At 41.9% G+C, this 71,929-nt stretch overlaps 1 protein-coding gene across 1 annotated transcript; it reads left to right on the forward strand.

Annotated features, from left to right (window-relative positions):
* Positions 1–212: 212 nt before the first annotated feature.
* On the forward strand, positions 213–21,585 carry LOC103176294 (ADP-ribosylation factor-like protein 5B). Its single transcript, XM_042332458.1, has 6 exons — positions 213–603; positions 4,263–4,323; positions 8,733–8,880; positions 15,139–15,222; positions 17,046–17,197; positions 19,829–21,585. The coding sequence occupies exons 1-6, from the start codon at positions 558–560 to the stop codon at positions 19,875–19,877; spliced, it is 540 nt and encodes a 179-aa protein (XP_042188392.1). The 5' UTR covers positions 213–557; the 3' UTR covers positions 19,878–21,585.
* The last annotated feature ends 50,344 nt before the right edge of the window (positions 21,586–71,929 follow it).

Genomic DNA, 71,929 nt, shown 5'->3' on the forward strand with positions numbered 1-71,929 from the left:
AGGAGGCAGCGTGCGCCGTGACGTTACGACAATGAGGCGGAGGAGGCAGCGTGCGCCGTGACGTTACGACAATGAGGCGGAGGAGGCAGCGTGCGCCGTGACGTTACGACAATGAGACGGAGGAGGAGGAGGCGGCGGCGGCGTGCGCGACGACGTCACGACAGTATGGTGGCGTGCGCGTTGACGTCGGCTATGCCAGTGGCGGCTCGCGGCGCCGCTCGCGGGATAACAGATTCAAACGAGCCGCGGAGAGAAGGGCGGTCGTTAAAGCCGGACGCCGAGCCGTTCGGCTCCGTCGAATGACATGCGGCCCCGGCGCGCCGCGTCGTTGGCGGCTTTGGGTGTGTGAGTGAGTGAGTGAGAGAGAGAGGAGAGCTCGAGCTCTTCGCGGTGGACGGCGCTCACCCCCTCCCTCCCCTCCCCCCCCCCCCCCCCCCCCCCCCCGGACAGCCAGGGTTCAACCGGTAAATCGTGGAGCGGGGCCGGGGAAGAGGTGTGGAAGCCGGGAGCCGGCGCTGGCAGCTGTGGCCGAGGCGCCCGCCCGCGCCCCCCCCGACATGGGGCTTTTGTTCTCCAGGTTTCGGAGCTTCTTTTGTAACCAAGGTAGGTTCCAGCTGTCGAGGCTCCCTCCCTCCTCCCCCCCTTTCCCCCCTTCCTCCCCCCCCCTTTCCCCCTCTCCTCCCCCCTTTCCCCCTCTCCCCCCCTTTCCCCTCTCCCCCCCCCTTTCCCCCCTCCCTCCCCCCCTTTCCCCCTCCCCCCCTTTCCCCTCCCCCCCCCTTTCCCCCTCCTCCCCCTTTCCCCCCTCCCTCCCCCCCTTTCCCCTCTCCTCCCCCTTTCCCCCTCCCTCCCCCCCTTTCCCCTCTCCTCCCCCTTTCCCCCCTCCCTCCCCCCTTTCCCCCCTTCCTCCCTTCCCCCCTTCCCCCTCTCCTCCCTCCCCCCATCTGTTTGCTCTGAGGTCTGGTCTGTGGTTGCGTTATAACCAGAGCTCTCTTTCCCCCCCTCCCTCCCCCCCCCCAAGTCCCTCACCCTCTCACCTCCCCAAGTCCCTCACCCTCTCACCTCCCCAGTCCCTCACCCTCTCACCTCCCCAGTCCCTCACCCTCCCCCCCAGTCCCTCACCCTCCCCCCCAGTCCCTCACCCTCCCCCCCCCAGTCCCTCACCCTCCCCCCAGTCCCTCACCCTCCCCCCCCCAGTCCCTCACCCTCCCCCCAAGTCCCTCACCCTCTCACCTCCCCCAGTCCCTCACCCTCTCACCTCCCCCAGTCCCTCACCCTCCCCCCCCAGTCCCTCACCCTCCCCCCCCAGTCCCTCACCCTCCCCCCCCCAGTCCCTCACCCTCCCCCCCCCAGTCCCTCACCCTCCCCCCCCAGTCCCTCACCCTCCCCCCCCCCAAGTCCCTCACCCTCTCACCTCCCCGAGTCCCTCACCCTCTCACCTCCCCGAGTCCCTCACCCTCTCACCTCCCCAAGTCCCTCACCCTCTCCCCCCCCCCAGTCCCTCACCCTCTCACCTCCCCAAGTCCCTCACCCTCTCACCTCCCCAAGTCCCTCACCCTCTCACCTCCCCAAGTCCCTCACCCTCTCACCTCCCCCATGTTATTCCAGTTGAATCTCAGTGAACACGAGTGAGTTTGCTGCTGGAGGGTATGGTATGGACTCCCCCCCCCCCCCCCACCACACCCCCCCCTCCCACCTCTCCCAGGACCGAGCTGCAAATGCAAATATTAAACAGGAGCAATTTTGTCAAGGTGGGGAGAGGAGGGAAGGGATGGTGGTGGTGGTGGATGGAGAGCGAAATCTAAATTCCTTGAAATGCTGATTTTTTTTTTGGCGAAAAGCAAATAAAAGAAAAATGTCAATGGAGAATTCGGTATATAAGAAATTTGGAAAACAATGTGTGTGTGGGGGGGTGGTGTGGGTGTGTGTGTGTGTGTCTCACTTTGTTTTTGGCCAAGTTTTAGATTGCTTCTCGTTTAGTCCTGTAGCTCAGTGGTTAGAGCACTCGCTTTGCAAGTGAGAGACCTGAGTTCAATTCCAGGCAGAGGGCGAAACCTTGGGCAAGTTTCCTTACTCCACACAGAGCCTAATAATAATCCCTCCAAAACCAAAAACAATAATAAATTGGTCATTTTCAATCTACGACTGTTTGTGGGACATTGCTGTGCGCAATTGGCTGCCGCGTTCGCCCACAAATATACAGTCAATTCACTTTACAGTGTGTTCTGTGAAGCGCTTTGAGACGTCCTCCCGACGTGAAAAGCGCTATATCAAATGCAAAGATTATTATTATTATTAGGGATAGGGTTCGCTGCGACTCAGTCGTGCCTTTTTCGGTGTTTGTGTAAGGAGCGAATGAGAGGTTTCTGACTGGAGTGAGGGGGGGGGAAACAGTTTTCCTTCACCTTGTCTTCCCTGTGGGGGGGGAATTAATTGTGGAAACTGCTCCAGCACCTGTCGAGATTTGGTGACTTTTGCAACTCCTGAGCCCAAACTCTTGTCGCTGCTGTGATGGCTTTGGAACGAGCCCCAGGCTGCTGGGGCTCCTGTGAGACTCGGTTATGTGTTAACATGTTTGATGAAATGTTAGTGCTCGGGAATTGGAGAGCTTTGGTCACCCAGTCAGCATTGGCATCAAAATTATCTCTGTTAATAGAGAACATGCAACAGATGTTGGTACATACGTTATAATAATAATAATAATAATAATCCTCGCATTTGATGTAGCGCTTTTCACGTCGGGAGGACGTCCCAAAGCGCTGCACAGAACACACTGTAAAGTGAATTGACTGTATATTTGTGGGCGAACGCGGCAGCCAATTGCGCACAGCAATGTCCCACAAACAGTCGTAGATTGAAAATGACCAATTTATTATTGTTTTTGGTTTTGGAGGGATTATTATTAGGTGTGTGGAGTAAGGAAACTTGCCCAAGGTTTCGCCCTCTGCCTGGAATTGAACTCAGGTCTCTCGCTTGCAAAGCGAGTGCTCTAACCACTGAGCTACAGGACGCCACAAATTGTGTGTGTTGTAGAACTAATACAATTAGCCGCAATACAATTTATATTTCTATAGGACCTTTCATGTCGAGATGATATCTCAAAGCACTTGACGCCGCTGGGTTGAGGGTGGGAGCTAAAAGGGATCCAGGAGGGGGAAGATGAACAAAAGTGCGATTGGTTTCAAAGAAGTACATCTTCAGACGAGCCTCGAACGAGGAAGGAGTGAGGCAGGATTGACTCTGGGATGATGTTCAGAGAGCAGAATGTGGATCTGTAACTCTTGAGCTCCTGACATTATATAATTTGTCTGTTGCTGGGTAGATCTTGGAGAATCAAATAACTTGATGGCTGGGAGGGTCAGTACGAGCCTGTGCACGAACAAAACCTATCTGGTCAGAGTGAGTCCTCATTTTGCTCACGGTCAGATCATGATGGTTCCTGATACTGTACCAGTGTAGCAATAGTGACAGTTTTTGCTGCCAGTGGAGGCGTTGAGAAAATTTCATGCAAGCCTCAGCATCTTTTGGAGGGTCTCCAAATAGGTATCAGAATCATACTTTCATTGATTAAGTTTTAGAGGTGGAAAAGCACTGTGTTGACAGTCTGCATCACTTAGATGTATTGCTTATATTTTTACATTTCACTTGGGAGAGTAAGTTTAACCCAACTAAAGAAAATTCTACTGTTATCCTGGTAGCTCAGCTGGGCATACAGCCTGGGAAGTTCTGGGATTCATCTCAACCACAGTATATTTGGGGTTTTACAATTGGCAACAGATCTCTAATCAGATGGATCAGGAATGGGGCAAAATGGCCAGTTGTTCTACTTCTGATTATTAACTGTAACCAGTTACCTTTGTGTGGACCATTGTCATTTATCCATTGCCAAATTGCCTGCCAATAAATACACTGTCAAAGTTTACATGGGAATAATGGCCAATTGAATGAGAGGATATCTGTCATTCATTGAAATAAGTAATTCCAATACTCGAAAAGCAGCCTCATGGAGATCTGCCACATTAATTGGCAAAGACTTGCTTGGATGACTTATCTGCCCCGTCTCCCTTGTTCACTATCCAATCCCTCCACTGTACAGCTCTCCGAGGTGCTATCCTGTGTGTGTTTGATACCTTTTAGTTCAGCGTCAATCCACTGAGATGCTACCTGAGTGAAAAGTGCTATCTAAATGCAGGTTCTTGTAGATTGCAACTGAGTTGCATTTTCAACAATTATTATTTGTGATTGTGCAAAATATTGTTTTACAGAACATAAAGTTATAATAGTTGGCCTGGACAATGCAGGAAAGACTACCATCCTTTATCAATTGTAAGTAATATCTCTTTTGCATGTTTAACAACAAAGTAATAATAATGATGCTTGCATTTGGTATAGTGTGTCATCAAGACTTCTCAAAGTGCTTTACAGGATTTTACTATGAAGTGTAGTGACCATATTTGCAGTCCAACATTCTAGATGTTAACCTTGACCAACATTTGAGATCTTGATTAGATAATTACAGTACAGTATATAGTGTTATAAAAATCAAGATCTTGAATATATTTAGTCTCACATATTTTCCTCCTTACAAGGTAGGAGTTTTCGTTGATGAGATTCCTTAAGGTCACCTTCTCAAGTTTTCTCTGGCCTCATTGTATCTCATTCCAGTCTTTTTTAAAAAAGGGCTGGTGACTTCCATTATATTGTTCTTCACTTGATACCTTCAGTAGGCGTTCCATGTGTATTGTGCTGCATCCTAAAAGAGTAATATCTTTGATTAGTTGGGGATCTTCATGGTCCGTTATGGAAGATATCACTAGGCTTTGCCCTAATGTCTCGCTATGTACTTGAAGTTGCTTTTCCAACACTATTGGGGTATGTTGGACATCTTGGAATCTATTCTTTGTTGCTTTCCATCCCATAAAGTTGTCAGTATTATGGTACTGTTTTTGACGTTTGGCCTTCCCATTCCTTTCTCTCTCTTTGTTCAATTATTAAGGTATATTGCTTATCTTAGAGTGGTGTGTTTTTACTTTTAATATTGTGATGCTGACTTCATAAAATTATGGTCTCGGAACATCATTTCCTCTCCGTCCCCAATTTTGGATGTTACCCATTAATAAATTGTTTCTAGGTTGATTTTGAATAATAAAGTTTATTTTTAAAAAGTAAAATGATACCCATAAGAAAGTCCAATGTTAGAGGTTTGGATTTTGCTGACTTGGCTTCTATTCTTGGATATCAATTTGTGGCTAATGGATATTAATTTCACACTCCATCAGCCTCTAATCATGTAAAAAAAGATGAGAGACTGAGATACAGTTTTTTAAATTTTAACATTGTGATTGCCACCCCTTCCTCTCCCCTCCCCAGTAAAAAGGGTTGCATACTGAAAATGTTGAAATACAGGGTGCTACAAGCCTAGAGCTGTTATGTAATATTTTCTTGTCTTTTAATCGATAGCCATGGAAAGAAAGCAAAAACAAAATTCTGTATTTATTTCAGTTCAGTCAAAATGTGATTGTTAGAATGGCACTCTGCCCTCTCATCTTGGCTAAGGCTTGACAATATTCTTTCAGCGTGAGTAGGTAGTCGAGATCATGAACAATGTTGGAATTCTGAAATATCACTTTGCAGGAAGTTGCAAAACTGTTGGTGCCTAAGCTATTTGTAAGATTGGGCATAAGCTCTACATTCCATTTGTATGCAAAGTTGAATTTCTGTTTCAGCTTTAGTTGAATAGCAATCAGAATATTGAATCCTAAAGAGCTTTCACATGATCAATTTACTCCTCTACACTGTATTAAGGTATCCCCATTCCAATGTTTAATCAAGGACTTAAATGTTATTGATCAAGTTTGCTAACCAGTATTTTACAGAATTCATATTGGTTGATTTAAAATTTCCAAAAGGTTTTTGGTGTTGACTTTTCAAAAGAGCTCCATAATTCAAAATTGTTTTGTTCTCAATTTTAAATAATGATTGAGATATTAGTTGGTAACAGCAGGTTTTTAAACACCCAAAGAGAAAAGTTCCATCTTGACTCTACATTTACTGTATTTATGTGACATTCTGGAGCATCTGGAATTCGGCAACTTGTTGAAATCAGTGTTAACTTTTGAACCTGGTTTCAGCAGCTCTTTGAACTTGTGGAAAAGTATTGTAAGGCTGGATGTAAGAATTTGTCGAATTCTAGATGCTCTAAAATGTTACATAAAAAGAATAAATCTAGACCAAGTGGAATTTCTTCCCATAATATACAACTCTCAACAGTGTTGTTTCCAGAACTGGCACTTACCTCTTTGCAGTCAGTGTGAATCAGTAATTTGACCCAGCAGTAGTTTTACAAGTGCGTGTTTATGTTAGAGGTAATGCATTCAAGAGCTTTATTTCACATTGTTGATGGAAACATTTAAATGTTTGCATGCGCAGCTACTGTCAACAGTATGAAAGAAAACTGCTAGATTGTGACCTTTTTAAAACTGCCTATTACACAAGTTTAGTTCCGCATGTTTTTTGTGGGTCAGCCCGGTGTCTGACACATGCGGAAACCCATCACCATGCTTAAGAGTATCCAGACCAAGCTGAGATTTCCACGCTTCCCACTTACACATGGAAATCCCAGAGATAGATTGTTGGAACGGAATGTGCACTCTCTCCCTGGAGGGACGGATCCTGCTTACTCTTCTTGTTATTACTCTTAAACCTTAAGTAAGTGATCCATAATAATGTACCGCGTAGAAACAATGCAGTTTTTTCACAACACTTATTAATGCTACATTTGTTGAGGGCATATGGCCCAAACAAAAGTAATAACCCTTGCATTTTATACACCATCTTTCATATTGCGAGGACATCTCAAAATGCTTCACAGGATATACTGTAACGTGTGGACTGTATTTTGTAGACTAAATGCGGCAGCTAATTTGCGCACAGCAATGACTTGTATACAGCAATGAAGTGTTTGAGCAACTTTACCTGGGAGATTGTTGGCCAGGACACGAGGAGAAACGCCCTTTTCTTGTTGAATAATCCCTTGGGATCCTTACTGACCACCTGAACATGGGGTCCTCAGCATACTGCATAGGAGTGCCAGCCCAGACTATTTGAGTTCGAAGTCCTAACGGGCCTTGAACCTTCAGACTCTGAGGCATGAGTGCTAATTACAGAGCCAAACTGACACCATGGTTACAAGTTAACATTGGTTAGAATATGGACTAAAGGGATTCCATCAGTATGAGAGCCTTAAGTCAGCAGTGCATTATCTCTCATCAGTGCTTCCCATTTCCACTGTACCATTCTTTGGCATTGCAGTCCTAACTGTCCCACTCAGCCTCTCTTCACCTTTCAATAGCTTTCCTGGTTCTTTAGTCACCTTTGATGTACTCCATTTCCAACCCGTTCCTGCTTCATCGATACGCCCACAATACCAAAGTCCACCTCTCCACTACCATCTGCCGAACTGCCTGTTTGACATCAAGTGCCAAGTCGTAACTATACATTGACGTTGATGAGATTGAAATCATCATGCTCAGATCGCACCGACTACTCTTGCTTTAATTCCATTAATCTATCTCTCTCTATGCTCACTCAGGCTGCATCCAGAGCATTTTATTTGACCCTAAACTGAATTTCAAATCTGACATCCGATCCATCACCAGGATTGACTGCCTTCCTTGTCTGCTTGTACCCTATTTTATCATGATCTCTGCTGAAACCTAAACTGCATCTGTCATTCATAAGATTAGATGTCTCCAATAGTTGTTCTTGGACTTCCTAGCTTCAACTGTTATAAACTTTAATTAATTCAGAACTTTGGTCAGAGTCGAGTCTTGAGCTTTTCTCTTTGTTTCTCTCCCCCCACTTGTACATCCTGACAAAACTCAACTAAGTCGAAATGCCACAGTAGATACATTCCAAATTGTCAATCTCAGTTTCTGCAATCTCACCACGGTTTTCAGTCAGATCATGCCCTCCAATTGGAAACTGAGGTTTAAGGTCACCACACAAGTATTATCTGGAGCCATTTCCCAAAGGCAACTTTCTTTTGTCCTCCTATCTTTCTCCCTGCTTTCAAAATGCTTCTAAATACCCATTCCTGCAACCATAACAACAGATTGCATTTATATAGCACCCCTCACGCAGTGTTAGATATATGTTTTACATAAGTGGCACTACATAATACATGGTTTTATTCTCTTGTTCTAGCTAACAGGAGATAACAATATTGCAGGCATGAAGTTCAATTTTAAATGAAATGTTTCACTTTGTTTTATTGTCATTGTATCATTTCAAAGAAGATTTATGTAGGATATTGTCAGCAATGTGTTTCAAAATATCTTTTTCTCATTGAGAAAAAAAGTACTTTTTTATGAATGCATGCATTCTGAGATTATTACACTGAGATTTTCAGACAGGTTAAGATTCTGCAATATCTTAACCAGAAATTCAAGGGTCATCAGTCTTGTCACCAGAATATCATTGAAGCACGATGGTGACTTTTTAAATGAAAGCCCCTGAGTTGAATGAATAAAATTCACACCCTGGCACTCAATCCACCACTATTCTGCTAATACTCTTCAACTATTTCCTAGACCTGCTATCCCACAAATTATTTTTTGTTTTGTGAATGAATATTGCAAAGAAAAAGCAGCTTTTATACAGTGCTCTGTTCAAAAGAGTGAGGAATTAGCCAAATTATACGAGATTATGCTTTTTTTTACCCTTTTCTTTTCTAGTTTGATGAATGAAGTTGTTCACACGTCGCCTACCATTGGAAGCAATGTAGAGGAGATAGTGGTTAAAAATACACATTTCCTTATGTGGGACATTGGTGGACAGGATTCCCTACGTTCATCATGGAATACTTATTACACCAATACTGAGGTACGTGAACTACTCAAAATAAGTATCAAGTTCATTATTTTAAATTGGCTTTTGCGATTTGGAATTTAGGAGTATACATGTCTCGGACCATCAATGGAATCTAAATAAGAATCACTACACTTGTAGGCTTAGTATTTCAAGAATATATGAATTACCTTAGAGTTACTAATATTTAGCGCTTGATAAAGTGGGAATGAATGATATTCCATATTTTCAGGAGATGGATATCAACACGAGAGCCAGTGTGTTGCTTTATGGTTGGCTAAGTAAAACTTTTAAAAGTGATACAAATATAGAAGGCTTTAAATAAACCCAACTGTTCCTTGTTTCACTGTGTTCTGTCCAGTAGACTATTGTGTGTACTACTGGTGTTCTGGAAATGAAACCAATAATCATTTTAACTCAAAACTGAAAATGTAGGTATCTTGGAATGCCCAGAATCCCCGTTGGTTGATTATCTTCCATATTTTCTAAGGAAACAGAGTAGACATGGTCTTGGCACAAATTATAATTTCACAATTTTTCACAATTTTTTACTATGTCCCATATCAAATAAGTCAAACTAATGATTTTAATTGAATTAAAATTTGCTAGGTGTCAGTCTGGCACAGTTAATGGTACTCTCACTTCTGAGTCAGAGGGTGGTGGGTTCAAGACCCACGTCGGGATTTTGAGCTCAAAGTCGAGGCTGATGCTCCATTGTAATGAAATACTTGGCAGACCTGCATTGTCAAGTGATGCCATCTTTCAGATTAGGCAGTTAACTGAGGCCCAATCTCCCTGTTCAGGTGAACGTCCCATGGCACTAATCAAAAAGCGAAGGGAGTTTCTCACATTCTCTGGCTCAACAATCCCTTAGGTACAATTGGTCATTCACTTCATGGCTGTTTGTGTGTGCTGTATGCCAATTGATTGCTAGGTTTGCCTATGATTGCACATGGTGCATATCCGCAGACATGGAGTTAACTTCCACATGTATGCGGATGACACCCAACTCTACCTTTCCTCCTCTACTCTCAACTCCACGCCCACCGATGTCCTGACAGCTGCCTGTCCGACATCGAGTCCTGGACGAGAGACCACTTTCTTCAGCTCAACGTGCGAAAAACCGAGGCCCTCCTGATTGGTTCGCGTCAGCGCCTCCGCACCTCAGGCGCCGACACCATCAGCATCCAAGGCTGCACTCTCCACCTCTCAAAGCCAGTCAGGAACCTCGGGGTTCTGTTCGACCCTGAGCTGTCCTTTCTCCCTCACATCCGCACCACGACTGGCACCGCCTTCCATCACCTCCGGAACATCGCCAGACTACGGCATTACCTCACCCCTCACGCTGCTGAAACCCTGGTCCACGCCTTTGTCACCTCAAGGCTGGACTATGGGAACTCTCTCCTCGCCGGCCTTCCCGCCACCTCCCTCCACACGCTGCAGGTCATTCAGAACTCTGCAGCTCATGTACTGTCCCGCACCAGGCTTCGGGACCACATCACTCCCACCCTCGCTCGCCTCCACTGGCTCCCCATCCCCCAGAGGATTGATTTCAAGATCCTCATCCTCACCTACAAGGCCATTCATGGCCTCGCTCCCTCCTACCTCTCCAACCTACTATCCCCCTACCTACCTGCCCGTACCCTCCGTTCCTCTGGCTCCGGTCTGCTCCACGTCCCCCGCCCCAACTGCCCTACCATCGGTGGTCGGGCCTTCAGCCTCTCAGCCCCGAGGCTCTGGAACTCTATCCCCCAGTGCCTTCGCCGCCTCCTCCCTTTCCTCCTTCAAGGCCGGTCTCAAAACCTTTCTCTTTGACCGAGCCTTCAGCTCCCCTCTTGACTCTCTTCCCCCTTCTCGCTCCCTCCCTCCCCTCACCCTGACCATTTCCCCCCTCCTCGCTCCCTCCCTTCCCTCCCCTCACCCTGACCATTTCCCCCTCCTCTCTCCCTCCCTTCCCTCCCCTCACCCTGACCATTTCCCCCCTGCTCGGGTCATGACCCAACTGTGCAGCGCCTTGGGACGTCCTCCTGACGTGAAAGGCGCTTTATAAATGGAATCTTGTTGTTGTTGTTGTTGGTGTGGGAAACATTTCAATGTGATTGGATGCTATATCAAGAATGCACGAATTATTTATTTCTTGTACACTTAAAATGAAATCAATTAAAATTCACATTTGCTTGAGGGTGACCATATAAATGCAAGTTGTTGTTGTTGCTTCATGTTGCCCTCCCTATCTTCCCCACAATTGGTAGGTGGTCTTTCAGGCATTCTGTCCCACTCTGGAATCCATCCAGGAGTCCCTCCAATTTGCTCCCTCTTTCTTTCCCTCTTTAAAGGCACATTTCAAAACGTAGCTCTTTGGCTATGCTTTCAGTTTCCTTTCTCCCCCCACCCCATCCCTCTTGGCTCCTACTATCACGGAGCTTGATATTTTATGCCCAATGCTTCAGTGATTAGAGTTGGGGCTTTTCGAGTCGGGAGGACAAAACCATTATCCTCTTTGTATTAACAAATTTGAAATCCGCACTTCTTGAAATAAATTCAAAATATTTAAGGGACACCCTAAAGCCTTAAATTAAGTTGGAGTCGTAATACATAAAATGCTAGTGCTTATGGTTTGAGCAGGGGCACAAGCTGACCCACTTGTTGTTACAAATGCCTCCAAGGTGCAACTCCCTGCCTGCTCAAACACCTAGTGTTTTATCCCCTCGTGCGTGTACTCTCACACTCATGCAGTACACATGATTACAGGCAATGAGTTCATGTAAATCAGGTTCCCTTTATACAACAAGAACATCCTTTAACTGAGACAGTGGTCAGACAGTTCCTGCTACCTGTGGGGTGTAAATGACCGAAACAATACCATACAAACATGAAGGCAACATTCTAACAGACATTAAATCTCCATTCGAATGAGTATTCAATCGAGTTCGCAGGTTGTCAGGTCATGATGTCACCACCGCCACACTACCCCCATTCAGCATCATCAAGCAATTTGAATCATCCTATATAATTGTAAATTGAAATGTATATATTAAAGTAATGTGATTCATGATCTCTTGTGAAAATAGTCAGGTTCGAGATTTACACTCTATATTGATCCCAGTAAGTAAATCTGGGTTACAATGAAGCGCGTTAATGCAGTTTCACTCTATTATAGCAAGGTGCACATTATGTAATCTGAAAAAAATCATTGTATCTGCAATATTTATTGCAAGGTTTGATATCCATGTAATAAAGTTGTACCCAAGCTCGCTATTCAACTTTATTCCAGATAACTCCTGTAGGTTTTAAAAGTTAATTTCTAAAAAGAAGAATAAGCCATAGGGGTCCGAGAAAATGGCTTCCTCCTGTACCGTCAGTTTCTATGGTACTAACTAACATCTTGTTTCAACTATTGGTTCAAACATATGGGATGGAAAACTTTTGCCGTCAAAGTTGAAAAACTGAACTTCTTGAGTGACTTGGCAAATTATGCCCAAGTCTAAATTGTTGGTGTTTCTTTGAGGGGTTGTTATGACCTGTGAACATAACTGTTTCCAGTTTATCACCTCTGAAGGTACAGCCAACTAAAAATCTCTCATCTGAAACCATTGACGTCAAAACGTTGTGGGGTTCAAGCCGCACATATTCTTGATCAGCTGTGTGTCTGACAATGGTATACGGGGTTCTACAGAGTAATGAAAATACAATACAAAAGATACTGAGAAATCACTGAAGGCAGATGAGGTGGACAAACAGTACGATACTTTTAACACTGAGATAACAAAGTACTAATTTTATTGCAAATGCTCTCTGTATTGCTGTCCACCAGTCTCCTCTGAAGTTTTATAGGGTTAAACAAAATGACCTAAGAAGAATGATGATCCTGAAAAGAGGGAGAACAATTTATAAATTTCCTTATGATACTAAATTGAGGGATAGGACAGATGGGCATCTTTTACCTAGAGCAGATAGGTGCTGCTTAATGTTTTACAGAGAAAGTAATGATTCATTGATGTTCAGGATGCCTTAAACGTTACAGGCTTACAAGCTACTGGATTCGATAAAGATGTTCTTCTCAACACAACTTGCACTTATATAGCGCACTCCATGCAGAGTAGCGTCTCAGAGCTTGTGCTTCACTCCACAATATCACAGCTGTCAATCCTCTACAAAGTTGTTACTGGAACTGCCAGGGCAAGAGTAGAAATAAGAAGAAAAACATAAAAGAGAAATTGCTGAAATTCCTCAGCAGATCACTTAGCAATTGAAAGAAAAATCGGTTAATGTTCCAATCTCACTTCAGCACTACTTGCAGTAATTACTGCTGTTTAAGACAGAATGCAACTGAATCTCCTCTGGTGCCTTTAGTATATCAATGAACTTTTCTTTCAATTCCTCAGACAGATCTAACCAACTGCTGTCATCCTTTTACTTTTCTGGCTCCACTTTTAATCCTTCTCCATCAATCAATGTTTTTGGCTCTGCTATCTCTCATCTCTTCCATTGTTAAAGTGGCATACAAGAAGCTTGGTTTCTTTTTCTCTTAATTCTCTTCAATTTCTTTCTTAGGATTATGATAAACCAGAGCAAACGAAAGGTAGACAGAGTAGAAAAGGCTGAAGAACTGGCAAATAACAGGGGCAAGTTCAGCGACAAATGTCTTAAGAAGATTTTGAGACCAGAAGAAGAGATACCATTAACAGGCCATATTTTACTGAACTAATAAGAATTGTAAATGCCCTTTTATTAGGATATTTAATATAATTTTGTGATGTGATTTTTGTTACGTGAGGACAAGCATATTTGCTTTGAGTATATTCCAGTGGCTAGAATATACTGTGCAAAGTGGAAATATGGAAGAATAAAGAGCTGAATACAATAGAATTACACTTGAGCCTTTTTGCCATTGCTGTGACTCACTGAATCTCCATGTCTCGGGATGCAGTAAAGGGAATTTATTGACTTCTCTTTAACTGATGCCCAATTGCAATCTCCAGCTCTGATTTTCTTTGTATCACAAATAACTAAAATGTTAATGGTAGATTTTTTTATTAAAAGAATATTAAATTTAAGATTCTCAAAGCTTGTGGATAGTATTTTTGCCACAAAAAACACGATGGGCAAAAAACATTTCAGCCAAATTGTATATTTGAATATGAGTGAATGAATTAAAGGGTGTGTCTTCATTCGTGTGAGATAGTTCCACCAGTAAAGTGTCTTGGGTGGGCCAGTAGTTGTGGACTTAGTTTTTTGAATTATACAAGTTGCCAATATAATAATAATAATAATCCTGGCATTTGATATAGCGCTTTTCACGTCAGGAGGACGTCCCAAAGCACTTCACAGAATACACTGTAAAGTGAATTAACTGTATATTTGTGGGCGAACGCGGCAGCCAATTGCGCACAGCAATGTCCCACAAACAGTCGTAGATTGAAAATGACCAATTTATTATTGTTTTTGGTTTTGGAGGGATTATTATTAGGCTCTGTGTGGAGTAAGGAAACTTGCCCAAGGTTTCGCCCTGTGCCTGGAAGTGAACTCAGGTCTCTCGCTTGCAAAGCGAGTGCTCTAACCACTGAGCTACAGGACTCCTATGGATGGTGGCGGCATTGTAACTTCATATAGCAGTGTTAATGCTCCCAAAATATTATGGCTTAACAAATCGTATTTAGCACTCTTCTGAACATAATAATGGATGTAATAATTTGTACATTTTATATGGCGTGTTTCACATCGGGAGAACATAGTACTTCACAGGTTATACTGTAAAAAGTGCAGTGACTGTATTTTGTTGGCAGACACAGCGGTCAATTTGCCACATTGGTGTCCCACAAACAGCCATGAAGTGAATGATCAATTTTATCTGGGAGATTGTTGGCTCGAGAACGGGAGAAATGTGCTGTAAAATTTGATTCAGTAATGAAAATACAGTGCAGATGTTCTTAATTAAATTTGAAATGTGTTCTTTTCCTATGTGTTCAAAGTTTTTGTAATGAATTCTTAGACGCATTATATGGAAACACTTAACTTTTCCGTATTTTTTCTTGTGGTCTCTTTAAGTGAAGTTGGTATTTCAGTGCTTAGGGTTTTTCTTGCCTCTGGATTTCTATCAACCAAGACACTACTATTTGTTTCTTAACATTAGTCCAGCCTGCATAACTGCATATCCTCTGCATAACTTTATTCTCATGTTATAGAATGTATCGTACATTCATTCATTTATTGATCTCTGTGAAAATTAGATTTCAATAAAAATGGTTCTTGTAACATTCTCTTTTTCCTCAGTTTATAATCCTGGTGGTGGATAGCACTGACAGAGAGAGATTGTCAGTCACCAAAGAGGAACTCTACAGAATGCTGGCTCATGAGGTAAACACGTGACTGAGTTATACTCCAAAAAGTTAAGCCACAAATGTCATAAAGGGTAGAGCTGGTGTCGCTGCATGTGTGCAGCTGGTCGGTTTGCATCCTGTGCACTTTTATTGTTTTAAGAAAAACAACTTCTGGGTTATCAAATCAGCATCACTTTCTGTCTGCATAAAATGCTTCAAAACAGGAAGTGACATTGGTGACAACCTGGCGGCCCGGATGTTAGCTGTACTTAGCATGCAGGAAGCTAAATTGGATGATTTTTGGATCATCTCTGACCGTATCATTTCCTGTGTGTTGCTGATGTGCTTTGTGAACAAACTGGCATTGATTGTCACTTAAGTAACAGGAGTATTTGGAAAAGGCAAGTAAATGGGACTGAACAGACTGCTGAATAGACAACACAGATACAATGGGTCAAATGGCCACCTTCTGTGCTGTAAATTTCTATGGTTCCAATGACCTGGAAATCATCTAGTTTAGCATGAGAGCAGGCCAGCTTTGCACATAATGATGTGGATCGCCACCACATTATAACCAAATCAACACTTGTAGAGAAGTATTATAATTGGGCTGCATTGTACTTTAATTTTTAAAAAATGAATAGTACAGAAATAGATCATTTTACCAAGTCAGCCTGCTTGTTAGATCATGGCAGATTCTTTAATAATAATAATCCTTGAATTTGACTTAGCACTTTTCACGCCTTCTAGACGTCTCAAAGCGCTTCACGGAATGGACTGTAAAGTGAATTGACTGTATATTTGTGGGCGAAATGTGGCAGCCAATTGCCCACAGCAGTGTTGCACAAACAGTCGTGGATTGAAATGACCAATTTATTATTTTTTTTTGAGGGATTATTATCAGGCAGGTGGAGTAAGGAAACTTGCCCAAGGTTTCACCCTACCAGGAATCAAACCCAGGTCTCTTGCTTGCAAAGCGAGTACTCTAACCACTGAGCTAATCCCTATCTATTCCAGCACCTTGGGACATCCTCCCGACGTGAAAGGCGCTATACCAATGTAATTTTGTTGTTCATCCCTCTCTCATTTTCTTTAATTTGTTGGGGAAACGTTTTCTGATGTTGACATTCCTCATAGTACATAATCAGCAAATACACTTTCCTTAAAAATATTTGCTCCTTCTGGAGCAGAGGAGAAGACTTACTCTGTAATTTTTGTTCTTTCTATTGTCTGCTATAAATTTACTACTGTTTCCTGCTCTACTTTCTGGTTATTATTGCTTGTCTGTTGAGTAAGCTTGGTATTGATACCTTTACACACTGTCTTGTTTTGCAATAAAGTGCTTTCAGCTGAGTTTTTAAGTTCTTTATCTTTTTGAAGATTTCTTTTTATGTAATGACGTCTTACAGTATCTTTGTTTTCCTTTAAGGTTTAGGTTTAAAACTTCCCATCTGTTAGAATTTGAAAGTTGCATTTTTAATGCTAAACCACTTTGAACTTTCAGTGATCTTTGAACACTAGATGAGTTTACTCAATGTACATTCGTTAGCATTATTAGCTAATGTTCTACTGAAACAATCTTTCTCCGCGCACCAGTTCCTTCTCTACTTTCCTATCTTGCAAAGGATGAAGAGTTGATCAATGCACTATATAAAATCAACTTAGTGGCTTCAGGGAACCTTCTCTTTGCAGCGCAAACGTTGTGCAATCAGATTGGGATGATTTACGAACAATACAAAGTTGTAGCAATAAAATAATCAAGGTTGTCTGTGAAATCCGTACCTTATGATATGTGGAGAAAAAGATGCTCCAGGTAGATAACCGTCCTTGAACAGTAATTAAATATTCTTTCTGTTCCAGGACCTAAGGAATGCAGCTGTGCTGATATTTGCCAACAAACAGGACAAGAAGCGTTGCATGTCAGCAGCTGAAATCTCCAAATACCTCACTCTAAGTTCTATTAAAGATCATCAATGGCACATTCAAGCTTGCTGTGCACTCACAGGAGAAGGGTGAGTATCTGTGAATGTTGTACATTTGGATGCACTTAAGCCTGGTGATGGGTTTCAGTATGTGTCAGACAAAAAAAACTGAACAGTTTGTACAGTGAAGATTCCACTCATTTAGGATTGAGCCCAGTTATAAGGCGGTAGTTACAGTCCATAAAATTCTAAACCAGCACTATGATGGGATGTGATCGCCAGTTAGAGATTTTTCATCATCCGGTGGAGCAGGAAGTTACATGAGCAGTGAGCTGATAGCAATAATAATAATTTGGTCACTCAATCCACGACATGTTTGTGGGACACTGCTGTGCATAATTAGCTGCTGCGTTTCGCCCACAAATATACAATCAATTCACTTTACAGTCAATTCTGTGAAGCGCTTTGAGATGTCTAGAAGACGTGAAAAGTGCTATATTAAATGCAAGGATTATTATATAACCTGGAAGTCGTTTTGACCTCTTGAACGTTTCAAAATACTCATGGAGCCAGAGCAGGGGGAACACTAGCGTAGGCCCGTAGGGCTGAATGATCAGTTTCCAGACTGCACTATGGAAAAGGCCTGGAGACTCGCCAACCACTCACCAGTGTCCTGACTCACCACTTCCTGCCTCTTCGGGCACGCCACCGTACAGAGACATAGAGAGAGAGAGAGACATACTCACAGACAACGCACACATATAGAGGAAAGAGAGACACAGACAATCAAAATAGCAGGGCCTTAGGGTGAGTGACCATCTCCCACTCGCGCCGTAAAACACATGCGTGTCTGGAGCCACTCCACACCAGTAGCTCCGACGAGCAAACATTCAGCAGCAGCGCAGAGGACGGAGGGGCAGAGTGGCTTTTGTAGCAGATTCCGCAGAAAAACTGCGGCTGCACTTTTCTATTGGCCCAGCTCATCACCATGCATCTCACCTACACATGGAAATTCCAGACATGTTTGTTGGAATGGATTGTGCATACTCTCCCTGGAAGGATGCATCCTGCTTCCTTAATTCCAGAGTGTATTAGGCACAGGTTGGCAAGAGCGCAAGCTTTGAGACCTCAGAATGTTGGGGTACTACTCACTTTAACTAAGACTGCCTAGCATGGCATTGAGAGCACTGCAGGCAAGCTTTCCTGCTGCCTTTCCAGCTACAACTGGTCTGCCTTTCCACGTCAATGAGCCAGCATGGCTGTACTGCCATCATCAGTGCCATACTGGAGTACTGCACATAGAGGGTGGACTCAATTCCGACATTCCTTTGGCAAAAGGAGCCAGAGACTCCCCCACCCCCCGAGCATAGTCACCAGTTGGTCATTTGACATCTGACAAGCGTGAATTCGAGCCCTCGCTAAGTGGATGATAGGTACCTGATCGTAGCTTCCTGGTGGACAACTTAGCTCAGCATGAAATGCATGAGAGCATTGCCACCGTCTTCCTGTCTCAGCTGAGACACTTGTTGGCTCCCATTGACCGATGGATTTACCAGTTGGAAGTGCAGAGCTGAAGCAGCGTCTGTTTGCCTCTTTGCAAGTCAATCAAGGTGGAATCCAGGCGCTGGATGTACAAATGCGTCTTCAGGAACTGAGACTCTAGATAATGTCTTCCAGTAGCTGTCGCTCCAAGCTTCAGAGTTTCCTCATCAGCTATCTGGCGGACATCTGCCTTCAGCGAAGTCTTTTACAGGACAGCTTGTGATGTGCTAGCCACTAGTGCCCTGCCATTGAGGTCTAAGCCCAATGCCACATACAGGCTTGCTCTACACTAGCTGCTTCATCCTGGGCCTCATGTGAGGGGCTTTGGCAAATAGATGTGCTAGGTGAGTATAAGCCAGAGCTCTCCCCTCCGGCCTTCTGGCTCCTCATTCCCCAGAGATCGAGTTCAAGATTCTCATCCTCACTTTAAACGCTCTCTTTGGTCTTGCCCATCCTACTTTCGTAACCTTCTAAAACCTTGCCAACCCATATATCCTCTCCGCTAGGCAGCTGGTTGGGTCTTCAGCCTTTCCTCACCCTCTCTCTGGAACTCAATCCTGGAGTCCCTTTGCCTTTCCCCTTTCCTTGTGTCCTTCAAGGTCCATCTCAAGACTTTCCTCTTTGACTGTATGTACCTTTGGTCATTTTTCCTCCCCCCATACCACTCTCTGCCCATGGCCTCCACCTGTCTTGAATCCAACTCCCAGCTCGGATGCAGACCTTCGTCTTGGGAAGTTCTTCCAACGTGAAATGCGCTGTAGAAATGCAAACTTGTTTGCGGCTGTCTATTGTGGGAGTGCTTGTTGCTGGCACTGAGTGCTTAGAAAAAAATTATGTTCCATGTCCGAACACTGACATTCCTCAACCTTGAACATGTACTTAGTAGGTCTGTGCTGTTTCTGGCTGTTGGCAACCTTTTTGTTTGCCTACCCTGCAGGGATGTCTGGCTTGTGCTCAGCATCTCCCCACAATTTCTGCATTTAAAAAATGTATCCTTGATATAGGTTTAACGGGTTTGGCACTTTGCCTTTGACCTAATTGAGAACATTTCTGCTCTATATAAATTTAATATGCTCATTTTTTTAAAAAAAACTAGATTTGCTATTACTATATTTCTCTTTCTCGTGCACAGAGGAGATTATTATGTAAAAGCAAGTACATTTTAACTTTTCCCTGCAGATTGTGCCAAGGTCTGGAATGGATGACATCTAGAGTTGGAGTAAGATAAAAGCTTTCACTCTGAAAATATAAAGCCACCTGTGATTGAATTTTACTTGTACAGTTGCAAATGTCCAGCAAAAATGTAATTATGTTAACATGAATTAAAAGCAACACTTGTTTTATATAACACCAATTAAATTAATGTTGTCAGTCAGGTTTATACACCATAGATTCAGTATTTGGTATTCATTCCACCCAATGTTACCAAGGACCTGCTTACTTAACGCGTCTTAATTGTCCTCTTCTTTGTGTACACTTGAATAACAGTTCTGCATTTTGGGTCATATTTCATTATTGCATATTAATAAGTTTAAGCTATAAGTATTGGGACTGTATTTGGCAGTATTTTGGTGTAAATGTGCTTGTACCACTAAAGACTTCAGAGAAAGGATGTGAAACAAGTATTCTCGTGACTACTCCCAAGTTACACAACTCGGCAGGTAACAAACCAAATGTATACTTCATTTTTCAGGCCCTGACCTCTGTAACGTGTTATGATATATGTGAGGGACATTTTTGGTGTGTCACTTACTTTTGCAATCTTAATAAATGGTTTGTGGCTAGCCGAGCCTTAACCACTTGTTTTCTGAAACAGCTTTAATGTAAAGAAATTACCAACATTGGTATGATGTTTTAGAATTCACACCACCAGCAGCAGATCAGTATAGTTTAAAAAGAATTGTCCCTTTTTAGGATTAAATGGGCTAGGGACAAAATATTATTTCCATTGAACCAATTATGTACTCAAAAGTATTATCAGTTCTGTCAACTGTTAGCGAGCAGTATTGATCATCTATGCACATAAATCTATATGTGCCTGAGAAACTGACATTGCCCCTTTTTCAGCCAGGAAACGTTTAACTGCAGGGAAAGAAAACAGAGGATTTCTCTTATTTTGCAAACTGAGGTAATGAAAGCTTCATTAATATCTTTACATAACTGCTCAGCTTTGCAACAAAATACAGCATTAATTCTTCATGGCTAATTTCTAACAATTTGCAATATCAGTTGGTCTGAACAATTGGTAATTTCCACATTGATGACAGACTGTTTCAATTACAGTTATCATACTCCATTGGACTTGAAATGATTGGGGCTGAATATATTGTATGTGGATGTCAAGATCATGACATTTCTGTTTGAAGAGCATTATGGAAATTTTTGTTTTGCACTTTGGTATGCTTTAAAATAGAAGACTGGGTCTTGATTAACATGTTCTGCACTTCAGTTTGCATTTGTTGTAAAAAGTTCAACAGTGTTACCACCATTCTGTACAGTGTAGTATAAATTACCACCAAGATATTTCATCAAAGCTTCTCCTGACATAGGATTCAGGGTCATTGGATGTGACACAAAGCTCGTATTCTTTAGCAAGAGTGTGTGTGATCTTTTAGCTATGTTAAGCAAGTTTCTTGAATGTTTGGAATGAGAGTTTTAAAACTTTTGTATATTTTTATCTGTCAGACTTCTGTTAGATTTTTTTCCTATAAATTATTTTTAAACCATGTATGTTTACAATTTTGTTAGGAGGAACATTTTGCCTTATTAAAAGTATTCATTAAAAGAAATGTTGGATGTTGCTCTAGCTGAGCACATTCAGTTTACCTCCTATTAAACCGTGGTGCATTAACATTTGTATTTTATTTGCAAGTCAAGTTTTTGTGAGCCACTGTTATGTAATGTTTGGTTCAAACAAATAAAACATTCTAAACAAATTCTCATTTTTTTTTTATTCCGGAGCATGTTTTGATGTTCTAGAGGGTATTTATGGACAGCAGTGTCCGACAAACAGTAATGGAGTGAATGATCCTTTTGAACTGGGGTATTGTTTGACACTTAGAAAAACTCTTCTCTTTTCACAGTGCTATGGGATTTCCATCAAAGGACAATACATAGTCAGTGCACTTCTGATATCATAGTGCTCCCCTGCCTTGCTTTGGATTACCCGACAATGCCCAATTTGGTACTTAAGCTCACAAATTTCTAACACAGGAACAAAAATGCTACCAACTGAGTCAACTGACACCTACATTCATTCTACACTATTTTCCAGTAATATTGATTATGTATGTATGTATGTATTCTGTGCTATTACTCCATAAGATATTCCAACACCTTAGGACATCCTCTCGACATGAAAGGCGCTATACAAATGTGATTTGTTGTTGTATATAGCCTCTTGGAAACTGTAAGTTTTACAAATTCTAATAACCCCTGCATTTTATATAGTGCTCTATCATGTTGAAATATCTCAATGCACTTCATAGTTTTTGGTAAAATACAGTGACTTATTTGCAGGGATTGAAGGAAATCTGATTTATTTATGGGAATTAAGCAATTAAATGAAAACAAAGTAATTAAAGCATATATAACCATAAGCTTGGAAAGCTGTGTCAAATAAATTTGAGAAAAGAAAGTCAAAAAGCTGATTTGAAGTGCAAAATAGTATACCAACCTGCCCGATCCCTCCGTTCATCAGGCTCCGGCCTGCTCCATGTCTCCTATCTTACCATCGATGGCCGTGCTTTCAGCCTCTCTGCCCCCACACTCTGGAACTCCATCCCACGGTCCCTTCGCCTCACTTCCTCCCTTGCATCTTTCAAGGCCAGTCTTGACCGTGCCTTTGGTCTCCCTCCCACCTCTCTGCCTTCCCTACACCATCCCTCCCCCATGCTCGGGCCCTGACAGCTGACTGTTCAGCGCTTTGGGACGTCCTCCCGACGTGAAAAGCGCTCTGAAAATGTAATTTTGTTGTATATATTTCATGCTTTCTCAAATTGTAAAGTGTATTGCTTGCTTACCGAATATGCAATAACTATACTTACAGTTCATCCTGTGCGATGCTTTAAGATGTTCTGACATGAAAGATGCTATATCAAATTTAGATAAATCTGTGTCACTCATCCTTTCAAATTTCTCAAGAGTGATGTTGGAACCCTGGGAACTTTGACTGAACATTATTACAGAGCCAGGCACCGACTGAGATCAGAAACTTGGTTTTGAAACATTGATTGGTGGTGCTGTATGTTGGTGATGTGAACCATCACCACGTTATGCATTGAATGATTATTACATTTTGGGGGAAAACTGTATCAGCTCTCCATCATTTCAGCTGAGTTTGTCAAAGGTGCTATCCTCCAGAGACGTAAAACTGAAGTCCCATTTTTTTTAGTCAGATGTTAAAAATCCCATAGCACTATTTGAAAAGAAGGACATTTCTAAAATTCGGATGACCTGACCAACAATACGCCTGTTAAATTAATTGTTTCTTTGTATACATTGCTGTGTGTAACTTGGCAGCTGTCTTGGTTACAAATGCATAGTCGCTGCACTTGACAGCAACTGCGACTAAATACTTTTGAGTCCTTGCACTGTGTGGTTATAAGGAGTTATATCAAATGTGAGAATTAATATATTAAACTTTTTTAAAACTAGGAAATCGTATATGAATAAACCAGACAAAAAATAAGTGTAACAATCCTATTGTCTTGTTTTCTCCTCTTTGTCCTACAACTTGAGAGTGAAACAAATGGTGGAGAAATTCCACCTGGGTTTAGATTTACTATTTATGTAGCATTATAGAGCATTCAGAATTTGCCAAATTGTTGCATTCAGTCTCAACTTTAAAGTCAGCTTTCTGTAAACTCTTGAAATAACTTTAAATAAACTGGCTTCAGAATTAAGCTGTGGTTAAGCATTTACCAAATTCCGTGTGCTCGAAAAGGCTACAGAAATAGAGCAAATTTAGATCACTGTGGATTTTCTCCCCAATGTTTGGGATGCAGTTATAGATGTCCCCTGCCATCTGGTGGAACAAAATGTGAACTCCAGCCTCTTGTGGCAGTCGGACTGTGGAAATAACATTTGCATAGTGCCCCTCACGCAGGGTAACTTCCCAGAGAGCTTGACAGTGGTGGAGCAGGATGCTGAGCTGGGGGGAAGGGAAAACAGATACGAATGATGAACACCACAGTCTAATCTGTTCAGGTTGGAGTAGGATTTCTCTGAGGGTCATCCTCCGTCCTTGCCTACCGTCAAGTGGTCCGAAGCATTATCTGACATGAAAGGTGTTGTGTGGTTATTCAGCTCACCCTACCTAAGTTAGCCCAATTCAAGGTTTGCTTCTAGAAGCTAAACAACAACACATTACATTTGCCTAGCGTCTTTCACGTCAGGAGGATGTCCAAAGGTGCCTGACAGTCAGGGATTTGGACCGGAGCTGGGAGCAGGAGGGGTGGATGGCAGGGAGGGTGGGGATAGAAGGTAGAAGGCGCAGTCAAAGGTAGGGTCTTGAGACGTACCTTGAAGGAGGCAAGGGAAGGAGCGAGGCGAAGGGACTGTGAGATAGGGTCCCAAATGATGAGGGCAGAGAGGCTGAAGACCCAACCACCAATGATGGGGTGTGCTGGGGATGGGGAGCAGGCTGGAGCCTGCTGAGCCGAGAGGGCGGAAAGGTCGATGTGGATTTAGCAAGTCACAGAGGCAGGGAGGACAGGAGTAAGGCCGTGGAGAGTCCGGTAGGCGAGGATAAAGATTTTGAACTATCTGGGTGAAGGAGAACTATTGGAGCTGGGCGAAGGTGGGGGTGATGGGGTCACGGAAGCTGGTGTGGGAGAGGACACAAGCTGCAGAGTTCTGAGTGGTCTGCAATTGTGGAGGAAAGAGCTGGGAAGGCCGACCAGCAGGGAACGAGCCTAGATACTACTAATAATAATGATGTAATGAATGCGTGGATGAGGGTCTTGCTGGCCTGAGGGGAGAGGCAGTGGCAGAACCAGGCGATCACGCAGGGATGTGGGGTAAAAGAACAGTTGAGGGTCAAACAAGATACCAAGATTCCGGACTGGCTTGGTAAGGTGACGTGTGCGTCTATATGATAATGGTGCTGCCAGGGTTCGAGGTGCGGAGACGCTGACGGGAACCAACCAGTTACATTCAACTGGAGGAATGTCCACTTAGCACTCATGTCTAACAGACATTCTGTCCTGACAGCAGTGGTCCTGGAGTCGAGGGTGGAGGAAGAGATAGAGTTGGGTGTTACCAGCAAACGTGTGTTGACCCCATGTTTGCAGATGATGTCAAGAGGCAACGTATTGAAGGATAACAGCTGGAATGGGTAACTAACAACCAGGAAGGGTGGTTGAGGCCAGAACACCAGATTCAATTTATAAACATCTTGATATTAGAATGCGTATTGGAAAGGGATGAGATAAACAACATCAAGAGATCCAATGGATTTAGGAGCTTTCTTGGCAGGCTACTCGACTGGTGGAGGGGGCAAACATCACAGCTAGCCCCAATTCTATCCTAACACCTGGCTCAATTGGTAGCCACCTCACCTGTAAGTCAAAAGGTTGTGGGTTCAAGCCTCACATTGGGACTCAGAACTCTCTGCTGACACTCTATTGCAGTCGATGTTAAAGATCCCATGACACTATTGAAAAAGAAAGGAGTTTCTCCGGGTGTCCTGGGCAACATTCTCTCAAATAAAATTGGTCATTCAGTTCATGGATAGTTGTGGGACATTGTTGTGCACAAAATGGCTATTGTATTTGCCTAGAAATACAGTTGCTGACCTTTGGAGTATATGCTGTGAAGCGCATTGAGACTTCCTTCTGACATGAAAGATGCTATACCAAATGCTAAGGATTATTAGTAATATAGCACAACATGCTTATAGCTGCAGTTTACAGCAGAGGCCACTGAGTGGCGTTCTGGTTTTCTCCATAACCCAAGTCCCACAGACAATTGTAATTGATTGTAATTGTAAGCTGCAGTCCTATGCAACTGTTCTTTAGGTGGATGCGCATGATGTGGATATATCCTGGCCACATTCCTCCAGATAAGTCAATCAGCTCATGGCTGTTTACTGGACCTTCCTGCATGCAGGATGACTGCTACATTTGCCTACAATAAAGCGTCACTATTACTTGACAGCAATTACTGCAAAACGCTCTGAAATGGAGTCCTGTAGCTCAGTGGTTAGAGCACTCGCTTTGCAAGTGAGAGATCTGAGTTCAATTCCAGGCAGAGGGCGAAACCTTGGGCAAGTTTCCTTACTCCACACAGAGCCTAATAATAATCCCTCCAAAACCAAAAACAATAATAAATTGGTCATTTTCAATCTACGACTGTTTGTGGGACATTGCTGTGCGCAATTGGCTGCTGCGTTCGCCCACAAATATACAGTCAATTCACTTTACAGTCTATTCTGGAAGCGCTTTGGGACGTCCTCCCGACGTGAAAAGCGCTATATCAAATGCAAGGATTATTATTATTATTATTAAATGTTTTGACCTGCGAATCACCATAAAAATGTAAGTTCCTACCTCGCAGGGGTCTAAAACGTGCTGCTTACTAACGCTAAGTTTTCATTCTGCTTTCACAATAAGAAATCCCATTATAAATGTGAACTGAAATGGTTACATGAATAAGTAGTGAATGATGATTTTGCTAGACCTCCACAATATGCCAAATATACTGCGCACTAGATATTACTAAAACCTTGTTACTCACAGTCATAAGATAAAAGCACTTTGAGACGTCCCCCCAAAGTGGAATTACATATAAATGTAATTTTGTTGTTGTTGCTTTCTCAGCTCCTTTTTTTGCATAACTCTGTAAGGAATTTTGAGAAGTATCTTTCATGTGCAAGATGTTACACTGTATAAATGTAAGTTAGATGTGATACTTATTTGGTACTGAAATATCAAGTAAATTTTATGCAGTAGTTGAACGTTTGTATTTGTTTCTCGGTGATAGGTTTCTGAAGCACTGAGAGAATACATGCTTGGCATCAACTCTCAGAAAGCATTTTTAAATTAATATTCATTTTGAATTACGTTCCGTCTGATGCTTTCACATTAGCTGTTAATAATGTATCATTATGGTTAATTTTCGTGCATGACTGAGAAAAATTACCTTGCTGTAATTTTACGGCATGAGCACAAGCCTCAAATTATGGTTTGGAAGGGATTTTGGAAAGTACAAACATTAGGAATGTCACTTCTACATGACTACACAAATAAAGGCTCGAGGTGTTGTAGACGAGACCAGGGGAATGTTGGCAGGTCTGTGTCGAGGGGATCTCCTCATTTCCATTTTTTGATTTAAAGAATCTGTACAGGTTTCCATGAGTCAAAAAAGATTTCATGAAAAAGTCATATGTATATAATAATAATCCTTGCATTTGATATAACACCTTGTTACATTATTCGAAATGTCTCAAAGTGCTTCACAGAATATACTGTAAAGTGAATTGACTATATATTTTCTGGGCGACACATGGCAGTCAATTGCGCACAACAGTGTCCCGTGGATTGAGTGAACAATTTGTTTTGAAGGAATTATTGCCCTCAGAAAGGTGAAGTGGGTTCTTACTTACTGTTAGGTAAACATAGGCATAAGGAAACTTGCCCAATGTTTCGCCCTGTCGGGAATCAAACCCAGGTCTCTTGCTTGCAAGGCAAGCACTCTAACCCCTGAGCCACAGGACTCCACTCCATAATGCATGTGTGTTGCACATTAACCTGTAAAAGCATCATATGCTCTTTTTAATATTAATATGTAATCCACGCATTTCATATATAGTGCCTTTTATGTTGGGAAGACGTATCAAAGCACTTCACAGGAGTAATGTAAAGTGTAATGACTGTATTTTGTAGGTAAATGCCTGTATTTTAGGCAATAATGGGGAGAAATTGCACCTGAGTCTAAATTGACTTTATTTATGCAGCATTGCAGAGCATCCAGGATTCAGTAAATATTTAAACACAACCTTAATATTGAAACCACTGTTTTGCACACTCTTTGAGGAACTACAGAAAGCAGTTTAATGTTTAGACTGAATTCAACAATTTGAAAAATTATGGGCGCTCTGAAATCCTAAGAAAATGTAATAAATCAACATGCAGCTGGAATTTCTTCCCATAAATACAGACGGACTGGTTTGTTCAATTACAATACTGTTCATGGAAATCTTCACCACTAGATGGTGCTGCTCACCAAAAAGGAAATGTTCCCAGGCATTTTATTGTCCCATCTGTTGCTGACCATTTCCTTGTAGGCTCGGGTGATCTTAAGTCCCCAATATTCCAAGGACAGTCCGCAGATGAGGAATTGTGTGGTCAAATTTGCCCTCTCTTGAGTTCAGCAACAAACCAATTAAGAACAATAAAATTCAACGACAGATCAATACTGTCATTAATCCATCAATCTTCTCCACCATCAGGCGTTGTCGTGAGTTCAATTGTTTTTATATGGGTCCCTAGATTTGGTTTACAAGATATGGTCACCCTACTGAATGCAGCATGCAGTGAGTTGCAAGTACTACTAGACGCAATTAACTTGTGTTAATGATAAAATGTATATGGTGTTCCTGCCATAAAAAGAGACACAAGGCCAAATTGCTGTTTGCAACAGAACTTGCAAAGAATTTCACAGAATCTTGCAGCACAGAAGGAGGCCATTCAGACAATTGTGCTTGTGCCAGCTCTTTGAAAGAGCTACTAACAAGTCACACACCCTGCTCTTACCCCATAGCCCTGCAAAATTTTCCTTTTTAAGTACCTATCCGATTCCCTTTTGAAAGCTATTAGCAAATCTGCTTCCATCACCATTTCAGGCAGTGCATTCCAGACCGTATTATCCCCTGGGGGAAAAAAAATCTCTTTGCCTCCCCTCTGGTTCTTTTGCGAATTTTCTTAAATCTATGTCATTTGGTTACTGACTTACCCGCCAGAGGAGAGTTTCTTCCTATCTACTCCATCAAAACTCCTCATAATTTTGAATGCCAATTAAATCTCCCCTCAACCTTCTCTGCTGTAAGAAGAATATTCCCTGCCTCTCTAGTTTCTCCAATAACTGAAGTCCCTCATACCCAGTAAATATTGAATCCTTCTGGTAACTGGATGTACACCACACACACACAGAAACTCTGCTCTGATGCTCCCAGATCAATATACCTCACTGATCAACCAACCTGCCCACTCCCTCCATTCAGCAGACTGGTCTGCTCCATGTCTCCCACCCGACCCGCCCTACCATCGGCGGCCGGGCTTTCAGCGTCTCTGCCCCCACACTCTGGAAGTCCATCCCACGGTCCCTTCGTCTCGCTTCCTCCCTTGCCTCCTTCAAGGCCGGTCTCAAGACCCTTCTCTTCGATCGTGCCTTCGGTCGCAATCACATCTCTCTGCCTTACCTCACCCCTACACCACCCCTTTCCCCATGCTCGGGCCCCGACACCTGACTGTTCAGCGCTTTCGGACGTCCTCCCAATGTGAAAGGCGCTCTATAAATGTAATTTTATTATTGTTGTTAGGAGGGGGTGTGCAGTGGGGTTTGTCATTGTCCTGGCTAAGTGGCAACTTGATTTTGTTACATCTGCTTCCCTCCCAGAGAAGAGACTTCAACCAGCGTCTGTCTGTCTGCCTTCCAGGTGCTTGGATCCCCTGGTCTCATCTTGCACATGATAAAGCGCTATATCAAATATACCGATTATTATTAAATACCTGCACTCCTTCAGCAGGTTATACTCCATAAATACAATCCTTGTCCAGGAACAAATCACTATGCTTCCTAGGACTTTGGCTCGTGTCAGAATGTATGAGTAAATAGCGAGTGTGAAATGAAGCTTTAGGCATGTGAAAGGTTGGATTTATCTTTGGATGTCTTTGGATTACAGCTCTATAGTTCAAACTCAGGTCAGCCAGTGAAAGTTACACAGCTAATTCACTATACACTATCTTTAAGAAAGACAGTAAACCATTAACAACAACAACTTGCATTTATATAGCGCCCTCCATGCAGGGCGGGATCTCAGAGCGCTTACCAATGGCGGAGCCCGAGACTGAGACAGGGGGAAGGGGAAGGTGACCATAGGAGCCATCCAAGAGGAAGATCTTCAGGCGCGACCTGAAGTTGGGGAAGGAGGGGGCGAGGTGAAGGGGTTGAGGGAGGGAGTTCCAAAGTTTCAGGGCGTAATGGCTGAAGGCACAGCCGCCGATGGTGGAGCAGAGGATTCGGGGGAGACACAGAGGAGGCTGGACCATGTAGAGTGGAGGCAGCGGGTAATGCTGTGGGGAGAGAGGAAGTCAGAAAGATAGGGGGGTGCCAAGGAATAAACACTAGAGGGAGCCATTAACAACAACAACAATAACAAAATTACTTTTGTATAGCGACTTTCAGGTTGGGAGGACGTCCCAAGGCACTGGATAGTAAAGTAACTTTACTGTGGTACAGTTATTCTTGGTAAGTGCAGTATTAATCTGGCTACAACCCCATGCTATCCATATTACCTGTGGTGTTATTAATGGAAGCTATGTTGGAGCTGATTGTTCCATTTCAACTTCCCACTCATAATGTGACTCTGTGATTTTTCCACCAATACTAGAATATCCAGCTCAATGCTACAGTCAGCGAAATCATCAATTGTTATGAAGAGGGCATCTTGCAATGATAAGATATTCGTGGCTTACAATCAATAACTTTTAAAGGAAATAAAGGAACCGTTAAATCAATTGGCACTGGATACAATTCAAGGCATTTTTACATCAGTATCTGCTACTCAAAGATCATTAAAAGGCATTCAAGAGCTGAGCTTGTGCAATTTTACACAAAGTGAGCGTTATTATATTTTACAGCTTGTAAGGGTTACCAGTGTGAATGTGTGAACAGTTTAGATGCTGCAATAGTCTGGTTCCTAAGGTAATAATGAGTAAAGTTCAGAATATGAAGCCAGTTTGCAGCCCTGTTTAAAAATTTTGACTTTAAATACACAATGCATTCCACCTGAGTTTTGCCATATTGCTAGAGTGAAACAGAACAGTCACTACTGATCAGCTACTTGCTAGAAGCTGGGCAGAAAAATAATCCAATAGGTTGTTTCTGCACATCTTCTGTAGGATCTGACTTTAATAAAATAGTAATGTGCAAGCTTGGGACAAGCTCACCTCAAACATGTGTGTTTCAATTATCAGGGGAATTCAGAGTAAAGGGGAAGTCAGACAGTGCTATATCAGCCATAAGTTGACAGACTTGTGCAACACATTACTAGGAAAGGCCATTGAAGCAGACAGAAAAAATAATTCCAAGTAGGTTTCTGAAGAGAGGAGATTGAGAGGATACATTGAGAAAACAAACACTTAAATTTGATGAAGCAAAAGGGACAGGTTGTTTGAATATAAAACCAAACTGAGATAACTGGAAAGAACTTGTATTCTCATAGTGCCTTATCTCGTCGAAACATTTCAAAGAGCTTCACAGATGATAAGAATAATTGCATTTACTATCGTGCCTTTCATGTAAGGAGAACATCTCAAAGCACTGCATAGGATTTACTGTAAAGTACAGTAATTATGCATTTTGTAGACAGATGTTATGCTCAAGTGTAGGACCTGATTTTGTAGGCAAACACAGCTGCCAGTTACTCACAACAAAATCCCCCAAATAGCTCGGAGCTGAAGTACCCATTAATCTGGAGGATAGTTGACCAGAAAACAAAACACGCTCCTGTTTTCTTTTGAATATTATCATAAGATCCAACTGAACAAGCGAACAGGAGGCAAACATGTCCGATTGACGTGAAAGGTGCTGTACCAAATATAAGGATTATTATTATTAATAGTAATAGCTGGGCACCTGAGCTGGGGGTTGGAGCTGGGAGAGGTGGAAAGGGGAAAGATGACCAAAAGCATAGTCGAAGAGGTAGGTTAAACACAAAATGGCTCTTGTATTTACCTACAAGTGTACAGTCTCTACACTTGAAAGTAATTACAATATTATGAAATTGCAGCTGAAACTCACTGTCTAATAATAATAATCCTTGCATTTGGTATAGCGCTTTTCACATCTATTAGACATCTCAAAGCACTTCACAGAATAGACCGTAAAGTGAATTGACTGTATATTTGTGGGTGAAACGCGGCAGCCAATTGCGCACAGCAGTGTCCCACAAACAGTCTTGGATTGAAAATGACCAATTTTCTTTGTTTTGGAGGGATTATTATTAGGCGTGTGGAGTAAGGAAACTTGCCCAAGGTTTCGCCCTCCCTGGAATTGAACCAAGGTGTCTCGCTTGCAAGGTGAGTGCTCTAAGCATAAACATAGAAATTACAATATTAACCACTAACCACTGAGCTACAGGACTCCCCTGGTCTAGAATGAAGAATGTTCTCTTGGGTGAGATCGAACTATACACAAGCAAATGTCCGTGTCCATAGCGGAGGTGGATGGGAAAATAAAATATAAAACGATGATCCCTTTCCAAAACCATCTGGTATTTCCATAGTTATATGAAATATATAGCTTGAAAATGTATAAATGTGTCTTGTTCTCAATAGCTCAGTAGATAATTGTTCTTCAAATAGTAAATCTCTACAAGCTGCTATCTGTTTCTCTAACTTCAGTAGTTAATGTTTAATAATATACAAGGGGAATTGGTGTTGTACTCGTCCTTCTTTAGAAATCGAATTTAAGTCTGTTGGAAAATTCTCCTCTCTCCAATGACTGAGAGGTGAGTTTGTTCTGCCTCGCACTAGGCACCAGTGGGTGAAAGAGCACTGAGCATGGACGTGATGCTAAGTAGTAGTCTCACTTGCAAAAGGAAAAGGTCGTGAAGATTGTGGTATGGTAATTGGAATTGTCTCACTGGAGTAGTATGATGTGGTCTTTTGAGGGTGGGGTGATGTATATTTATGGAGACATTCTCCGTGGGTCTAGACTTACTCTATATAGCATTTCAGAGCATCCAGAATTTTGGCAGAATCTTAAATACAGCCATAACTTTGAAGCAGGGTTCCTGTAAGTTTATTATAAGAAACTACAGAAAAAGTTCTTCTAAGTTAAGGATGACTTCAGCACTTTGCCATATTCTGTATGTTCTAAAATATGATGTGAATAGAGTAAAATTCAGGTTGAAGTTTCTCCCCAATAGTTGAGCAATGTTCATACCAGCTAGGACTCTCTGGTCTTGAAAGAAGGTGTCTGAGAGGGGACCTTACAGAGGCTTATAACACTTTAAATGAGATTGAAAAAGTAAACCCAGAAGAATACTTTAGGATGCACCTAAAGATAGTAGAACAAGAGAACACACTAATAATAATCATCCTTGCATTTAATATAGTGCCTTATCACATCATCAAAATGTCTGAAAGCGCTTCATCATAGGATATACTTGGTAATGCAGGCTTAAATTTTGTAACATTTGTAAATCCAAAACACAGTTTCTATTCACTAGTTCCTTTATTTAAACCTTACACTTCCACTCTCATCTACAAATCTGCCCAGTCACCTTCCCAGAATAATTTTATACTTGCTTGCTTCTCATTGTCAATATCCAATTGCCAATTAAGTCATTAAAGCAATATGCAACAATATCGATGGTTTCTGTTCAATGTGTTCACACGGTCAGCCACCAGGAGTAAAAAAATAATTCTGAAAAGAGTGTTATTCATGCAGTGTGTCAAACTTAGTACACCACCACAGAGTGCTAACATCACTTCATCTCATTTGAATATTTGTGGTGTAAAATCTCCTACTCCCCAAGCGATGTTGTGTGGCAGCATTGACGGCTTCAAAAGGAACATATGTTATTGCATCAAAATCTCTGACTCCCTCTGGAAATTTCCATGGTACTACCTACCGCATTGAGTAATTGAGACAAAAATCAATGCTTTGCAAGTCATGCATGCAGACCATGAAAACAATCTGGTAGATGCTGGATGAGTGATCACAGGTTTTCTTTGCTGCTTGAGATCATTTGAACTTGGTGATTTGTTATTTTGGCAACTGCACGCAATTGGGCAAATAATTTTGTCACTTAAAAATCGTGTAATCTAAACAATAGAATATCAGGTGACAATAGCATTTAGCTGCCTTGTTGCGTGAAGTCATTAAAGAAAATTGCATACAAGATGTGAGGCATATAAAAATAATTGATACTTTAGTTTTATTGCTTTTCTGGTTTCCACATGTTAGAAAGTTTAATCCAAAGGTCTACTATTGGAAGTTTAAATGCCAGCAAAAAACAAAGAAGTACAATTTACATTTATATAGTGCATTTCACATCCAAAGAATTTCACGCAGCTAATGCGAGCCTGAACTGGGGGGAGGAAGCTAAGGAAGAGAAAGGTGTCTGAAAGCACGGTTGAAGCGATAGGTTTTTAAAGGTTTTGAAGGTTTAGAGAAAGGTAACAAGGCGAATGGTTCGTGATGAAGTTGCAGAGAGCAGGGCAGAATGTCTGAATGTTCTCCCACTGATGGTGGAACAGGATAGACGGGGAACTTGAAACAGGCTTTGAACCTCATCCCAGCATGAGGAGGCTGGGGTCAGGGATCAAATATGAAAAATAATTAGACACATTAAATTTATATTAAAAAGTCTTTATTAAAGAATTCAGTTGAGACGTACTGTAAAGTAGACATGAAGAAGTCCAAACATTGTGAACATATTTTAAGCTTTATGACTTTATTGTCCCTTTGGCAACAATCGCAGAATACTGTCAATGCAAGGGTTTTGCTTTTGAATTTGAGCCCTCCACACTGTTCCCATTATTGGACATCTCACTCCTTCATTCAAGACGTTACATACATATGGCCGTAAAATTTGTTTTGGTTTCTTAACCTTTCTCTTAAGGGATGGGCTAATAAACTGATGCACAATTTACTCCATAATGCTTACAACAAGGGTGGGGGGTGAATTTGAAGGTGGGGAGGGAGGAGGCAAGGCAGAAGGATTGAGGGAGAGTTCCAGAGTTTTAGGGCATAGTGGCTGAAGGCACGGCCACCGATGGTGGAGGAGATGAGCGACAAATAGGAGGACTCTTCAAATAGGCCAAGTGGAGGGAGTGGGTAGTGGAGTGGGGGGTAATAGGCAGGGCGCTCCGAGGGCATGAAGGGATTTAAAACGTGAGAGAATCTTGAAATCGATCCATTTGTTAATTGGGAGCCAATGGAGCCTGGCAAGGATTGGTGTGATGGGAGTACAGAGTTTTGTGAGGGTGAGTATCCAGGCAGCAGAATTTTGGGTTAATTGAATTTTGTGTATGTTGGAGTTGGGGAGACCAGCGAGGAGGACATTGGAATAGTCCAACGGGAAGTGACAAAGATGTGGACGAGGGTTTCAGAGGCATGGTTGTGCGGTACAGACGAAGGCGGGCAATGTGATTGGGATGGAAAAAAGCGTTCGTTGTCAGGGAACAGATGCGGAGTAGAAAGGAAAGCTGGGTTGTGCACAGGTTCGAAGAGTCCCTCAGATGGGAAGATTGAGACCTAGGGGTTAGACTCCAGCAGGAGCTCAATGTACACGCTGGGGTCCCCAAGCCTTGGCACTTGCCAACCTTCTTCTAATAGTCTTTAATATTAGGTAAGCGGCATGCGTCCCTCTAGGGAAAGAGTCACAATAGACAAGAATTTCCAGGTGTACGTGAGATGTATGGAACTCTCCAGTTAGTTTGGACACTCTTAAATATAATGATGGGCTTCAGCATGTGTCAGCCACCTGCATGATGCCCCCCACCAATTGCTTTGTTTCGAGTATATTGATATACTCTTAAAATTATTTTTAAAATATATTTTCAATCACATGTTTCACAGTGGTTTATGGGGCAAACAACTGTGCACAAATGGGTGCCAATTTCGCCTACTACAACAACAAATTGCATTTATATAGCGGCTTTCATGTCTGGAGGATATCTCAATGTGTTAAACAATGAAATGAACATGCACAAATATACCGTCATTGCACTGTACGCTGTGAAGCACTTTGAGACATTTCAATAACGTGACAAGGAACTGTATCAAATGTAAATTCAAAGATTATCAAAGTATTCCACAGATCTGCATAATCTTCGTATGTGGGGGAGAGGGGGATCCCTCAGTTTGATTGAAAGAACAACAACAAAATTACATTTATAGAGCGCCTTTCACATTGGGAGGACGTTCCAAAGCGCTGAACAGTCAGGTGTCGGGTCCCGACCATGGGGGAGGGGTGGTGTAGGGGTGAGGAAAGGCAGAGAAGTGGGAGGAAGACCAAAAGCACGGTCGAAGAGAAGGGTCTTGAGACCGGCCTTGAAGGAGACAAGGGACGAAACGAGGCAAAGGTGGGATGGAGTTTCAGAGTGTGGGGTCAGAGAGGCTAAAAGCCTGGCCACCGATGGTAGGACGGGTCAGGTGAGAGACATGGAGCAGGCTGGAGCCCGCTGAACGGAGGGAGCGGGCAGATTGGTCGGGAGTCAGCAAGTCAGAGAGGTAGGAAGAGGCAACGCCATGGATGGCCTTAAAGGTGAGGACGAGGATCTTGAACTCGATTCTCCGGGGGAGGAGGAGCCAGTGGAGTTGGGCGAGGGTGGGAGTGATGGAGTCACGGAGCCTGGTGCATGAGAGTACATGAGCTGTAGAGTTTTGGATGATCTGCAGCTTGTGAAGGGAAGAGTTGGGAAGGCCGATGAGGAGGGAGTTCCTATAATCGAGGCTTGATGTGACGAATGCGTGGGTGAAGGTTTCGGCAGCCTGAGGGGTGAGGCAGTGGCGGAGTCTGGCAATGTTGCGGAGGTGGTGGTAGGCAGTGCTGGTCAGAGTGTGGATGTGGGGGAGAAAGAACAGTTCAGGATCAAACAAGACACCCAGGTTCCTACTGGCTTAGCGAGGTTCAGTGTGCAGCCGTGGAGGCTGATGCTGCCAGCGTCCGAGGTGTGGAGACGCTGGTATGAGCCATTCAGGAGGGCCTCGGTCTTGCTGATGTTGAGTTGGAGAAAGTTGTCCCTCATCTAGGAATTGATGTCGGACAGGCAGTCGGTCAGGCGCCAGTAGTCCTGGAGTTGAGGGTGGAGGCAGAGAGATAGAGTTGGGTGTCATCTGCATACATGTGGAAATTTACCCCATATCTGTGGATGATGTCACCAAGGGGGAGCATGTAGAGGGTGAAGAGGAGGGGACCGAGGACAGAGCCCTGAAGAACACCGGAGGAGACGGTGTGGGGGCTGAAGAGAAGCCGTTTGCCATGACGAAGTGGAGGCAGTGTGAAAGGTAGGACCTGAACCAGTCAAGGACAGAACCTTGAAGGTTGAAGTAGGAGGAGAGGCGGTGGAGGAGGATTGAGTCGTCCACAGTGTCAAAGGCAACGGAGAGGACGAGGAGGCAGAGGGAGCCCTAGTCACACATGATCAGGATGTTGTTTGTGACCTTGACCAGAACAGTTTCCATGCTGTGGGCAGCACGAAAACCCGATTGGAGGGGTTCATGGAGGGAGTGGGAGGAGAGGAAAGAGCGAAGCTGGGAGGCAACGGCTCTCTCAAGAACCTTGGATAGGAAAGGGAGATTTGAGATGGGCCGGTAGCTCGATAGCCGTGATGGGTCGAGGGAAGGTTGCTTCAAGGTGGGGAGTGATAGTGGCTGTTTTGAGGGTGTAGGAATAGTGCCAGATGACAGAGAGAGGTTAATGATGTCACTAAGTAGTGGGGCAAGGAGGTGGAGCTGGGATTTAAGGAGAGGGATGGGAATGGGGTTCATGGAGGTTACGGTGGTGAAGACAGAGAAGGGGGTGACAGATTCAAAGGTGTGGAAGGAGGGATGGGTAATTGTCAGGTGGGTAATTGTGTGGGATGGGGGTAGGGAGGGTTGGAAGTTGGGAGGGTAGTGGCAGCTGAGCGGATTCCCTGGATTTTGTATTCAAAGTAAGTGGTCTGTTATTTGCAGTTCAATTTGTTTTAATTTTAGAAAACATTAATGGTAGAGGTAGGACAGAAGAAGTGGATGACACATTAATGTTCACAGAAGTCTCCACAGATAACAACAACAGCAATTTGCCAGCACCTACCAAATCCCCAACCACTGTCCAGGTCTTTGTCTTGTGTGCTTTTTTTTCATTTTCTAAAACTAACAGGGGAGAAATTTGATGTGGTATAAGCAATGATTATTAAAGTATTTTAAAAGGAGTTTATCTATTCCACATTCTATCCTTTGAGCAGCACAGAGATCACATCTACCTAGCCGCAATCTAGCTGCATACAACCTCTATATGTGAAAAAGAAGATAAAATTGCCATGAGGAGAACCTTTTAACAAATTCATTTGGTTTTGCTGTCAGTTGACAAAATGTACCCTCAAGTTCAGTGTAAAACTGCAGAGGATTATTATATGATATCCAGCTGTGTCAGGAAATTTAATTTCAGGTCTGCTCTTGGCCTAGAGACATTTGAATGGTAGCTGCTCACTTTCCTGGGTAAAATCAGCTGCATTTATAAAGTACTTATAAATATACAACATTATTGGGATTATTATCCTTTAACAGCAAGGCAGGACTGTTTGTGATAGGTTAATGGGAGTAAAAGTAGTCTCCTTAGCTTTTAAATCAGTAGCTGATGAAGTGCTATCCAGAGGTTTCTGGCTCTGAATCAGCTTCTACGGTGCACTGTTTGCTTGAATTCCCCCTTTCTTCACCCGCAATGTTCTGGAATGGAATGCATGTTCTACCTGTAAAATGCATCACTGGAGCAGCAGTTATGATGGACCTCGCTGATCTAGGTATATGCATAACCTCACCGTCAGGTTCGATCCCAGCTGTCGTTCCTGACCTACATCTGGTCCCCGACCAGGACCGCTTTCCTCCACCTCCGCTATATTGCCCGCTTCCAACCATACCTTACACCCATCCCAATGCAGCTGAAACCCTCTTTCATCACCTCCCGCCTCGACTATTCCAATGCCCTTCTCGCCGGTCTCCCTCGCTCCGTTATCCACAAAATCCAAATCAATTCAAACTCTGATTCAGTCAAAGTTACATTGGCTCTACTCTTGCTTTGAGGGATTCAAAGGATTTACAGTAAAGTGGTGGTACGGTCTATTTTGTGGGGGAGAATGTAGTAATTTGTACATAACAATGTCCCACAAACTATGGGATCTTTAATGTCCACCTCAACAGGCAGACAGGTTTTCATGTCTCATTTGAAGGATAGCACCTCTGGCAATGCAGTACTCCTCCAGCATGCACTGGAGTATTGGCATAGATTATATGGATTCCAAGTCTCGATGTGGGGCTTGAACCCGCAACCTTCGGACTGAGAGACGAGACTCCACATAAAGAAGCCAAATTGATGCAGACATTATTATCAAACTAATAAAGTAGCATTTGTTGTTTGTGAGTAGTTCTCTAACTGAAGGATTAAAATTTATTTCTGAGTCAGTGCAGGAACTGAAAAGTGCAGAAACTGCCAGCACTCTAAAAGTTAAGTGCATTATGATGTTCAGAGTAATAATGAAAATACATTATATAGAGCAATCGCAGCATTTGCAGAACTTGAGGCTATGGAAAATAAATGTGCAAGTAAATGGCAAGCATGAAATTAAGGAAATCGAAGGTGCAAAATATAAGCACCAAAGGACTGGATTTAGAATGAAGTCTAGCGGTTGTGGCATTCTTCAGAATGAAAATTTACTCTATGGAGTGTGTAAATGATTATTTTATTTAAATAATGATCATTGCATTTCATATAGTGCCATAATGCTGAATCTTCTGAAAGTGCTTCATAAGTAATTGCTGTCTGGTGTAGTTAATGTCTATAGGGAAAAACAGCAGTCAATTTGCACTCAGCAATGTCCCGCAAATAATCATGAAGTGAATGTCAGTTTGTCTGGAGGCTATGGGAGGAACTCCTTCTCTTCTTTGCTTAGTGTTATGCGATCTATAATAATAATAATCCTTGCATTTAATATAGCGCTTTTCACGTCGGGAGGAAGTCCCAAAGCCCTTCACAGAACACACTGTATAGTAAATTGACTGTATATTTGTGGGCGAACGCGGCAGCCAATTGCGGACAGCAATGTCCCACAAACAGTCGTAGATTGAAAATGACCAATTTATTATTGTTTTTGTTTTGGAGGGATTATTATTAGGAGTGTGGAGTAAGGAAACTTGCCCAAGGTTTCGCCCTCTGCCTGGAATTGAACTCGGGTCTCTCGCCTGTAAAGCGAGTGCTCTAACCACTGAGCTACAGGACACTATAGCGCCCAACCGAGTAGGCAGATTGGACCTCAGTTTAATGTGCCATCCAAACAACAGCACCTTTGACAATGTAACACTCCCCCTATACTGCACTGGAGTGATAGTCTTAACTATGAGCTGAAAGTATCAATGTGTTGCTGCCAACTGAATTGGGTGTCAACCTAGTAGTATTCTCGCCTCTGAGTCAGAAGGTTGTGGGTTCCTAGTGTCATGGCTAACAATCCCCCAGATAAGATTGATCATTCACTTCATGACTATTTGTGGCACATTGCCGTGTGCAAATTGGCTGCTGCTTTCTCCTACAAATACACAGTCACTACACTTTACAGTAAAAGCTTGTGAAGCACTTTGAGGCATGTTGATAATGTAATAAGGTGCTGTATCAAATGTAAGCATTATAATTATGGTGTCACAATAACCACTTGTTAACAATACAACTTTGTAATCATGTTGTATCTATTCTATTATTTGGTGAGTGAAATACTGTAGTTAGCAATAATGGAGCTCTTGTGTGAGTTATTTGATCACTTGAAATTGTCACAATGATTCTAAGTAAAATTGTAGTTATTCCACAATCAAGTAACATTAAGCCCAACCACCGATGGTGGACTGGGTAGAGCAGGCCTGCCGAGCAGAGGCAGCAGGCTGGTTTTAGAAGGTCGCAGATGTAGGATGGGGAAAGAGCATGCTCTTCACAGAAAGATGCACCCTGCTCACCTAATGTTAAGAGTTTAGGCTTGTTGAGAAGAGCCACAGCTTAGGAGCCCCAGAAAGTGCAGTACTGTAGCTCAGTGGTTAGAGCACTCACCTCGCAAGCCAGACACCTGGGTTCGATTCCCACAGGGCGAAACATTGGTCAAGTTTCCTTACTCCACACGCCTCTGTTTACCTAGCAGCAAGTAAGAACCCGGTTGTTAGCAATTGGCGGATTGTTTTTCCGTGGGTAATAAATCCTTAAATAAACCATAGCAATAAATTGGTCACTCAATCGACGACGGTTTGTGGGATACTACTGTACGCAATTGGCTGTCGTGATTTGCCCACAATATGTACAGTTAATTCACTTTACGGTATAGTCTGTTGGCTCAGTTGGTAGGACTCCAGCTCCTGAGTCTGAAGGTTGTGCATTCAAACCCCATACCAGGAATTGGAACCCATACCATCTATGTTGACATTCCAATGCAGTGCTGGGGGTAATGCTGCATTGTCAGAGGTGCCTGTCCTTCGGATAAGACAATCTTGTCTGCCTAGCCAGTTGGATGTTAAAGATCCCATGACACTATTCAAAAAGGGAAGGGAGTTTCTCCCAGTGTTTCGGCTAACAAGCCCCCAAATAAAATTGGTTATTCACTCCATAGCTGTTTGTGGGACATTGCTGTGTGCAAAATTGGCCGCCAAGTTTGCCCACAATAAACACTTGGTCCCACCGTTTTGCATTATATCCTGTGAAGCACTTTGAGCCACCTCGCCAACATAATAAGGTGCTATATCAAATGCAAAGATTATCATTATTAATATTATTATTGATGGAATACAGGCAGATAAAACCCTGCAGTAATCACTGGAGTACTTCCACTGTTTTTCCAGACTACCTTACCCATGAGAGGGCTGTTAGAAGGAGTTGAAAGGGAAGAATCTCTGCTGCCAGTGACTATCATACTCCTTCAGGTTCTGCTAACAAGACGGGCAGGATCTCTGCATCAACAGTGCCCTGGGGTTCTGTGACTCAGGAACCTAATGACTGGGACCACACAGAGGATTGACTTGATTCTTATATTCCATTGCCAGGCACATCACCTTGGAACTAACTCCACCCCAAATAATAATCTTTGTGTTTGCATTTGCTATCGCACTTTTCATGTGTAGAGGACCTCTCTCTTAACAAGATTTTCTGTAAAGTGTTGTGACTGTGTATTGTGTATTATCTTCCCCTATCTATCCCATGAGGATTCAGCCGAAGATTACATAACCTGCCCACACCAGAGCTGAACCCAGACACTTTGCCTTTGCAAATCTGGCTTGGCTGTAACTGGCTTTCATTTCTGAAACTCATGTATCTGCCATTAGATGGGGTGCCTACATTTCTTTTAAGATTTTGCACTGTTCAAAGGTGCTGGTTTTATTCAGCTGAAGCAATTTTAAAACATGCACAAGTGCTGTACTTTTAAAGCCTTTATTGTTGGTTTTCTGCTTCCTTTATTCACACTAATAGAGCTATCCCTGATTGTGGGGATACTTGTTCGATATTTTAATGGTAATGTTATTTTAATAATAATAACTCTTGCTTTGAATTTAACATTTCATGTTAAGAGAATGTCTCAAAGTGCTTCACTGTGAGGTGACTGCATTTGCAGACAAATTTGTGTACAGCAATGTTTAGCAGAATGAACTGGCTGCAACTTTATGGCCCCACTCATGGTACATTCTCAATCATTACCAGACCTCAGAAAGTTAGGAGAGGGGGAGAATCGGAGAGCGAGTGATATGAATCTCGTCGTTCCTATTTGCAAAACTGCATTGTCTTAGGCCTGGGAGCAGGCAAACCCGTGGACTGTCTGAAGAAGCCAAGAAAAGGTAGAACAAGGAAAGGCTATTCAGCCCAGCAAGCCTCATTCTTCCACAGATTATGGAAAACCAACCTTCGCGTGGAATGCATGCCACCATGGCACTATATGCTCTATATGCTCTAATCCCAAGACAGGTAAGAAAAAAATAAGAATATTTATGCATCTCTACATTCCCCTTGTTAAAATTGGTTTCCTTTACTCCACAAGTCTCTAACTTACCCACATTGTGTTTCTTGAATTTGGAAAGTAAGCAATAGGGTTAGGGAGATTAAATAACAGCTAATTGCATTGATATAGCTCCTTTCATGTCGGGAGGACATTCCAAGATGCTAGATAATCGAGGGTTTGCATCTGAACTGGGCGTTGGATACAAGAGGAGTGGGGATCAAGGTGTAAGGGATGAGAATAAGAATATGGCCAGAGTTGTGGTCAAAGAGGGAGGTCTTGAGATGGACCTCAAAGGAGATTAGGGAAGGGGCAAGGTGAAGGAATTCAGGATTGCAGTTCCAGAGAGAAAAAAAGGAAATGTTGCAAAGGTGGGGATAAGGTGAACAGGTCAAGGCATAATAGAGGAGAAAACATTTTATTTTATAGTAGCCTAGTCATCTTCTGATCAATCTATCCCTAACCTGATTGATCTGAAGGTTCTATATAAATATAAATTTGTATTGCATTGTATTCCTCAATTATAGTGTTCAGCACATTCAGCAATTTCCACACTCCACCTTCCACAGGTCATATTTTAACAATTAATTTAGATTTGGATTCCAGCGTGATTGCTTAACTGTTTTTTCAAATAACTACAATCCCAAGAGGTAAAAACAGGTTACTACCCAATGGAGATGGTGTGTGATTTTCTTCTGATTAATAATGCTATCTCAACTCTTGCACAGTGGAGCAGCACTACACACACTGGTGTAAGAATGTAGACTACTCAGGATCAGGGGGATATGGATCTAATCTTCCTATCTTCATAAAGCAAATTTACAAAAAAAGTAACAAAGTATTTATAAAATCAGAAGAGTTCTGGCATTCTGGAGAGTCGACTCTCAGACAAAGTATCAGACAATAATGCAGCAATGAGCATTCACAATTCCTTGGGACATCCTTTCGAAATGAGCTAAACAAATGTCATTTTTTATTGTTATTCACATATTAAAACAACAACTGAGCCACTTCTGTAAAATTCAGTCTCTGCAAATTCATCTGTGGAGGGTAAAATTTCAGGTGGAAATGCCCCAAAGCCAACATGAAACCTGTTTTCTAGATGAGGCGATGTAAGTTTTTGGGATAAATATTGTGGAATCACAATGTTACAGCACAGGAATAGGCCATTTGGTCCATCAGGTCAGTGTGTTTCGCCCACAAAATAAACAGTCAATTCACTTTACATTATACAGTATATTCTGTGAAGTGCTTTGAGACATCTCGAAGAAGTGATAAGGTCCTATATCAAATGAAGGATTATCATTATTTTATTTTTGTAACAAATCTAATCCTAGGTCAGCAGGGTCTCATAGGAGTTTAGTTGACTCAAAGGCAAACATGCTTATCGGAACGCTTTGTGGCACGTATTCCCAGTACCTTCTAATATCTCTTCTCTACAAATTTCTGTCTAATTCTCTGCTCCAACTGTGGTTCGTGGCAGAAAATTCCAATTTCAACTATCCAATTACTGTGTGCAGTTTTGCTCTCCTTATTTAAGGAAGGATGTACTTGCCTTGGAGGGGTACAGCATAGATTTACTAGGTTAGTACCAGGGATGAAGGGGATGAGTTACGAGGATAGGCTGACCAATTTGGCCCTATATTCTCCAGAATATAGAAGAATTAGAGGGGATCTTATAGAAACCTATAAGATCATCAAAGGTCGTGATAGAGTAGATAGTGGGAGATTGTTTCCCCTGGTTGGAGAAACTAAAACCAGGGGTCACAACCTTAAAATCAGAGGCCAGCCTTTTCGCACTGAGTTGAGGAAGAACTTCTTCACTCAAAGGGTGGTGAATGTATGGAACTCACTACCCCAAAGGGCTGTTGCCACTCAGTCCTTGAACATATTCAAAACTGAGATAGACAGATTTTTTTTGTAATAGGGATTAAGGGATATGGGGATAAGGCAGGGTTAAGTTATTAGCTGGAGTTAGATTAGAAGATCAGCCATGATTGAATGGCGGGGTAGGCTCGAAGGGCCGAATGGCCTACTCTTGCTTCTACATGTTATGTTACCCTCCCTGAAAATAAATGTTTTCTAAACTTGCCTATAATTCTTCTTGTGATTATTTGAAATCGGTGCCCTACTTTTGGTGGAAATAATCTATTAACCCTATCATATCCCTTCAGTTGGTTGCACTCTCACTTCTGACTCAGAAGTTTGCAGGTTCAAACCCCATATCGGGTCTCTATACTTTGAAGACAGAGTCTACCAGGGTGGTCGAACCTTTTGGCTGCTGACGGTGGAGGGCCTATTTGAGAAATGTCCCCAGGCCACATAACCAATATTTTTTTGTTATCCTTCCAGAAACATAACATAACATTTATGGGTTATGGAGGGAGTGGCTGGGCCAGATGAATTGGAGGGGTGGGGGGGGGGGGGGAGAGTGGGGGAGGGAGCAGGGCAAACCACCCTGGCCTCAACTGACACTTCAGTGTAGTGCTTAGAGAGTGCTACTGAAGATCTCAAACTGTTAAAGATCTCATGGTACTATTTGAAAAGAGAAGGGAATACAACCTGGTATCTTGGCCAACAAATCCCTAGATAAAAAGATTGGTTACTCACTTCATGGCTGCTTGTAGGATATTGCTATGTGCAAACTGGCTTCCGTGTTTGCCTGCAAATACACGCACACTATATTTTAAAAGAAACACTGTGAATCTCTTTAAGACATTTAAACACAATAAAGTGCCATGCACAATCTAGGAATTATGATTAATTTTATAATCTTGAAGTTTTCTATCAGTTCCTTCTATCCAAGCTCTCTATGGAGCAATCCATGTACTCTGTTGTTAGCCAGACCTCTTCAGCATTCAGAGAAGGTGGGAATGGGGAGCAATGGAATAGCCAAAGCCAACACTGTCGCTGAGAATTGTAGAACATCTCACTCCTTACTTATTCTGCCTATATTTTTAATGTCCACCAGTAGTTCTGAATTATTCTGAATATTTGTGGTTTGTGATTGAGTCACAGTTCATGTTCTCTTTTGATATTTTTTCCCTCTCGGAGAAGGTTAGCATTCAGTTATAATGGACTCTGCTGTCAGAACTGGTCTCTTGAACAAAACTGTATCCTACATCAGTCAGACACAGAAAATCAATGATGATTCATTGTTTTTGGAATTTGTTGCAAAGGTCAGCTTTGTTTGGACTGCCTCGGAGAGCCGATGAGAATAATAATAATAATTCTTGCATTTGATATAGTGCCTTTCATGTCATCGAGACAAGTGCTTCACAGAATATACTGTAGAGTGGATATACTGTGTATTTTTTGAGCAAAAGAAGTATTGAACATGCAAGGAAAAGGTAGTAAGCTGGTGTTTCACTAGATTTTGAAGTCATGTTTCAATTGTCTATCAGGTTGCTAGCTGAAGCAGTGAGGTTCTTCAAGTTCTGTCCCATGATAGTCCTGGAGCAGCATTCATAGCCATCTTATACAAAAGTTTAAAGGCTTGCATCAGCAATCTCACTAAGAAGGGCTGAGGGGTGCCTGGTGTGGTAGATGGTACATACTATGCTAATGCAGTAGGGATGTGCTTCTGAGGCTGAGACAGATTGCCTACTACAGGAGATGCAGCCTTGGTCCACATCTAATTATGCTATGTGTGCCAGACTGGCTCAATTGGCAGGACTCTCCTGTCTGAGTCACATGGCTGTGGATTCAAGTCCCATACCTGGATTTTTAATTTGCATAGTCTAAGCTGACACTCCAGCGCAGTGATGGAGGTGGAGGCATTATTGGAGGTGCTGTCCTTCGGATAAGAAGTTAAACTGTGGTCCTGTCAGCCTGTTCAGATGAACATTAAAAGATCCCACGGCACTCGTTTTCTGGCCAAAAATCCCCCAATAAAATTGGTCACTCACTTTTATGACTATTTGTGGGATTCTCTGATTGCTATTGAGGATTCTGAAAAAAATGGATTTAACTGAAATGTTCATGATACAAATCTACAGTCTGGGTGTTCTAATAATTCAGCACTGGCTGGATAATCTCAATAAGAGACGATAATTCATTGGAAAAAAAATCCAAAATAAATAAGATTCAAGTTCTGAAGATGCCGAGAGGAACGGTCAATGCGAATGCAAGCATCTTGTGTAACCGTAACCATGAGGCAGGACAGGATCTGTATAAAATGAACAAGCTTCAAGAAAGACTTGAGATTAGAGGGAATTTTCTTCCCTAAAGAGTAGAGGCTATGTGAAATAGCCTTCTAGCTAAAGCTGGTGACGCTGTGTTAACAGGCTGAGAATGAATTCATACTGGAAATAGCAGGCCAAGAAGACAACAGCCAGGATGAACAACCCAGTGTGTAAGCTGGCAGATATTCTAGAACTTTATTTCGTTTGGTTATGGGATTCAAGGAAAGACTTCCCAGGAATGTTCCTTAGAGACAAGATGCATACAGTCAAATTTAGAAGGGATTTTATACAATTTGTGGAATAGACTGAATGGCCTCGATCCAAGGTCACATGTTTGGCAACGGAATATCGGAATCGAGCCAGTCCTCTATGGTTGTCTAGGTAGTCAGGTTCCTGAGCCAGGCAGATCCGCAGTATACCAGGGCACTGATGATGGCAGTACAGCCAGCCTGGCTCATGGGCAGGACTTGGAGGGCAGACCAGTCACTGGAAGCAGGGAATCCTCTCTTTCAGCTCTTGTTAACCCTGAAAGCCAAAACCCTAATGGTCCTAGCTGGACAAGCAGCAGAAAAGCTTGCCAGATGACAATATCAATGACAAGCTCTGTCGGTTTAGCTGGTCAGACTCCAGCACTACCCCAACACACACTACGAGGTCCCCAAACCTTGGTTCTTGCCAACCTGTGCCTAATATTTTCTGGAATCAGGTAAGCAGGATGTGTCCCTCCAGGGAGAAAGTGCGCATTCCATTCGAACAATCTTTCTCTGGAATTTCCATGTGTAAGTGGGATGCATGGAATTCTCAGTTTGTTCGGATACTCTTATGGTGATGGGTTTCCGCATGTGTCAGACACCCCCAGCTGATCACCCGCCCCCTCGAAACAAAACTTTGGTTTAAACACAATGATGACCAATTCTGACTGAACAAATTATAGCTATACCTCTTTTTATTATTGTCCCTTACTAACACCAACATGGATGGTCTGTGTGAATCAACACGGCCTCACATGTCCTCACCCACTTGATAGTTGTTTACAGGTTGGTTTGAACAAGCTGAGACCGTCCTTGGGTACGGTATCCATGAGCTGATTTTGATTAAAACAATGCAGGTCCGTTACATCAATAATTAACCAGAGAGCTACAGCTGTGATAAACACATTTATTACTTCTGAACCAATTTAACTGTTCAATATAGACAACTACCATTTTCTGTAACAATGTATCTAAAGTTAAACCAACTAACCCATAATATACGTAACACTTAGACATAAACTCCACAATTGTGCTGATTCTGTGTAGGCTTATTGTGTCTACAAATTATTTCAATACGGACAAGCATGTGATAACAACATTCACCTGTTCAAGCAACCAATTTATTTTCAAGGTTGTTATTCCACAGGTTAGCTAATAAATGTAAACATTTCTACCTGGACCAAAATAACAACAACAATTTACATTTGTATAGCGTCTTTCACGTTGGGAGGATGTCCGAAGGTTATGGATAATCAGGGATTTGGACCGAAGCAGGAGGTTGGAATCAGGAGGGTGGAGGGCAGGGAGGGTAGAAGTAGGAGAGTGACCTAAGTTGCGGTCGAAGAGGAGGGTCTTGAGATGTCCCTTGAAGGAGGCAAGGCTGGGAGCAAGGAGAAGGGACTGTGGGACGATGTTTCAAAGGGTGGTGGCAGAAAGGCTGAAGGTCCGCCAGCTGATGGTGGAGTGGGCCAGGTGGGGCAGGGGACGTCGAGGAGGCCTGAGCCTGCTGACGGGGGATTGGATAGGTTGATATAATATTTTAAGCAATAACATATTTCTGATTCCAACAGTGGAGAGGATAAAAAGTGTTGTTGATAGTATCGATGAGCATTGCCTATCAGTAAAATAAAAACAGAAAATATTGAAATGAAGAGAGAGATACAGAGAGAGGTAAGAAATGATTCACCTACCAGATGACAAGCTTATGTTTTCTGAAGTCCTGTCCAGTGGTGCGAGAAAAGTTTCACACAAGTCTCTGAGACACTGTGGAAGTCTCAGACAAGGTTGGGCTCTACAGAGAGTTAGGAGATGTTTAAGGAAGAATAGATCTTTGACACCAATGAGGAAACTGAGTTTCTTGGGGCCACTTCAGCAATGGAGATGATGTGGAAATTCATGTTGATAAATTAGATAAGACAGTGAGGCCCAGGATGTTGTCAGAGGAGGAGGATTAACATTGGAACAACTGTGACCTTTGAAAATCAGCAGGAAAGGGAATTTTTCCAACAAATCTTTTCTTTTGAATGGAATACCTTGAGGAATTTAACACCATTAAAAACAATTGGGAACAACTTATTCCATACATATACTACTACACTAAACGCAAATGTAAGTTATCTTTGCTTGCTCACTGGAAGGCTGAAACATGTTTTTGACTTAAAGACTTTATTTCGCTGATAAATCAAATGTCCAGATAGCATAGGCACCCCAGTCAGTGACACTTCAGTTGAAGCAGAGATCTGAATATTATGGTTATTCCTGTATTGACCGGAAGTGCCTCAACAGCAGCAAGTATATGGCAGCTACTGGAGGAGTAAAAGTGTAACATAAAAATAACAAGGTCTAACATTTGTAACCTGGAAGTCTGTGCCAATTCTGACTTCTTCATAGCAGCTGAAATTTGGTAGGAAAAAAAGCAAACTACATGTTTCTTTCTGCTCTCCTATCAAAACTATTTGGGCTTTCTCTTGGCTAAGAATAGCTCTGAAATTAAAACACTATCTGTATAAAACAAATCGGAGGTTGAGGCAAAAGACAGGGAAGTAAAAAGTTAGCTGCAAAATGATCTTTGCCAATGTTTGGGACTTTTTGTTTCAGCAAATTGTGAAATTTCTGGCACAAAAGGGAAGTTGGATTTGGTGCTTTGTGAATGTCACGCAATTATGCCCCGATATCAGGAATGGCATAAAGTGAACATTTTACATTTGGAAATTCAACCAGACACATTTGATATTGTAGACCCATCTCCATTCAGAGTCAAGGAGATTACATTTATTTGGATTTGAATTCTGGATTTCAAAACTGCCATTTTAAATTTTGAAGGTCAATATTTTTGGCTGCTGAAATTTACGCAGCAGCTTTATTCTCTGCTAAGTCTAATGGGCATCTGGAGACAGCTCTGCAGAGTGCAGGTGGCACATCAACTACTGCTGCAAACATGCTGATTTAGTACTTGATTTACAGGGAAATTGGTCCATAAGTGTCTGCAGCTTGTGATTTGATCTAAAATCCTGCTATGCAGAAGAGAAAGACTGCAGGAAAGGCTTCCCGTGAGAGCTGGGAGGACCTGGTGAGGGAACAGCAACTTGCATTTATATAGATCCCTTCACATAATGTCGCATCCCAGAGCATTTGACATTGGTGGAGTGTAACAATGAGCCAGGGGGAGAGGGGGAGAAGGTGACTGTAAGCACGATCAAAAAGATGGAGAGACGGCAGGATTGAGGGAGAGAGTTGCAGAGTTTTGGGGTGTGGTGGCTGAAGGCACGGCCACTGATGGTGGTACGGTTGGGACGAGGGACAAACAGGAGGCTAGAGCCAGCTAAGTGGAGGTAGCTTAGCTAGCCTCGGCCTCCTGTTTGTCCCTCATTCCTCCGGCCTCCTGTTTGTCCCCCGATAGAGTGGGGTGTAAGCAGATCGGATAAGTAGGAAGATGAGAGGGCATGAAGGGTTTTAAAACTTGTGAGAGTATCCTGGAATTGATCCGTTCGGTAACTGGGAGCCAGTGGAGCCTGGTGTGATGGGGGTACGGAGTTTTGTGCGGGTGAGTATCCGGGTGGCAGAGTTTTGAATTAATTGAATTTGTATATGGTAGAGTTGGGGAGACGAGCGAGGAGGGCATTGGAATAGTCCAGCCGGGAAGTTACAAAGGCGTGGACGAGGGTTTCGGCTGAGTCAGTTGTGAGTTACAGACAGAGGCAGGTAATGTGGGGGAGGTGGAAAAAAGCGGACCTGATTAGGGAATGATAGGGGTAAAAAGGAAAACTGCAGATCGAACCTGACGCCTAAGTTGCGTACAGTTTCGGTGAGTCTAAGGGACAGCTTGGGGAGGTTGAGGAGTTCAGATCTGCAGGAGAGAAGACGTTGAAGTCAAAGCGTATGGCTTCTGTCTTGTCGACATTCAGCTGCAGGAAATTTGTGCTCATCGAAGCCTTGATGTCCAGCAGACAGGCTGACAGGACATCAGTGGACTGGGAGTTGCAGCTGCAGGAGAAGTAGATTTGGGTGTCATCCGCATACATGTAGAAGTTGACCCTATATCTGCGGATGATGTTGCTGAGAGGGAGGCTGCAGATAAGGAAAAGAAGGCGGCCAAAGATGGTGACGGGTCGGGGGTGGAAGGAAGAACCTACACGAACACTTAGAACCAGAGCTATATGACAAGAGATGGCTTCAGTGCTGACAGAGTCTACCTGGATTTGGGAGATCCAAATGATTCAATAATAATAATAATCCTTACATTTGGCATAGTCCCTTTCACATTAGGATGACATCTCAAAGCACTTCACAGGATATACTATAAAGTGTAATGACTGTGTATTTTGTAGGTAAATGCAACAGCGACTTTGCGCACAGCAATTAAGTGAATGACCAATTGTATTGTTGGCCAGGACCCTGGGAGAAGCTACTTTCTCTTTTCAAATCATGCCATGGAACCTTTAACATCTACCTGAATGGATAGACAGGTTTACCATCTTATCTGAAGGACGGCACCTCCAAAAGGCTTTGGAGTATCAACTTAGAATCTGAGCTATAGTTATAGCTATAGTTGGATGACCTAGTGCTGTACGGTATAGTGGAAACGCACAAACTACAATGTATAAACAGACTTGCACTCTAACAAGTCACCTTTTAACTGGGTTGGACTGTATTTCGTATTCTCCCACTACATTCTGCGTGGAGTCCTGTAGCTTAGTGGTTAGAGCATTCGCCTCGCAAGCGAGAGGACTTGAGTTCGCTTCCCGGGCAGGCCGAAATGTTGGTAAGTTTCCTTACTCCACAAGCCTCTGTTTACCTAGCAGTAAATAGGAACCCGATTGTTAGTTGTGTGGCGGATCGCTTTTCCGAGGGTAATGGTTCCTTCAAAATAAATAAAAATAATTTGGTCCCTCAATCCACGACTGTTTGTGGGACACTACTGTGCATGATTGGCTGCCCCATTTCGCCCACAAAATATGCAGTTAATTCAGTTTACAGTATATTCTGTGAAACGCTTTGAGACATCTCAAAGATGTGATAAGGCACTATATCAAATGCAAGGATAATTATTATTATAATTTTACACCGAGTCCAAAATACACTCACTGAGCTAGGGATTCATAGAGATGCTCATGGTGCTTGCAAAAAGTATGATTGCCACATTTAATACCTGCTGCTTTCACCACTGCGGAGTTCTAGCATTCTGGATCATGCTGGGTGAAATAGTTGTGCCAGTACAGGGAAGCTTGCTCTTGTCCTGCATCTGGTATAATAAAGGCAGATGCTCCCCTCAAACTCATTATCACGTCTGACAGAAATAGAATGCTTTATATGGCACCAGTTTGCAATGAAGACATCCGGAAATGTACTGCTTGTGTGAATAAACATAAAGCTTACCCAGTTACCTCTGCCCTCTCCAGATTTAGATGTCGTGGGGTATCATTTGCAATGTTCACAAAAGGGGGATATATCAAACACTGACAAATATGAAACTAAAGTCTGGAGAGCAAATTGATGTCTCCTCGCAGCCATTTAGTTCACTTTCTGATTTTGCTTTCTTAGAAAACTATGATGTTGCAAATGTTGTTGTTGTTGAACGTCCAATGTATAAGAAAATTAATTCTGAGTCAGGCAATGTTCATTTATTTATAAAAAAGTAGTGTATATATAGCTAATATATTATCTAATATATTTCTAATATATACATCTAGTATATCCACATATCTAATATATCCATATAATATATATCTACTATTATTATTATCTAATATACATCTCATCTTTGAATTCCACCATGTCCCCATTACCTATGTGATCTCCTTCATCCCTACTAACCCGGTCCCTCCCTTCGCTCAGTGAGCACCGGCCTGCTTCATGTCCCCTAGGCTATCTGCCCCACCATCAATGGGCGGGTTTTCAAGGCACGTTTCAAAATGTACCATACTTTCAGTCATCTTTCCCCTTCCCACCCCCCTCAGCTCCCATCGCCAGTTCAGGTGTCCATCCAGCACTGAGAATGCACTTTGGAATGTCCTTCCAGCTTAAAAAAAATTATATAAATGTAAATTATAGTGTATATATCCTCTTAATATACATCTAATATTTCCACCTAATGTATATCTAATATATACACCCAATATATCACCTAATATATACATATAATATATAATATATCCACTTAATATGTAACTAATATATCTGCCTTTGGGAGGTTTTATTTACATGGAGAGTTGTCAGCATGTGGATGTGCCAAAGGCCTTAGTTGACAGAATGTATTTCACCTTTCTATTCAGAACTAGATAGATCTAAAACACAATCATGTTCAGAGGTATGTGGAAAAGCCAGGTAAATGGGGCTGAATAATTGTTCTGTGAAGGATCCAGCACAGACACGGTGGACTGAATGCTCTTCTGTGCTGTACATTTTGTTTGTTTCTAATCCTATCTTTACCCTTATTTCTTTGTGTTTGCCTTTTATTAAAACACATAATCACATAAGCATAATCTGAAGTCATTTGGTAAATCAGGCTTGGAAGAGATTCTGTTGTACAAATTGCGTCTGTATTGATGAAAACCTAAACTAAAATTTTGACTGGAATATTAAAACTAGGAGTGCAGCTTCAAAATGCCGGAGGGTGAGTGTGTTGGTACAGTATTGCTGATGCTTAGTTCTTAACGATTGTAACCAAGGATGAATGAGTTTTTTGATGTTGGTTCTTTGAGCTCGAGGGCCTTATTTAGAGTTTCAGGAACAGAAGGCACTCTGTTTCCACCAGTGATTGCTGTACAAATATGAAAACAATCCTGTCATTGACCAACAATCCCCCAGATAAAGTGGTCATTCATTTCATGGGCTGTTTGTAGCACATTACTGTATGTGAATTGACTCCTGCGTTTACCTACAAAAAAAACGTTACTTCACTTTACAGCATATTCTGTGAAATGCTTTGAGGAGTCCTCCCAATATGAAAGGTGCTATATCAAATGCAATGAATATTATCATTATTATTATAAACTGTTTCAGTTGAAAAATAGTGTTATTTTTCTTTTTGTGAACAAAGCAAAACAATGCTGTACCAAGTCACAAGGTTAAATTCTAATCGCTGGCTCTGCAAGTCTTAGTTATAAAGACAAATTTGGGGTAATAAACTTGGGGGGAAAATAACAACATGTGAAGTGATAATCAGCACTGACAATAGTTATCGCATCACATACTGCATTCTGCTTCCCTTAGGTCCGAAAATCGACCTGCCGATTCTGGGGACAGTTCCCGGATGAGGTATTGTCTTCCTGGCAAAATTTGCCCTGTCTTCAGTTCAGCAACAAACTGAGCAAGAACAATAAAATCCAAAAAAACAGATACACTCATCTGTAGAGGCATTAATCCAACAAGCTTCCCCAGCCCTGCCAGCATCAGGAACTGTGGTTCAGTTTTTCTATATTTTCCACCTCTGCGCAATCTTAAACTTTAAGAAAAAAATGCTCTTTTTAGGTTATATAAGATGAAATTTGGTAAAATTTTGGACCTAAAGGTCAAACACGTGGAGTTAAACATATTACAATGAGCAAAAAGCAAAATACTACAGATGCTGGAAATCATATTACAATGATCCTTAATGAATAAGTGATTTTTAAAAATCAAATATCTAAAATTATATTTATCTTTCAGTTAGTGTTTCAGTGAATAAGGTGTGATGCAGGACAGGCAATGTTGCCTCAAATTATGTGTTTATAATAATTCTTGCATTTGTTACACCCTTTTAACATGTCTCTAAGCGATTTACAATGTTTTTCTGTAAAGTCCAGTGACTGTGTATTTTGTAGGCAAACAGTGCAGTCAATTTATGCACATCAGTGTCCCACAAACAGCCATCAAGTGCATACCATATTTTTTAATCTGGAAAATTGATGGCTAGCAATAAACTCCTTTCCTTTTTTGAATAGTGTCATGGGATCTTTAATGTCTAAATGAACAGGGAAACGTCCAGGGGGACCTCAGTTTAATAATTTATCCGAAGGACACCACCTCTGACCATGCAGCGCTCCCTAACAATCCATAACAGTATCAGCTTAGTTTGTGAGTTTGTCTATTCAAGAGTCTCCTGTCACTCCTGGTCTGTGTGCTGTGTATTTGATTAAAAATGACTCGATTTGAAAGAAAAGTGACAGAACAATATTATAACAGAGGCCCAATTACAGATCACGCAACTGACATAGTCAAGAGAAGGAAGTCAAATAGAAGGAAGTCCATCAATGTCAATAGAAACCCTTAAGAAAAGTCTTTATCTTGGAGGACTATCTCTTAAGTGTAGCATTGTATTTTGCTTCTGGCATTTGTTTTCCATTTCACTTTGCAACAGGTTTCAAATGTTTCTGATATCAAACAAGGGCAACACTGATGGATGTGGTTCATGAAGTACTGAAAGAGTAGTGTTCTCACAGTGACACAGTCTGTAAGTAATGACACTGTGGTTTCCTGGTTCATGGGAGAACCCTAATAAAACATTGTGAGGTGAACAGGAATAAAAGGAATCATTCCCTTTCACCTCCGAGAGAAAGGAATTAGGGAAGCTGCCAAGAATTTCTGAGGCTGATGCTAGCAGCAAGTGACTGCAAGGAGTTCTGTAGCTTAGTTGTTAGAGCACTCGCCTTGCAAGCAAGAGGATCTGGGTTTGATTCCCGGGCAGGACGAAACGTTGCTTACTCCACACACCTCTGTTCACCTGGCAGGAAGTAAGAACACGGTTGTTAATCGATTGGTGGATTGTTTTTCCTGGGGTAATAATCCCTTCCAAAAAAATAGTAATTTAGTCGCTCAATCCATGACTGTTTGTGGAACACTGCTGTGCACAATTGGCTGCCGAGTTTCACCCACGAAATATACAGTCAATTCACTTTACAGGATATTCTGTGAATTGCTTTGAGATATCTCGAAGACGTATCAAATGCAAAGATTATTATTTATTATTATATTCAGGTCATATTTATCACCAGATCCAAACCTGAAAGTCTTTTGCAAACGCTCCCATTCTACACCCTCAGTCATTTCAGCTGGCTTCAAGGTGACATGTTTGACAATAGAATGACAGAATCAATCCTTTGTGTCAGTCTTGGTAGTCAGGTTCCTGAGCCAAACAAATCCCCAGTACCCCAGCACAGTGCTGATGGCAGGCAACACAGTGTATTCACATTCAGTATATTCAGTATATTTACAGTATATTCTGTGAAGTGCTTTGAGCCATCTCGAAGGTGTGATAAAGCGTTATATCAAATGCAAGGATTATTATTATTGTTAAGATATCTGGCTCAGTTTCCTGTTAACCCTACAAGCCCTTCTAACAGATAGATGGCCTTAGCTGGACAAGCAGTTAAAAGCTTCCAGACAGCCAATACGGGTTTAGCTGGTTAAATTCCAATAGCACCCCAACACACACTCTGAAGTCCCCAAGCCTTGGTCCCTGCAAACCTATGCCTAATACTGTCTGGAATTAAGCAGGGTACGTGCCTCCAGGGAGATTGCATATTCTATTTCTATGTGGTTGTGAAATGTGCCTACACGTTTGTGGTTTACTGGAAATTGATAATAAGAAATTATCATAGCATTTGATATGCATTTGATATCATTGCATTTGATTTATCAAATGGTTTCTCCTCTAGCCCTCACACCGTCTTGTGTGGTGTTCTTTGGTCCCCTCCTCTTCGATATCTATATGCTCCCTCTTGGCACTATACACATGTAATTTTGTTGTTATTATCACATCATCGAGACATAACAAAACAGCAATTACTATAAAGTGTAGTAACTATTTTTGTAGGTGAAAGTGACAGCCAAATTGCTCACAGCAACGTCCCACAAACAGCCATGAAGTACATGACCAATTTTATCTGTGAGATTTTTGGCCAGGACATCGGGGAAAGTCCATTCTCTTTTCAACTAGCGCCACAGAATCATTAATGTCCAGCTGCATCTGAAAAAAAGACACCTCTGATAAAGCATTGGATTGTGGTATCAATCAAGACTTTGAACTCAATGTCCCAATGTGGGGCATGAACCTACAACCTTCATACTGAGGTGAAAGTGCGACCAGCTGAGCCAGAATGGCATCCTAAATTTCACCCACCATACACACAGTTTACTACACTTGGTAGTATATTCTGTGAACCACTTTGAGACGTTTTAATTGACATGACAGGGTGCTATATCAAATGTAAGGATTATTATAATTATTATTAAATTGCATAAAATTGCATTAAATCTCATTTATGAAACTAGACATTACAAGTGTTTGTCACTGTGTTATGGATCAATGCAAGCAGATTTTTGATGGAAAATCGAAGAAGTTCTCTTCTCACCAAAACATGTGAACATGGTGGGAGGCAGGGCAGTGTATGACAGACAGTGTTCAGCTCTTTCGGGCACTCGGAGAACCTGGCGAAAGAAATTGCATAACTTTACAAAAGTCCCGGTAGATCAATAGTTCACGACCCAGTATGCATGTCAGAGAAAGTCAAAGTTGTAAATCATTTGGTCCAAACATCAAGTATCTTGTTCTGTGCAAATATTTGGGTCAAAACTATGACCTGATAATACTTAGCATATTTGCTGAAAAATGCAGTGCCAGACAGTCTTTAACTATAAACTGGTTTTGGGTGGAAACGGGTCTCAACTTCAACGCAATGGTTTAGAATTGAGTTCCAACTTCTATCTTCTTACCTTTAAATCCCTCCATGCTCTCACCCAAACCTACTCTGTGACCTCCTCAAAACCTACAAACATGGCTGCTCCCTTCACTCAGCGGGCACCAACCTGCTTTATATTCCCCTACCTACTCGCCCAGCCTTTCTACAACCACTCTCTGGAACTCCATCCCGCAGTCCCTTCAACTTGTTCCCTCCCTCACCTCATTTAAGGTTTGTCTCACGATCTACTGTATTTGACTGTGTTTTTGGTCGTCTTAACCCTCCCCTCGACTCCCATCCTCAGCTCGGTTGTCCAGTCAGTACCTATAAGTGCTTTGGGATGTCCTCCCAACATGAAAGGTGCAATCTAAATTTAAATAGGGATTCTATTATATTATAACTTAGGCCTGTGAAGCAAACTTCGAACAATCTAGAGGTCCTTTTTCACTGTACCTTCTCAGCTTCAATGCTGCAAGAGCAAGAGTCCCTGCTTTGAGGCCTCTAGGAAGTTAAATTGGCCTTTTAGATTCCTTCTTGTTTAGGATTCTCTCAATGGTTTCTGAGTTAGTTGGAATGCTGAGTGTGTTGTTAAACACTGGAGTACATATTGATAGGTGAGATAGCAATTGTGGGATTTTAAACCTTGAAAGTCGTAAAAACTGATTAAACGCTGGCTATAAATCGTCCTAGCAAACAGCTCACAAGGCAGTGATGCCCCAATGTCTCATTACTGTACTGAGATGGAACAGTATTATGCCTTGACAACACAGGGGTCACCATTAGTCTTTGTCCTGACATTTGATAACAGACAAGAACACGCAAAGCAGGAATGAAAATTCCCTGTGACATTTGCAATATATATTCAAAAAAAAACAAGTTCCCCTTGAGTGATTTAATGCCATTTTAACATTCTTCCTCCGCTCTGTGTTACATGGAAACAGGAGTAGGCTATTCAGCCCCTCGAGCCTGTTCCACCATTTTATAAGATCATGGCTGATCTGTATCTCAAGTCCAGTTACCCACCCTTGCCCCATATTCCATGATACCCTGCCATGACAGATATCAATCCACCTCCCTCTATGGATCCAGCATCCACAGCCTTTTGGGGGAGAGAGTTCCAGAGTTCCAATGCTCTTTGGGTAAAAAAAACTGCCTCCTAATTTCACTCCTAAATGGCCTACCTTTAATTTTAAGATTGTGCCCCCTTGTTCTGGATTCCCCTACCAGAGGAAATAGTTTCTCTCTATTAGTGTTGAGATCCAAATTAATTTAACGGTCACTTTAATTCATCTTGCCCAGCGCCTCATGATAGTAGAACTCTACCTCCATTGGTCCTACATTCTGCAGACTTTCAAAAACTGTGACTCTTCATTCAGCGGGCACTGGCCTGCTTTACGTCCCCTGCCCTATCCGCCCAACCTTTCGTCCCTCATTCTCTGGATCTCCATCCCGCAGTACCTACACCAAACCAAGCTCCATGTATCAAACTTAACTCAGGAACTAAATTAATACCTATACAATGAATTGTGTACAAGGGTATGGGGAAACGGTAGATAAATGGGATTGAAAGGAATGCTCTTTAAAGAGCCAGCACAGATATGATGGGCTGAATAGCCTTTTGCGCTGTGACTGTTTGTGGTTCTATGATTCTATGTTACTTTTCTATGAAAGGAGTTAGTTGTTTAGGAAATTTATGGTATTCAATGTCTTTCTTGCTGGAAATGAACCTTTTCTAACCTCAGATGTTCAATCGGTTCTATTGGCTCATTGTGGGGGTAATAGCATTGGACTTTAAGGCGAGAAGAGGAACAAGCTTTTAATTCTATGTAAATATTATTTGGGGGGATGTACATTGTTCACTGTAGATTTTGATTGAGGTTAAATGATTGAGGTCTTCTGGCCAACAAACTGAGGTCCCATTCTGCCCATTCAAGTGGACTTTAAGGGTCCCAAGGCATTGTTTTGACAGAGAAGGGAGTTGCTCCTCGTGTCCTGGCTAACATTCCCAAAATGATCACTCACTTCTTGGCTGTGTGTGGTACATTGCTGTGTGTAAATGTGCTTCAGCATTTACCCACAAAATACATAGTCACTACACCTCATAGTGAAGTCATGTGAAGCACTTTGAGAAATCCTCTGGGCGTGAAAGGCACTATTTCAAGTGTAAAGATTTTTATTATTTTTTAAGGGCTGCTTCTGTGCTAACATTTCTATTGTTTTAACACAAAGCACTCGAAGAAAGACAGTGATCCCAATAATATCACATGTGACTTGTTTATACCAAGAGATGATTAAAACTTGATGGGAACATATGCTTCTTGTACCGTTTCACCCAGAAAATCTAGTCTCCCGCATGGCCCGCCCATACCACATTCCCTTTGCCTCGCTCCCTCCCTTGCCTCCTTCAAGGCACACCTCAAGACCCTCCTCTTCGATCGTGCATTCGACCACCCTCCTATCCTCTCTGCCCTCCACCCTCCCTGATCCCAACCTCTTCCCCACCCCACTCAGGTCCTAATCCCTGACTGTTCAGTGCCTTGGGATGTCCTCCCGACGTGAAAGGGGCTTTACAAATAGAATTTTGTATTGTATTGAGGATAAGAAGAATTTATCCTGTCCAACAGGCTAACAACATGAAGCTTCATCTACCTTTTCAGGTCGACGTTAAAATTTCCAAGGCACTATTTGAAAAGAGAATGGAGTTTATGTATCTTTGCGTATGTCCCTGAGCGGTTTTAATAAAATCCAAACACTTTTATCTTCACTGTACTTTTTTGCTTCGTCTCAGCAAGTCGTCATTTATTTGTTGTTCATTTGACACATTTCACATCCCATTGCTTTCCTATTTCTTTTTCCTCATCTTTTTCCAGCTTTAGTCTTTTCTTCATTATCTCTTTTACCCTCTCTCTAACCTGCCAATAAAACACATGTGCAGGACGTTTGTAGCTGATAGAATAGCTAGAGACATTCAGAGAGATTGTGGCTTTGTATAACCTGTCCCAGAGGCACCATCAGGCCAGCATGACAGGAATACCAAACTCCTCTCAGCATCAGCAATATGTGACTGGGAAGTAAAAGAAATTGCTGGCAATTGCTGTTACTATTGACAGCAGAAGATATTTTAGAAGAAAGAGCAAAAAAAAAACTCTGATCTGAAAGAAATGTCCTGAACTCTAGTTGTGGGGAATGAAAGCAAGAGTTTATTTTATATAAGAAAAATAAAGAGTAGAGTGGTCTGGTGGCTCTACTGGTAGAGTCTGGGAGGTGATCCTTCTATTAACTCTAGCCTTGAATCTTGTTTACTGTCACACCTGTCTGTCTTTCTCTATTGACACATTGAAACTCACATCAGTCTTATCTTTATGAATCGTACAAGTCATACAGGCACCCGAAAAGTACCAAAACTACTTAGATTTCTTTGCAATAGTCTTATTTTATCAGCAAATCATCTCCTAACTCCTAATGCCGCTCCCCTAGCCTCCATTACTCCTGCATTCACCGGCTGCATTGAATCACGGGAAACGTTGTCTGATCCATCGCCACATGTGCAGAAGAATTTCCCGCGTTTCCAATGCAGCTGGTATTTGCACATGCAGCGATGGGTAAAGACACATTAAATCGCGGCAAGCATAGTCTTGAGTCTTATCTCCATTGAATTAGGCATTTAAGCAGTGTAGATTCTTGATTAAATCAGATTATATATGACTTACACAAGTTTGCCTGTAACTCGGACTTTGTGCAAGTCATATTAAATGTTATGGTCCTTACTGATATGATTTATGTGAGTTTTAATGTTAGTACCATAGGACATTCATGTGTACAAATTGGTTACTTCATTCGCCTACAAATACGAGATCACTGCACTTCACAGAAAAGTCTGTGAAGCACTTGGAGACATTTTGGCATTCCAGGTGTGATACCAAATGGAGAGGTTAGTACTAATGTTCCTCAGAATGTTTCTTTTGTATCTTTCAAATTTCAAACATTCTGCCCTACATGTTCTCACTGTATCCTCACAGAAATACATGAAAACTCTTCACATCACATTTTTACATAAACTTGCCTAAAATCTTTCAGATATTCTTTACCTCTCAAAATTCTTCTTCTCTCCTACAAGTTACAGCCTGTAAAATCCAAGCTTTGCATTATCTAGCTGCTGCTTTCTTGATTCATTGTAACCTCTCTCCTTCTGTTTTCTGAGTGCAAAATAGGTCACTCAATCCATGACTGTTGTGGGACACTGCTGTGCACAAATTGACTGCTGCGTTTCACCCACAAAATATACCTTCAATTTACTTTCAGGATATTCTGTGAAGCGCTTTGAGATGTCTAGAAGACTTGATAAAGTGTTATATCGAATGCAAGGATTATTATGATAAATTCAGTCATTACACTTTTCAGTAATTCCTGTGAAGCACTTTGAGATGTCTTGAAAAGATCTCAAAGCACTTTGAGATGTCTTGCTCTGATGAAGCGCTATACCAAAATCCAAGGATTATTATTATTATTATTATTACTATTTTACCTTCTCTAAAGCTGTTCTGCTTTATAGACATTGGCTTTTGGTAGGTTTCTCAATTAAAAATGGAGCCTGCTGAAGGTCTCGTTCAGTTGAGTGCAGCGACTTTTTATAGTAGCACTGGGAACAGAAAAACAGATTGTCTTGCTCTTTTGGTGAAATAGATTGAATAGATTGTGTTAAGCATCTCCTAATGAGGATAATTAGATGGAAATTGAAAAGATAAATGTAAGAAGATCAGTACAGAAGGCAAAATACTGTAGATGCTTGAAATCTGAAATAAAAACAGCTGGGAACACTCATCAAGTCAGACAGTATCTATGCTGAGAGGAAAGTGAGTTAACGTATCAGGTCGATGACCTTTTGACAGAACTGATAACCTGAAGCTCATAGCAGTTCGGGTTTCAGTGATTATATACTAATCTTATGAAATAAATAAATATTGTCTATAGTAATAATCCTAGCATTTGATACAGTGCCTTTCATGTCAAAGTGCTTAACAGAATTTATTGTGAAGTGAAGTGATTGTGTATTCGTATTTATAGGTGAACATGGCAACTCCATTGCACACAGCAAATGTCTCACAAATAAGTCTGAAATGAATGACCAAATTTAGTTGGGGGATTTTTGGCCAAATAACTGGGAGGAACTCGCTTTCTCTTTTTGAATAGTTACATGGAATCCACCTGAAGATGCGACGTTGGTTTAACATCTCGTCGAAGGACAGCACCTCTGACAATGCCAGCACTGCATTGGAGTGTCAGCTTAGACTACATGATTCCAAGTCCCGATGTGGGGCTTGAACCCACAACCTTCTGACTCAGAGGTGAAAGTGCTACCCATTGCATCAGGCTGACATACCAAAAATATATATATTTTAGGAGTTTTTTGATACTAGGGAGAGAGGTCGCAAGTCGAGGTGGTTTTAAAACAATAAAAAAATGGACTAGAAATTCATGCTCTGCACCTTATCTTGCGTGTAGATGTGCTGCCCCTTGTGCTGCCCCTTTAATACAGGCTGTTCCAGGATTTCAGCCAAGTCAGGATCTTGTAAATATAACGACAATGCCCCTTGAAGCAAAGTGCTTCCATGTGCAGAGTAATGCTCTGCTTTTCACTTAGTGTCCCCCCAGGTATAGCAAAAATATTTCATTTATGTAAATTGGGCCCCACTGTGCATAATTTATATATGTTTTCCCTATTAATGGGACTCTTGCTTAGCACAACTGAGAGAACTAAACATGAGTGGCAAGCTGGCCTGGGATTGAGAATTTAAGATTGTTTGATTGTGAAGACAGTGTCATTTGCTGTAGACCAAAGCAGCACGAAATGAGCTCAAACTATTCAGATTCAAGTGTAATGCTTTCATATGGTATTAATATTTCATTACTAGAATCTGTTCCGCTCTTGTGTATGCATATTGTTAAAAGCAGAGTTCAATTGTCACATATTAAGTCCTGAAACATATGGAAAGATAACACGCTTTTATTGGCATCTCTGAATTTCTTTGTTTCTTTTCTTATTATTTAAAGCTACTATAAAGCCAGGTTAGTTAGGATAACACTAAAAAGTTTGGGATTGAACCTGCGCTTCTTTGATAACATAGTGGCGTTTGAGACAGTCGGGTGAATAAATGCAGAAGGGTATTTAATTAAATAGAAGGGGGGTACGATCTGTGTGTGTCGATCTCTGCAGACAATGCTGTATAACTGGCTCTTCTGCGCTGCATGAGTGTGATTCAGGCTGACAAGTCTACTGCTTGATCCTCATTGAGCCTCTTATAATCGTAAAAGGTGGCTTTGTGAGAATTTGCGTCTCATAGCAGAATGCCTGTGAACGAATTTGCTGCATGCCTGTTCCACAGTTCACAACTGTTATTTCAGATACATGCTCTTCTTCTAAGCATATTCCAACATATTCCCCTTCATCCTTATTTACTTACTTTAACTCGCCATAAATCACCAACTACTGCGATTTAGCTGCCATCAATGTCATATATAGTGCTTCTGAATTCTTTGAGCTTTAATAATAATAATAACCCTTGCATTTAATGTAGTGCCTTCACATTGGGAGGACACCTGGTGGATGATCTGCAGCTTGTGAAGGGAAGAGTTGGGAAGGCCGATGAGAAGGGAGTTCCGGTAATCGAGCCTTGATATGCCGAATGCATGGGTGAGGGTTTTGGCAGCCTGAGGGGTGAGGCAGTGGCGGAGTCTGGCAATGTTGCGGAGGTGGTGGTAGGCAGTGCCAGTCATGGCGCGGATGTGGCGGAGAAAGGACAGTTCAGGGTCAAACAAGAACCCAGGTTCCTGACTGGCTTAGTGAGGTTGAGTGTGCAGCCGTGGAGGCTGATGCTACCAACGCCTGAGGTGCGGAGGCGTTGGCGCGAGCCAATCAGGAGGGCCTCGATCTTTCTGACATTGAGTTGCAGAAAGTTGTCCCTCGTCCAGGATTTGATGTCGGACAGCCAGTCTGACATCAATATTATTACTGCAAAATAAACCTCATTCCTAAGCTTGCTGTACTCATTGGAAATTAAATTCATAGGAAAGTTTCTCTCCTAAAATGCAGGGTACAGATACTCTGAATGGCATTTTATGTAGAGAAAGCCTATGGCTAATGGGGTTCTTGGTAGCATCTCTATCTGAGCTCTTTTGCCTGCACTGTATTGTATTTTGTGTGCCATACAGCCAGCACAGCTAATGACTGAGAGGCTGGAGTAGCCCTGTGGAGCTGGTGTCAGCTTCAGAATGGTGGCTTCAATTGGACTCGACAGAACATTGTAACGGTGGCTGTGTCTGCAGGCCCCCTCAGGGGCATTGTACCATAGGCACTGACTGAATGAATCAGAAAACTTTTGTCCAAAATAAAACTGCACTCTTTTTTAATTTAAATTTAGGTAATTACAGTGTCTGAAAGCTGTTAGGAAAGCAGTTCACCGTAAAAGAAGGCGACTGGGCTAATTCTGTAAGTCTTTGAATGGGATTTATGGATGAAAACAAACCAATCAAGAAATTTAGGATCGAAATTTGAATCATGCAATGTTTCCATTTGGAGGAATTTCTTTATTAAGCAGTCTGGAAGCGTGTGATGCAGACTCCCTCAACGTGGGTTGCATGGGTGACATACATGACATGAACAACATGTGTGATGTACGTGACTTGGGCGGGTGAGGTGGTTGATGTGCTTCTAACCTGACACTCACCGGAAAAGGAATTCTTAATTCGCTTCACAAAATCCTGCCAAACTGGAACATTGCATTATTAAAATAAAACAACAAAACGTGTATCAGAAGGAAACACAGAAATTTCAGCCACACACAATCAGCTTTCCTGACATCGCACAAGTTGGCATAACACATTGCTTTCATCTCTGGAGAGGTCATGAGCGAGACTTCTTGTTAGCAGACCTTTCATTTCATAGAGAGCATGTTATTGCATTGCAAGTAAATTAAGCCGTGCTCTGTTTGCTTAGCACAATGATTTCATCAAATTCATTCACTTGCTGAAGTTCAGGAATGCTGGCAGTTGGAGTCACTGTACCTTGTACAGCATCAATGCACAGCTAGTTTTCTTTCACTGTTTACCTTTAGGAAAGCTTAGAGCTGATATAGGGATAAGATATAGCACAATGTTGTGATATGATAATCTTGTAATGTTATGTGCTAAATAATAATGATAATCAATTTAAGGACCTTATGACATTTAACACATGACTGCTTCCTGGGTGTTCTGGAGGGAACTCATTCCTGATGCCCTTCTTCGCTGACTGTGCCTGACAAGCTGTCGATCAGGGCTTTGAACTCATAATATTCTACTCTGTGCTCCAATGCGGTGCCGGGGGATTAATGCATTGTTAGGTGCTGTCCTTCAGATGGGAATTTACCCGCAGAAGTTGCACGCATATGTGAAACACTCCATTTGGTTTGAATGCTCTTCAGCATGGGGATCAGTTTCTACATGTGTCAGATACTCAACTTATTAAAAATAATTACTAGTGGACTAGTTTTCTAATGTTTCAGATGTTGTTCAGATTTACAGAGATTCCCCAAATTTAAATATGAGAACACAATCAACAACAACAAAATTACATTTGATTAGTGCTTGTCACGTCAGGAGGACGTCCCAAGGCGCTGGACAGTCAGCGTTTCGGACCCGAGCTGGAGGTTGGGTTTGGGGAGGATGGAGGGGAGAAGGGGGAAGCATGGTGATCAAAAGCACGGTCGAACAGGAGGGTCTTGAGATGGTTCTTGAAGGAGGCAAAGGGAGGGGTTGAGGCGGAGGGATTGTGGGATGGAGTTGCAGAGGGTGGGGGCAGAGTGGCAGAAGGCCCGACCACCGATGATGGGGTGGGCGAAATGGGGGATGTGAAACAGGCCGAAGCCCGCTGAGTGGAGGGAGTGGGCAGGATGGTAGGGGGTTAGGAGGTCGGAGAGATAGGGGGGAGCAAGGCCACGGAGGGCTTTGAAGGTGAAGACCAGGATCTTGAACTGTAACCTCTGAGTGATGGGAATCAGATGGCTCAGTACATCTGTTTGCAGAAATGCTTTTAATGACCAAGTCACTGGATCAGTTGGATAGACGCTGAGAAAAATGAGTGTACATGGGGACAAAAAGGGAAAGATGTGAACATAAGCAAAATTGGTAATGTATCTGCATAGAAGTGGTATTTATCAATGTCAGGCCATCCAGAAATAACCTGCACAATTTGCAATACTGTATTTCCAAATGGATTGAGGTCATGTCTGATTCTGTGGAAGTTTCAAAAATGAAGGTTAGTTTCTATTACGATAGCACTGTGCTGGCATAATAATTCAATGCTTGATAAGGTTGGAAAATAGTTATTCGATTCATAGAGGTTGCAAGTTTTTTTGTTTTATCAGTAAGACCCGTATTTAGTGATTGCTTTCTATCTATATTTTATCGTTACTAATCAATAAGTGTCAGTGTGAAAGAGCTGATGCAGGCAAACTAACCACGCTGATCTGGAATGTTTTACACTTTCAGTCTTCTGTGGTCTAGAGCAAGTCACTGGTTACTGCAAGGCTTTCCAATAGAAACCTAAATAATAATGTTAAATAATAATTGTAATAATAATCCTTGCATTTGATATAGCGCCTTATCACATCCTCCAGACATCTCAAAGCGCTTCACAGAAGGTACTCCAAAGTGGATTGACTATAAATTCAGTGGGTGAAATAATTAATAATACTAATAACCTTTGCGTTCGATATAATACCTATCACGTCTAGAAATTGTCTCCAAGTACTTCACAGTATATCACAAGAAAATGTAGTGACAGTGTATTTGTAGGCAAATATGGCAGCCAATTTGTTCACAGCAATGTCCTGCAAACAGCCATGAATTTAATGACAAATTTTTCTGGGGTATTCTTGGCTAGAACACAGGGAGAAATTTCCTTATCTTTTCGAATAGGATCTTTAACCAGGAAAAGTAGAAAGCACCTCGGTTTAATGTCTCATCCAAAGGTCGAGTACTTTTATGTAGTTAAACATTCTGCCATGGTAGTCTGCAGTTTTAGAGCTGAAGAAATAACAATAGGTGAAAGTTTGCAGAGTTTCAAAAATGTTCCTTGAAGGACAAACTTTATCCCTTTATTAATAGTAGAGAGGTGAAAGGGGGTGAGAATGGTGGTTTGTTTGGTGGAGCCCACATTGAAAACGTTTCACTCTCTTCCCTCTTTACCTCAATCTTAATCAAGATGTGTCTCTTTGATTGTGCTTTCATTAATGTTTCCCCTTCCACACCCTTTCGCTCCCACCGCTAGCTTGGGTGTCCAGCCAGCAGTTTCAAGCACTTTAAGCCATTCTAGCGAAGTGAAAAGCCCTATTGAAATAAATGTAAATTGTAACTTCCAACCCAGAATTTGCAAAATTCAGACTCTGAGTTGGCTGATAGCAACTGTGCTGGTATTAGGGGCTCTACAATTGATGTCAGGAGCCTGGGTTAGGGAGGGGAATTTTTAAAAAAGTGTTTCTGAATAAATGGATCAGGATTTTATTGCTGAAGCCACCATTTTAAATTACTGAATTCATTATCAGACTATGTTTATTTTTCTTTCAAAGAAATTGTAGTTGCCCAGAACCAAATTGACAGAACATCCAGTGCTGTTTTTCAAGGCTGTGGTATGGATCTGAAAAATAAAACAAAGTTTGAGTGAATCAATGTAAAATTGAATCCTTACTTCGATGTTGTATTAAACTGGTCCACATTTTTGACCGAGGGATTAGCGGAATACCTTTTAGAGATATAAAGACTACCAGAGTGGCCCAAAATTCTAAGTAGACTCAGCCAGAAAGACCTATTTGCCTTACAGTTTATGATGATGCACAATTGTGGTACATTCGTAAATTTATCCTTAATCAGCAGTTCTTAAAATGGTTCGGCTTCCAAATTAAATTGAATTTAAGAGATTTCCATAATTCTGCATGAGTTTGAATTGCATTCCTGACAGGATTGTGCTGTTTCTATTTGCAGATGATATTGTGCTGCTCCCTACCTTTCCGACCTCCTCTCTCCCTACTCCACTACCTGGTGGCTCCACTCGCTCTGGCCTCCTGCTTGTCCGTTGTCGGCTCCGCTCCACCATCATTGGCCGCGTATTTCGGCCACTGCGCCCCGAAGCTTTGGAATTCTCTCTCTCAATCCCTCCGTCTTTCCCTCTCCTATCTCTCTTTTAGTTCGTGACCTTCCTTTTCGACCGTGCTTATGATCACCTTCTCTCTCCCTCTGTCAGGCTCTGCCATTGTTATGAGCTCCTCAGAGGGATATAAATGTGAGTCTCATTGGAGCGGAACTGGCTCCAAGGTGACAAGTTTGGCATTGGAATGTCAGAATTAGGCCCACCCTCTTTGGCGGTCTTGGTAGTCCAGTTCCTGAGCCAGGCGGATCTACAGTACTCCAGGGCACTGCTGATGACAGCACAGCCAGCCTGGCTCATGAGCAGGACTTGCAACAAGGGCAGACCAGTCAGGGAATCTTCCTACTCAGCTCATGTTAACCCTGCAAGCCAAAGCCCTGTGGTCCTGGCTGGACAAGAAGCTATGTGGTGTCAGCTGGTTAAGCTACAATACCCAACACATTCTCTGGGATCCCTAAGCCTTGTCTCTTGCCAACCTGCATCTAATGCTCTCCAGAATTACGTAAGCATTGAATTCTAAACATGTGAATTTCCTTAACCCTACTGTATATGTGGAATGCATGGAACACTGAGTTTGGTTGCATACTGTTAAGAATGGTGATGGTTATTTGCATGTGTCAGACATCTGGCTCAACAAAAAAAGATTGGCTGAGACTAGGTGGAATTTCAGGCAGATAGGTAGGAGACATCAGTCTGGATGATATAATAAGAATAATCTGTGCATTTGATATAGCACCTTTCAGGTCAGGGGTAAACTCAAAGTACTTCACAGGGACCTTAAGCAAAGTAAGCGCACATTTTCAAAAGTCAGTAACTGAATGAGAAATACATCGATAACGAAATGTATTAAATGCAAATTCTGCTTATACACTCCTATTTTCCCAACTCAGTCAATGCTATTTTCTCTCCTTAGGCAAATTAAATGTTAATTCCAATTAGATGCAACTAAAGTGTTGCAAGTGACAGCTGATCTTTAATTGTTCCAGAAATGAAATGTGACTAATGTAATCCTGTTGGTAGTCTGTTGTTGTTTTAGAATAATCTTTTGGACATTTGGCACAAAGTAATGTTCCTGCACGATTTTCATTTAAATAAAAACATAAAGGAAAAAAAAATAACTTTTTTTTATAAATGATCATGGGTGGAGGGGGGCTAGCTTTTACCTGAGAACCATAACAATCTGATAATGTAATTTTATTTAAAAAGCTAGCAGTGAATGACCTTTCAATTTTTTCTGTGCCACTGAAATTTCTTTGAAATGTATTTAGGGTCAGCCTGCATCAGTTGTTAGCTCTCTTGCTTCAGAGATAAAGGTTGTAGGTTTGAGCCTCATGTCAAGATTTTGAAATCATAGTCTAGGTTGACAATGTGGTCCTGGGAGAGTGCTGCATTGGTGGAGATGTTAAATCGGGATCGTATCTGCCTGTTCAGGTGGGCTTTGAAAATCCTGGGGCACTGTTTGAAAAGAACCTGAGTTTCCTGCTGTATCCTGGCCAACAATCCCCCAGATAAAATTGGCCATTCACTTCATGACTGTTTGTGTCCATTGCTGTTCGTAAATTGGCTGCCACTTTCGCCAACAAATACACATTCACTCCATTCTGCAGTAAATCCTGAGAAGCATTAATTTTGATAAGGTTCTATTGGAGTCCTGGTTAGAGCGCTTGCCTCACAAATAAGAGGACCTGGGCTTGATTCTCGGGCACAGCGAAACCTTAGGCAAGTTTGCTTATTCCATGCGCCTGTTTGCCAAGCAGTAAATAGCAGTAAATAGGTTGTCAGTCAATTGGCAGATCACTTTCTGGGGGTACTAAACCCTTAAGAAAAAGGGGTCATTCAATCCACAACTGTTTGTGGGACACTGCTGTGCACAATTGACTGTCGTGTTTCACCCACAAAATATACAGTCAATTCACTTTACAGTGTATTCTGTGAAGCGCTTTAAGACGTCTCAAAGGCATGATAAGATGCTGTATCAAATACAAGGATTATTATTATTAAGGGTCATTAACATCCAATTATGTATTATCTGTTTTTATGATAACAACTGTTTTCCTGTTTTGCTTGTTTTATTCTGGCATTTATTTTTTCAAACGGCCATTGCAAAATGGGAGAGCCAGGGGAGCAATATAACAACAGTCTGAGCAAAGATGACAACAGCTAAATTTGCACAGTGAATATATCTGTTCTGAAAATCAATGTCACATAAGAGTCACACACAGTTAGCTCACAGCAGAAAACTGATGACTGCTGCACATTTGTTGGCATGAAATATCTCCTCTTGTTACATTAAAAGGCAATTTAACCTCTCTCCAACTGAAGAATGCATCTGACTCTATCCACAAATTAGGAGAAATGGAACCCAAATCACTTCTTAATCTGCCTCAGGTAAGACTGTCCTAGAAATTCAGGAAGATACTGCATGTTAATGGTTGAAATTAATAGTATGCAGGTGAGTCAAATAATGGGGCACATCATTCTGTTCTGCTGATATGTCGAATGCAATTTGCCCACAAAATACACACAGACACAGCACTTTACTATGAAGTGCTTCAAGACGCCTTAAAGCTCTATATTAAATGCAAGGCTCATTATTCATTTATTTATTGTTATATTTTGGAAACAATTTCCAAAATAATCATCTGAATTGGCCACTTTTCATCCATTTAACAAGCGAAAGCTTAACAAATTACCTGCTCGTGCCACAGACGTAAGTAATGTGACATAGATGAAATTCACAGCTAGTGATAAAGATTTTTATCAGCCACTGATGATAATTGTCCCCAAAACAGTATTTGAGAACCTCTTATGTCTTATGCTTAATGCGACTTAATGTGTCACACCGGTTCTGATGAATGCCTTCCCCTGCCAGCCAGGTCACCGCTGAACTATCACCTTTTTTGTTGACAAACATGAGACCTTTTATTTGAATTCAAAATGCCAGAGCAACTTTTTAGCTTCAGTTTATTTATTACATAATCAATTGAAGGTCATGATCTGGGAGAGAAGCAGGAAACCACTCCCTCCCCAGCTCTGATTTATGATTTATTCAGAGGCGAA

Source organism: Callorhinchus milii, unplaced genomic scaffold, assembly GCF_018977255.1.
Source record: "Callorhinchus milii isolate IMCB2004 unplaced genomic scaffold, IMCB_Cmil_1.0 Scaffold2, whole genome shotgun sequence".
Taxonomy (NCBI): domain Eukaryota; kingdom Metazoa; phylum Chordata; class Chondrichthyes; order Chimaeriformes; family Callorhinchidae; genus Callorhinchus; species Callorhinchus milii.

Excerpts from the sequence above, each read along its gene's own strand:
- LOC103176294 (XM_042332458.1), top strand. The coding sequence starts at position 558 with ATGGGGCTTTTGTTCTCCAGGTTTCGGAGCTTCTTTTGTAACCAAG. Across the intron at positions 604-4,262 it reads GAGCTTCTTTTGTAACCAAG|AACATAAAGTTATAATAGTT; the intron begins GTAGGTTCCAGC and ends ATTGTTTTACAG. Across the intron at positions 15,223-17,045 it reads ACAGAATGCTGGCTCATGAG|GACCTAAGGAATGCAGCTGT; the intron begins GTAAACACGTGA and ends TTTCTGTTCCAG.